Source organism: Xenopus laevis, chromosome 1S (genome assembly GCF_017654675.1).
Source record: "Xenopus laevis strain J_2021 chromosome 1S, Xenopus_laevis_v10.1, whole genome shotgun sequence".
NCBI lineage: Eukaryota > Metazoa > Chordata > Amphibia > Anura > Pipidae > Xenopus > Xenopus laevis.
The window spans coordinates 59,068,873-59,132,448 of NC_054372.1; the positions used below are offsets into that span (position 1 = coordinate 59,068,873).

Here is a 63,576-nt window from a genome sequence, read left to right on the forward strand (position 1 = left end):
ATGTGATATGCTTGAGTTTCTCAGATACGGGGTTTCCATTAATTATATGATTAATAAATCATCTTCATTTATGTACACAGCACCGACAAACAGGGATCTTACAATAAAAAAACAAACGAGCATTAAAAGGCCCTGCTTGCAAGAATGTGCAGTCTAAAACACCAATTCACATGCTAAAATTTAACTCACATAATGGGGGAGAAGATGGCTAAAGGGTTGGAGGAGATTTTAAAGTAGGCGCGGGAGGGTGCAATAATGGATTCAGTGGAAGACAGGTTAGATGAGGTAGTGGGTATAGTAAGGGAAAATGGGGGAGGAGATTTGGTTGGGAGTACTGTTAAGGACAGGGAGTACAACATGTTGTTTGTACATAATTCTCATGCGGGTACCAGTATATAATGTATATTTTCAAATGCAAGGAGTCTAACTGGTTAAATGCGAGAGCTGAAGGTGCTGGCGCTGGAGGGGAATTATGATGTGACGCTGAAATATGGCTGAATGAGTCGCATAACTGGGCAGTTAATATCAGCGGCTATACTTTGTTTCGGAGCGACTGAGGCAATAGAAATGGAGGAGGGGCGTGTCTGTTTGCAGGGCCAGGTCGGCCACGCGCCCTAGGCAACCCAGAAAAGCACATTTTATCTCATTAAGGGCTGCCTAACAGAGCTTAGCTTGGGGCATTATCTTTCACATAAAATAAGTGGTTGTCATTTCAAATTATATTACATCGTTACTGTTCTCAATTTATTCCCTTAAGAAGTAAATGTAGAAGCACTAAGAACCACATGTGACTTAATATAGAAGTCAAGAAGCATTTATATTATTTCTGCTGAAGTGCATAACCTTGCATTTTACCTATTTAGTCACTCTGCAAAAGTTGCAGCATCCTGCATGGGACCTATAGTTCTGCACAGTTTAGTATAATACCATTTCTCTCATCATCACCAATAGATAATGCTGTCACTTTAGAAAACAGTAATATGCTTATTAGATATAAGCTATGGCTAGCCATCAGAGTGTATGTAAACTATATACTTCACAGTCAATTTAATTATAAATGTATGAAAAATCCATATCTGGTTATTGGGCATATGTTTCATTTAACCTGAAATAAATGCACCATAGAATTTAAGCTTAAATGTTTTAAGCCCATTGCAAATCTGCCCCCCAACAGTCACATAAAGTGCACTGAAATCTAACACTCATATATACTATGACACTCTGAGTACATGGTATAAATAGTAGGCTGATGGAAGGGTTAACTTCCCACACAAAGTGGGCTGATGGTCCATAAAACTATTAAAATGCCCTGGGTTAGACTTTTTAATAAAATATTTTTAAATTATTACATTGTTTTCTCCAATGAAAGAACATTTAAAATGTAAAAAAAACTGCCATGTGATTAGAAACAAAGACCTCTGTGGGTGTTTTTAAATACCCATGAGCCTGTGTCATGGCAATAAGTATGGAGAAATCAGTGTAAGGGCAAGGGTGTACCAAATCCATTATATTTTAATCTACCTAAATACTGAATCCTTCACAAACATCTGGGTCAAATACTGAGCTGAATCTAAATTTTCTAATTTGCCTGTTCAGATTTGTGACAAATCCAAAACGTATCTGAAAAAAATGTGTCAACTTCAGTTGTTGTGCTTTCAAGTGGTATGAAATTAAGTAAGGTTTCAGGTTCAGTTCATCCAGGCAGTCTTGATTAAGTGAAAAGTGGTGGGATCTGTGCAGAAGGACCCTTTTTATCCATTAAGTGCTGCTCATGGGATCAGAAGTTGTTAGCACAGTTACATGAAGGGGTCCCTAGGGTTAAGTTCTTCTATGGTCTGATAATCCCCACATGGTTGGAAATCCCCAGCTGTGGGCAGATAAGTGTTGGACCTAAATTGGATTAGGAGGGGGGTGAGTCATTTTCACCAGTGCAGTGTGCTCTGACAGATTCAAGATTTGCCCAGAAGGTGTCACTGTTGTGCAAGAAGTAAAATCGCTGAGCTGCCCTGTGCTCTTTTTTTTTCTTATTCACTGTAGGATGGAGTGATTGTTTTCGCTAGGGCTCTTGCAGCTGTAATGAAGAAAAACCACATGTGTGGTGAGGCTCTTGGTGGGTTTGGGGATACCAGGACCCCAATAATAGTGTGAGAGCTCAATCAGTGAGAGATGTCTGGAGCTCAGAGGCAGCAGAGAAAGTAAAGGAGCTGCCTGGTGATGGAGCCGGGCCTGAAAATTCTTCTGTGAGATGTGGTGGATGCCAGTAACAGCTCTGTGTGAGCCCTTGGTGAGGAAAGGGTATTGAAAGGTCCCAGCATGTGTCCCCTGTGTGAGGACAGGTTGTATTCCATAGCCTGCTATGTGGTAGCTACTGCCTCTATCCAAAGGAGAAGTATAAGGAGCAGGTAGTGCTACCTGAGTTAAGGAGCTCTTGGGACTGTGCCTGTGTGTCCACCAGAAGTGAAGTGTGGGTCATGGGTAAAGACAGTGCCAGGAATTAGAAGACCACAATGATACACCAGAGAAGGGTTTATATTGCTTGTATTGATGTAACTGCATTTTGCCTTTTTTCCCTTCAGTTGCAAAAATTTTATATTTGTTACCATCAAATTTAAATACTTCGAATTTGAATATCGAATTCAAAGTTTTTTCAGAGAATTTGGCAATCGATCACATCAAATTAAAATCCTTCGATCGAACGATTAAATCCTTCGAAACAAACTATTCGAACGATTTCGGCGATCGATTGAAGGATTTTAATTTGATGTGTAGATTTGGAAAAAGTTTGTAGAAGGCAAAGGCGAATTTGGCGAAGTATTGAAGTCAACGTTTTTTTAAAGAGACAGTACTTCAATTATTGAATATTTGAATATTCTAACTATTTTACTTCGAATCGATTTAAAGTAAATTTGAAGTTGTAGTATCCTATTCGATGGTCGAAGTATCCAAAAAAATTTTTTACTTTGAAAATTCCCTCGAATTCACTTTGACCCTTGATAAATCTGCCCCTTACACACAGCCTTGTCACCCGTCTACCAATACAGGTATGGAGTCCATTATCTGGAAACCCATTATCCAAGCTCCAAATTACGGAAAGGCCACCTCCCATAGACTCCATTTTAAGTAAATAATCCAAATTTTAAAAAATGATTTCCTTTTTCTCTGTAATAATAAAACAGTAGCTTGTACTTGATTCAAACTAAGATATAATTAATCCTTATTGGAAGCAAAATCAGCCTATTGGGTTTATTTAATGTTTACATGATTTTCTAGTAGTCTAATGGTATGAAGATCCAAACTACTGAAAGATCTGTTATCTGGAAGACCCCAGGTCCCAAGGATTCTGGATAACAGGTCCCATACCTGTACCTAGTTATAGAATGAGACATATGGCTCTTCAATAACAATTTGTTTTTAGCTTCTTGGCTACGTGACATTTGATTAGGTATGACATGTTTACCTCAAGGTGCAATTCCATTCTGCACAGCTTAAATTGTCTAAGCCAGATATTTATGCATATGTATATCTGTAAGAAAATAAAAAGCCTCTTAACAGCAGTCTCAGATTTCTGAATTTGTTTCCTGGCTTTCAGCTGCTGCTTGGCAGTGTACATGCATATTATTACTCCCACCGAAGACAAGTTTCAAAAGTTTTTTCAGTATTGGTGATCAAGTATACAAATGTTCCATATCCCTATAATAAATAAAGGGAATAGTTATTTACTATTCAGGATGCACCGTGACTTGGATCCCCAAACAATGGATCAGGGTACACATTACACATGATTTTAATATCCCAAAAAGATACACTGGTTTTCATCCAGCAACTAAAGAACAATTAAGTGTAGCCATTTAAAGCCACAGTGGAATGTTAACCCTATGGGTGCCTACAGTAGCATTAAGTTGATCATAGCAATTAATTTCATAATATTGTTTGATTCATCAAAGTTTACATTCATCTCACCTTATGGGCTGAGGTCAGACTGAACTCCATTTTCATTTTTCTTCACCAAATAGGTTATACATAGGTTAGAATTTTGCACCTCTCAAGTACTGACCACAGGAGAAAACAAGTTATTGTAAAAAAAAAAAAAAAACTTTTCTAGAATTTCAGAACACTAGCATTTATAAATATTCTGCAAAGGCTTTAAAATGTTTTTTTGACAAATACCCTTAAAGCGACAGTACATGCCCCTTTTCAACATGAGCTCCATGAATAGGGCATGTGCTGGACATACTTTTGCCTATTGTTTTAATTCTGAAAAATCGATGGTTTTTGTTATTTCTGGCATTAAAACATGAAAATGAAACCAGTTTCACTTTAGAACTTATTCTCATTTCCTGTTCAACAGAGCAACAGAGGATCTGACAAAGCAAATTCTGTCCAATAAGAAACCCTCTGATAATCAGCTGCTCACAGGCTGCTTCCTAAAGGTAGATAAGGAACTTTAAGCAAATTGTTCTCTTTATAAAGGGAGGGGGAGATGTTAGTGCTTTTAGAATGCCAAAAATAGGTCTTTTTTAATTAAAAAAAATAGGCAGAATGCATTTCAACTGAAGTTGAATTTTTAGTAATTGTGTTTTTAGGTGCTTATTGTCCTATTAACTAGGAATGCAAGAAAAACAAAAGTAAAACTTGAAATCCATAAATATTGCTAAGAGGTAATAGGTATAATAATTTTTCATATCACTATCATAGTAAAAATCCAATATGCACCATCATCATGCTCTCCTATGTATCACTGGTATATGTAATATTTATGCATATATTATGAAATATAATTTAATCACTCTTCAAAAATGATAAATGCATAGTAAACACTGATGGATAATATCCGGTTAGAATGATTACTTTCAGGTTTCCCTAACTCATTTGTAAAATGAAAGAATAATGAAAAGGCTGCATGTTTTAATGTTAAATATACATTTTCCCTGGTACAAGTACAAGCATTATGATCATGCAAGGGCTTGAAAAGCCAGTTGAGATTTTTCATATCAATGAGCATTTCTGCCTTGGACTAAGACACCTCAGTACCTACAGTTTAAGACCAGGTAAGGCTTCCGTTAGAATGAGGTTACATTCTCATATCATCTTTGTGCAAATGTAAAATATTATTTCTTCAATACAATGAATGTAATGTTTTTGCTCTAACAATAAATTATGATGATCTGGCTTGCAGATATTTGCTCTTTATTTAATCCCAATAGAGGTTGAGTTACCTGCAGTGAGTCAGGTATGAACTGCAAAGGGGGGTAGGAAGCCTTCAATTCACCAACCAGATGGGCAAACCATGGGTACCATGCCTGGCTAAACTGCAGCTCTACATCCACATAAAATCCTGGTGTGAATTTAAAATAATTTTGTTAAGTTTCACATTTGCAAAGCTACTGTATCTGGTATGTAATGTGTATTCATTGCCATGTGTTTTTTCCCTTTGTACAAATGTTACAATTTCTTACATTATATTTTAACTCATCTTAAATCATTCTTGCCTGTTCTCTGAAACTGCCCTTTCATGGAGAATCTGCTTCGCAGTGTGTGTCAGAACAGCCTGGGTAGGCTCTAGGGACACCTATAAAATAGATGGAGATGATATACTCGGTGCAAACAATTTCATGTCATTACCCAGAATTACTGGCTGCTGTGAAAAGGTTGTGCACCATAGAGAGCTGGTTTTTATTCCCATGCAAAATACAGAAGTATTTATATGCCCTTTATATGTGTGTTACTTTAATTGCTGCCACTATAAAAGTGTACTTTCCTAACGAGAGAGCGTTTCTCTTTGGGATAATAAAAGCAGTCCCTTTTTAGAATACTGTGCTGGGTTAAGGAAGTCATGTATGGCATGTACTCGTGTACTTAGCTAGTGCTCTATAACTATACCCACCTGTTGGTTAAGGTATGCTCTAGCTGCTCTTGAACTTTAAATCACAGGAACCGATATCCCGTTTTAAAATACAACATATAAATGCTTAGGAGTCTTAAATATCCATCTCAATCAATAAGATTTTTTTATTCCTTATTCTAACTGAAGTAGGCAAATCAGTTGCTGTTGGGCTTCAAAGTCTCTGTGCTCAACAACTTAAATGTTCTTCATCTCTCATTTTTTTAAGGTTGGCATACTGTTGGACCAACAGTAACTTTAATTTTGAGACTTAAATCCTACTTTAACACTCCAAATTACCAAATTAACCTCTTATTGTTTTCACAGAGGAGATTAAAAGATTGTCCCAAAGCTCCACCTCCTATGTTGGGGCATCAAGAGAAAGAGGACAAAGTGGACCATCTGCAAGCCATTGAGAGAAGGGCAGAGAAATGAAGGGAGGCAGTTTTAGGGCAGACAGAGGGAATTTTAGAGGATGTGGAGGACCACAAAAGGGTATATTTGTTCCCCACTGTAAGGACACAATTTTAATTTTTAAGTTTGTGGTTACTATTATTTCAGGGATAAAATGTAACTGTTCTTGAACCTTGTGCCTCTATAATAAATACATTTTTCTAATTAAAAACATTCTTGGGGTTTTACATTAAAAGACATAAAAAAGTTTTAAACGTTAAGGTTTAATGTTAATGACATCTGCTTAGAATTCGTGAGACCAGTCAGATAGGATATAGTGCATTGCTCTCTTAGACATTCAATTGCGGCCATCAGTAATCAATATAACTGTCAAAATATCACAATTATACAATATTCTGGCTTTAGGTAAACCATCTGGGTATGATATATGTGATTCTTATATGTGCATTCATTTAGAGGTTTATTTGCACTTCTTCCTCTAGTCCAGGGGTCCATAACCTTTTTTAACCATGAGCCACATTAAAGCGGACCTGTCACCCAGACACAAAAATCTGTATAATAAAAGTCCTTTTCAAATTAAACATTAAATCCGATTTCTATTTTTATTAAAGCATTTATAGCTGTTGTAAGCTCATTTAAAAATCTCAGCTGTCAATCATATATTGTCTGCCCCTCCTCTTTGCCTTAGGCATAGAGGCGGGGCAGTCAATTACTTTCACTTTCTATTCAGCACTTCCTAGATGTCACTGCTCTCCCCACATCCCCCCGTTCTCTTCACCGTTTAATTGTGTAGCCAGTGCATGGGGATGGACATCAGGTCCCCCATTCTGGTGTACAAAACAAGTTTCTGAGATGATGTAAGGCTTGTCTTAATGACAGTGTCTACAAAATGGTGCCTTCCTACTTACTGTTATTATGAATTCCCAGACTGAAGGAAACAAGATTCAAATAATTTATATTGTGTAATTAAAGTTCATTTTGCTTGACTAATGTGATAAAATAGGATTTGGAATAATTTTTTGGGTGACGGGTCCCCTTTAAAATGTAAAAAGAGTTGGAGAGAAACACAAGCAGGAAAAATATCACTGGGGTGTCAAACAAGGGCTGTGATGAGATATATGGTAGCCCCTATGTGGACTGGCAGCCTACATGATGTTCTGGTTTTCATACACCCAAAACCAAGCCAGGAATTTAAAAATAAGCCCCGTGGAAGCCACTGAAAGCAACATCCAAGGGGTTTGTGGCATGAATGCTCAGGAGCCACTGGTTGGGGATCATTGCTTCTCTGTCCTTCACAAGATGAAAGCTGACATTTTCCTCAATGCACATTCCCTCATACCTGTATAGGCCCAAACAGATAAGGGGTGCAGGATTTGCCACATTAGGCAGCAACGGGTACTCCAAGTTTTACACACTCACTTGTCTATTCACACTTGAATTCATGTGTATATGGCAGGGATTCTTAACCTATGGCTTAAGAGCCAGAAGTGGACACCCATGCTGTTTATGATTATCAAGAGCAGATGGTGAATTTTTATTTTGGAAAAACCAATTCACTTTAGCTTACCTACAGATCACAGGATAGCAACATTTTATATCTAGAATTCAAAAAAGATAAAGAATTTCAATCCAAATAAATTAAAACTTTTTTTTAGCAAATTGAGTAGAATGAAACATACAATCAGTGGCATATTACAAAAATGTATGAGCATTGGATCTTCTATAATCAATGCAAACACAGATTGCTTCTTGTGATATTGCTCTGATCTAATAATCAGTAGTCACAAATGAGCAATGTGCAAACATAACTATAGCAATGACTACACACATTTCATTTGTAAAATGCACATTTCTCCTTTTTTTTAGTGCCTGGCTTTGAAAGCAAGACAAGGCTGGTAAGTTAACAACAGGTAATGCAAGTGGTGATATCACTCTCCCCTTGACTCTATACAGTCACATGCCTTTAGGCTTTCTCAAGGAGTTACTTTGTATGAAAGAAATCATGCCTGACATTGTTGACGGCGTAAAAGGCCCCTAGACAGAGGACATATTTTTAGCTTCTGCCTTACTATATTATCTTCCTCTTGCTGACATTCATCAGCTCATTCGTAGGCCTTGTGCATATCTACCTTTTATCCATGAGTGCAGTCGGAACAACCGTCTGCATGTCAAATTAGATCTGAAGGTCCTCTAGGCAACTCTGAAGTTGCATCCATTGCATTGTATTGAAGAGGGATGTGATTTCTAACAGAGCAATTGGGTTAATTTCCACTTGCACCAAAGTGCTGGTACACTGCAACTATGGTGAGATGAAGCATGCCTACAATTCTGAGTGCTAGCAGATGCTATTGTATACTTTCCCACTGCACCCTCATCTACATGAGATTTACACAGACAGAGCTGAACAGAATGAAATGGATTTTCTTTTTTATTTGGGAGCTGTGGATAATTGTATATAAATCAAAACTTGCCATAATTGAATAAATTAGAAATTTGGTGGCATCTGTGTTAAAAAGAAATGTGAAAAGCAACCTTGGACTTCTCAGGCCACTACTTTCAGACTAGACCCATCCTCTCTCCTATATGGCTGACAACGAGAACTTAACAACAACAAGATATGGAAAGTAGTTAAGCTATGCAAAAGGCAATTGAAAAGTATATATATTATAAAGGCTGGTCTAAACAAAAGGAGGGTAACGACCCGATCTTGTAGGTCTATTATGTATTAGGGAGCATTTCTTATTTTAATAATGTAGCATTATATCTGGTAAGAAGCAGAAAAAAAAAAAGGAAAAAGAAAAGTCAGGCAACTAGTTAAGTGAAAATTCTAAGTTTTATTGTATGTTTTTTTATTTTTGAGCTGTACAAATATTCAGAAGTCATACTGTAATTATGTTTAAGCGTATTACAGAACATTTGTATTTAATTGTACTGGATAAAAACCTGAAAAGATTTAAATAAAAAAAAGGAAATATAATGATATGCATTATTCTGTAGGTGAAAATGTCATGATTCAGTTATTGATTGGATGTGAACAGTCATCAGCAAATCAAGACTGCACCGGGCTACCCCGCCGGAAACAAATTTGGAGGGTCCCGGTGAAATACCTCGCACCGCTCTGCTACAGCGACCAAGGGGTCTGCTTCTTCTATAGTTAAGCCTCTGTGAACAGTGTAGGAGAGGGCAGAATCCCACATAGAAGAGTCATTAATTGTAATGACAATAAAGAAAAACGTAATGCTATATTGGCAATTGAATAAAAAAAAATAATTTTAATGTAATATTGCAATCATGTTGACAGCAATTCACATCCAGTTTGCTGCTGCTTCATATTCAGATTTCTACCACGTCTATATTGAACAGAAAATGTTACCTTTTTATTTTATCTTGTGTAGCCCTGCAATGATGATGAACCCACACACAACCTCTAGTCATTTTTAACCTGAGCTCATTTATACAAATATTTATTTATTTATTTGAAAGGTGTTACTAATAGCAGTCTGATAGATCTACTAACCCTATCAAATACGATTGTAAATGTGTTGTACCCCTGAATGTGGCAGAGGGAAAAAAGCAGTATATTGTATAAAAAAATATATACACACTTTATAAATGATATTACAATACATAATATTACAATACCATATATGTTTTACATATACGTTTTACATGATACAGACAAACCTTTATTATTTGAGTTGCTGAGCTGAGGTCAATTTTACTATGAATCTCTACTCCCTAAGTCAGAACATCCCTCCTAATTATACAGCACCACCATTGTGAGTTTAAGCTGGAAATCAGCCCAATAAAAAAGCAAGAACATTTTTTGTTCAGAGATGATGCCTGATTAACAGGAATGGCCCAGCATTTCCTTTCTGAGGCTGCAGCATGCCATCTAGTGGCAAGAAATAGATAAGTGCTCTAAGTGTTCCAAAGTGGATTTGTTTTCAACTAGAGCAAACGGATCATTTACAATGCAGAACCCAGTGTAAAATGCAGGCATTATTCTTTGCACTTTGCATCATTTTTTTCTTTTGCACAAAATGCATAAGTACTGTGTAAGCCCCTAGGGTTTTTCCATTTCCCTGAATGCTGAATTCTGCATGGAGCTTCGGATCGAAAATTGAGCGATTAGTGCAGAAAGCATTGTCTAAATGACGTGCAAGTTACGGGATGGGTAGAAGATGGAACACCTTTTCTAAAGTGACTCTTGATTAAACTGGGATACCACCATGCCTTACTTCTCTGACATCACTCAAGGCACATCTCTGAATGGCTGAAAAGATATGCGAGGCCTCTAGGCTACACTTTCCACAGGGCCCCCTTCTAAGCTACTCCCACTCCCATGCACCCAGATGCATGCAGAACTAGGCGCTCTCTACACCAGGTTGGGTTCAGCGCACGTCTAGTGATGTCAGTGGTGTGCGCCAAACCCGAACCAGCATTGAGAACTTGTGTGCACACTACCCTGGAACTGCACGCATCCAGGTAAACGCAAGCTCCTTGCCTGTTTACAAACTCTTTCCAGTCTCAGGCGCTCCCCAGACCCAGCGCAAATAAAAATAAATATTGAAAACTTTATTAAAAAGCTAGATGAGCCCCTGATCACACTGGAGCCATAGACTATAACCTAGGTAAGACTGGGCATTAATCCACCACTGGGTGGAAGCTAACAGGCAAGGTAACATAATGCCCCTCCATGGTACCAAAGCTTCCCAGCTATCCCACATTATCTGCTTGTAGGAAGGCCACGTCTCTATTTAAAGTGGCCCTCTTTTATCTTGAATGAGCAAGACTCTACTAGGACACACGGCAGAGATCCTTCTGCTTTAGTTACAACTAATTTTTATTAACTTTGAAGTGCACCAGAAGCACTGGTTATGACAGTCAGCCACATTACACTTTTTTCACACAAACAATTTTCCATTCCTCACAGACCAGTTTTCAAATGGGCAATTACTCCCTATTCAGTTTCCTTAGGATTTAATCCCCACCTAACTGCTCCAGTGGTCTGGTATTTTGCACCCATATCCCTCCACTCTCTAATAGTGGTCCAATACCTCCATGTTTTCTCTTGTGGATACTGTCCAGAAGCCTCTTGTGCTTTTTCCTAACTAACCCTATACTGGCAGTGGTTCTCTGTCTAACAGGGTGTCCAATGGAATATAATTTAGCTTGCTTCTGGTTTGGGATGAATCTGCCTTTGCTTTACACCCTCTCAGTCTAGTGCACATGCCTCCAAACATAAATACACGGAAATCGAAAGAGGGACAAAAAGGTTTGCCACGTGGAACGCAGTGACAAATTTTTACCATGCCCATTTTTGTGGCCACACCCCCTAATTACCATGTTCATTTTACAAAATTTGGCAGGTTATGAAAGTTTGAACACATTTCTGTTGTTTTTGTGTGTAATTAAAGTTTTGCCCTTTAAGCTGCAAGTCAGCTTCCCCAAGAGACCTGCTTATCCTAAATTGTTACAGTTGTTTCTTTGCTTATCTTAAATTGTTACAAATGTATCTAAGTGCACCTGCCACGTATTCTGGGCTCTCTGTCAAAAGCTAATTAACGTTGTATCTTTTTCTGGCTGTTCAATGCAGGAGATCAAAGAGAAAGTAGGGACATTTCAGTAATAATCCAGGACTGTGGGCTGAGCTGTCACAATTGGGACTGTCCCGTAAAAAACAGGACAGTTGGGAGGTATGCTTGTGCACCTAGTGCTCACTAATTTACTTTTGCTGACTATATCTACTCTACACATATTAGGCATTAACTCACCCACTGCTGGCTCATGGCAACCACACCATCCTTTCAAGATCTGGAGCTTGGGTGGTGTCTCTCCTTTTATACCTTCTGAACCACACTGGTGGCCTGGGTAAAAACTACTCTTGCAAAATTGTTACAACACGCTATTGCCCTCTAGTGGTGCATCACACATATAACATTCCTGCAATATTTATTTTCTCACACTGACATACATTCTTACTATTGCACTTAATCCCTCTTTTTTTCTACCTAGACCCAGGGCCGTTCCGGCCATGAGGCAAGGTGAGAATCTTGCCTCAGGCAGCACGGATTGGTCAGTTACCAAGGCGGCAAAAAGCCGCCTCTGGTAACTTTAAGAGACTAATTTCCGTTTTTCAAAACAGAAATTTGTTTCTTCTAGTGCAGCGAGCGCAATAGCATGGCCATAGACGTGCAGGTTTACCTGCAATATCGGACGAACGAACGGACGTCCCCATCTCCCGACCTGACACTAACCTTCAGTTTAAATAAAGTAATAAAAGAAAAGATCAGACAATGTTCTGCCCTGACAGCTATCCTACCAAAGTTTATGTCTGTCAAAAGCTGGTGACAGTCTCCCACTGAAAATCATAGAAAATAACCACACTAGCACACAAGACTTGTGTCTGCAGGGCAAGCCCTTGCAAGATTTTTACTGCGGTGGTGCAACGTTTCGGGGCTCTGACTGAAAATCGTCAGATCGGCAATACATGCAGAGATATTATCGGCAGCCGACAGAAATTTTCTAATCATGAAAAATGTGGGGACACTCCACACATCGTCCAAAAATCGTACAAATCGAGGATTCGTACGATTATATCTTTACGTCTATGGCTAGCTTAAGCCTACCCAAACAAAAAAATCACCTTCCTCCTTTGCTACGCTCACCTCACAAGCAGCAATGCTCATTATCTCTTCCCTTCCTTATGTCTCCCAGTTTCCTCCTCCCAGTCCTATTCAGGGAAGCAACACTACTTTTCTTGGTGACACTTCCACTACCATAATTCTATGCATATTCCTCTTCCCTCTGGTCACAGTATATTCAGCTTAGACATTATTAACACTGGACAGTGGAACAGCAACAAGCACCATTCCTTTAATGAACTCACCTTCTGCTCTTTAGAGGCCTCTTGTGTTTGTGTCTCTTGCTGCTGTAAGGGATCATCTTTTTTTACTTCATAGATACCAAGACCAATGCAATTTATTTTGTGACTCTGCTTTTTAATATTTACATTGGAATGATATTTGAGATGTAGATAACAGTGCACATTAGGTAAAACTGCAAGGCAACATCCATTTCTACACATAACACTACAGTCTTTCATTCATGGATAATCTTTGTGTGCATTTATTTTACCTGTAGTCCCTTTATCTCCCAATCTCCTGACCCCCTCAAATGTTAAAGCAGCTAGATACACTAAAGTACTGTTCAAATAAGGCAATCTTTCTTTTTTTTTATTATTTTACTCCAGAAGATGAGCATTATTCACACCTCCAGAAACAGAGGTACAAACTAGGGGCAAGGTGTGCTGAACTGTACTTGAAGTAAAAGGGTTACAAAGTGATAGAGCCTTATAGTATAAACAGAAAAACAATATGAAGCAACAGAGTAATAAAATATATAATTAACCCATCTACACTCATTTCCTGCTTCTGCTGCAGAGCATTACCTTGACAATACCCGTCTTTGCTCTGCATTCAACATATTGCAGTCAAGGTGCAGATGCTCTGCAGCAGAAGGAGGGAAATAACCATATAAAGCCAAACACCCTTTTTACACTGAGCGTTTCCCTCTTCTTTATTTTACTAGTTTTCAGTCATAGGGGAACAGGCTATTCTGCACAGAGAGAATCATTTATATTGCATCTTCTAAAATCTGATGCACAAACTTCACTCTAGTGCTTGCCACAACATTTCCACTAAGAATCATTCTCACATGGGGGGAATCCTTCAAAGTAGACAAATAAATAATACTGAGGGCTGGACATGGAACGCACAGGTACTGCATGACTATAGAGAAGTTGTGCCACAAGGTGTGCTTAGATTCTTTCAATTAAATATGAATATTTTATTCATTTTCGCCTTAAGAAACCTCTGTTGATATGGGGTAAGATTTCCATATCAAACCACCAATTCTGCAAACAATAAAACATTCATGTGTCACAGGAAAAGACTTTACTTGAATTGTAGAGCCCCTAGACATGAGGTTTTTTTTTTTTAAATATATCTTAGGAACCCCATAGCCACCATGCAGGAGTTAGGATCAATCACATACTCACCCCCACACAATTCACTGTACCTCAGGTCATTCTGTATGAAAACACTCCTATGTTACCCTAATGGAAAGATCTTATTTATCTGGCTGGCACCATTAAAATAAATTTGCTGAGATTATATCTGAATCGGAATTCATGAACAGATCATTTAACAGTACCCGGGTTACTATTCAGGTTTATAACAAATATGTTTAGAACAGAGAAACAGATATACAGTATGAAAACAGGCTGGATTTGTGTACAGGCACTGAACGGACAAGATCACTCAGGTTATTGTGTCAAGTCTGTAGAAAGGCACCAAGTATTACTGCCATGCAGTTTGGAAATATTACGTTCAGAATATTATTTTCTTTTTTAGATAACCTGTTTAAAGAGCATAATTTATATGCACCATATTGTCATCACAGCCCATTGTATAGGATATTATTATCTTGTATCTTCTAAGGAGAGGCATCTTTAGTACAGCTATAAATATGATGCACCTTTCACTTGTTTTTTTGAATTTGTGGATTGAATGCAATACCTAAAACATACATATTTGCTCTATACAGAAATGATTAATGGCATCATGGATGGATAGGATGGAATATTCAAGCACACAGTCTGTGTCTTTTTTTTCCACAAAGAATGTTCACAGTGAACCGGTTCTGACTGATATAACAGATCATGTCGGAGTCTCCTGCTCATCTGCAAACTGAAATCATTTGTTTAACGTTTACCTGAGTCTCTTATTTCTCGTTGAATTAAAGCATGCATAAACTAAACCAGACTAAGAACTGCAGATCAGGCTTTGGTATCACATGGATTTTCTCAAGTTATCTCTATTGGTTTGTGGAAGGTTCTGCATAGTAGTTAGGTAAGAAGCTGACGGATCTCTTTGTGCACACAACAGAGGAAATCCATGTATGAAGTTCCCCCTAATAGACCTTTGTCTTCTACCAGCAACTGCCGTAAGCCCATCTCAGCCTTGTCCTTCTGCTTCACAAGGATAAGCTGCAAGAGAAAAACATAAACATAGGGGGTTATTTTTTAGTATCCTCACTTTGTGTAACTGCCATGTGCAACTCAATACCCTTTAGCTGCTATCGAAAACTCCCAGTTCCTCCCAACCGCTATAAGCTGGCTACAAAATATTGGTTCATTTATTATTTGTATCCCACACAATGGCTTATTGCTGCATCCTACTGTTTGTTGTACTGGCAGAATGATCATATCATATTCAGTCCATATTCATCAGGCTGGACAGGTATAGCACAAAGAAAATGCAGGGCCTTACAGTTGCATGTCGTTGCATAACTTTTGGTTTTAGAATGTACTTAGTGCTATTTCCTTGTAGCAACTAGCAATTGGTCTTCCTTTTTTATCTTTTATAGTTATTAAATTAATCTTATACATCTTTCCAGCTTTCAGATGAGGGACAGTGACCTCAGCAGCAAAAAACTATTGTCCTGTGAGGCTACAATTGTATTATTATTGTTAGTTGTATTGCTTATCTTTATATTCAGGTCCCTTCATATTCCAGTTTCTCATTCAAATCACTGCCTAGCAACCAGATAGCTGAAGAAATACCAAACTGGAGAGCTGCTGAACCAAAAGTCTGGGGTTTTTAAAGGCGTATTTATCAAAAGGCAAACTGTAACTTTCACCCATTGATAAATACGCCTTTAAAAATAGGTGTTATTTCACTCCTGTGGACTGTGGTGATCTTTAACTTCACTCTTTGATAAATATACCCCAATGAATCTATGAAACAGGAATCAAACAGGATCAGTTCTACATATCATGGACACTTCTGAATATCTCAGAATGCCAGCATATTGCCATTAGGGATGTAGCGAACCGTCGAGTATGTGTTCGCGAACGCCGTTCGCGAACACCGGCAAAAAATGCGAACAGTTCGCGAACTGTTCGCGAACTTCGAACATCCGAAAATCGTTCGATTCGAACGATCGAAGGATTTTAATCGTTCGATCGAACGATTTTCGTTCGAATCGAACGAAAATCGTTCGATTTTAGCGATCGAATGGTCGAACGATTTTGACGCGAACGCCTATTGGCGAACGTCGCGCGACGTTCGCGAACTTGCGGCGGACGCGAACAGTCGAAGTTCGCGCGAACTAGTTCGCCGGCGAACAGTTCGCTACATCCCTAATTGCCATTACAGAATACATTGGCATTGTAATAGTTCTGGTCCTGACATTTACCCAAAAAGGCATCATATTATTGGTAAATATGAACATTAAAGGAAAACTATACCCCCAAACAATGTAGGTCTCTATTATAAGATACTGAGTAAAACAGCTCATGTGTAAAACCCTGCCTCATGTAAATGAACCATTATCATAATAATATACTTTATAGTAGTATGTGCCATTGGGTAATCATAAAGAGAAAATTGCCATTTTAAAAAATAAGGGCCGCCCCCTGGGATTGTACGATTTACTGTGCACACATACAAACCACATGTAAGGTCACAAGAGCCAATTAACAGACAGAGTTCTGCCTTTTGCTTCCTCACTTCTTCCTGTTACAGTTAGAGTTGTAGTATTTCTGGTCAGGTGATCTCTGAGGCAGCACAGATAGAGTCACGAAATGGTGGCTCAAGGCAAGAGATGTAAAAGGGCAATATTTATGTAAATATATATTCCAGTTTGGTAAGATTCTTTAATATGTCATTCAATTTGATATAAACTATCTGTTGCTTAAGTATTCATTTTGGGGGTATAGTTTTCCTTTAAGGGGCCGATTCACTATGGGTCGAATATCGAGGGTTAATTAAAATCCTTTGAATATTGAAGTCGAAGGATTTAGCGCAGATAGTTCGATCGAACGATCGAAGGATAATTCCTTCGATCGAACGATAAAATCCTTCGAATCGAACGATTCGAAGGATTTTAATCCAACGATCGAAGGATCAAAAAAAGTTAGCCAAGCCTATGGGGACCTTCCCCATAAGCTAACATTGACTTCGGTAGCTTTTAGATGGCGAACTAGGGGGTCGAAGTTTTTTTTAAAGAGACAGTACTTCGACTATCGAATGGTCGAATAGTCGAACGATTTTTACTTCGAATAGTTCGATTCGAAGTCGTAGTCGAAGGTCGAAGTAGCCCAAAAAAAACTTCGAAATTCGAGGTTTTTTACCTTCAAATCCTTCACTCGAAGTTAGTGAATCGGCCCCTAAAATTAGCAAAGCGTAGGACATAATTCTTTGGTTTCATGTACAGGTATGAGACCTGTTATTTAGAAGGCTTGGGACCTGGGGTTTTCCGGAAAATGGATCTTTCTGTAATTTGGATCTTCATATAAATCTGATAAACGTTGCATAAACCCAATAGTCTGGTTTTGCTTCCAATAAGGATTAACTATATCTTTGTTTGGATCAAGTACAAGGTACTGTTTTATTATTACTACAGAGAAAAAGGAAATCATTTTTAAACATTTGGATTAATTGGACAAAATGGGAAACAGCCTTTCTGTATTTCTGAGCTTTCTGGATAATGGGTTATATTCTTATAGCCTGGCTATTTTTATTCTGTATTGTGATTGTATGTGGTACCTTCATAGAGTATGGACATTTCTTCTGAACGGCTTCCATAATTGACCTCAGTTTTTTAGAATGGGGGCTGTCCACTGTCGGAAGAGAAGTCTGGAAATATAAAAGAATAGTTTGAAATGAGAAGAACTTGTGTGATCCCTAGGAATTAAAAACTCTGTAACCTTTGAATATAATGCCTCTAATGTGCATTGCTGCAAAATAAAAAGTCTCATAGATACTAGAAAAATTATACAAGTTTTTTTTAGTCTTAACTTTATTGAGCAACTTACTAAGATTTCTGAACTATGTTTCCTGTGAGAAAATATATTATGTTAGTATGTGTAGACTTTCTCACAAACAGACATTCTAAGAAAATCCCAGTATAAAAAAAAATAAATCAAACCCCACATTTTAAATCATATTATACTGTATATTGAATTATGCTACTTCCAGGCAGCTAGTAAACAATGCGAATGGGAACAACTTACAGCTTCTGGTGTGATATGCGCAAAGGAAGGCACATTAAAAATCCCTTGGATGAACTCTGGAGGGGAATTCAAACCCAGCCACATGTACATATTTATACCATTGGCCAGCAGGAATATCCCACCCTCAGATAAGCGTTCCTCAGAGCAGCGCACCGGTGTGGGGATGGAGTCATTCTTTACATCAATAGTGTGCTACATGCGAAACAAAAACACACATATTTGTATTATGACCAGACAGTTCCATGCACTTGATAGTAATCATAGAAGAAAACATTAACATATCGATGCAGTAATACTGTATCTGCTAATCCCAAACATTAATTTTTAGCTATATGAACAATTTCAATAAATCCAGGGGTGCTTTTCTATGATTCCTGAACATGCACAATAAACAAGCTTTATAAATAAAAATATAATATGTATAAATATATACATACGGTACATGAAACAAGAAGATGCAATGTGATGCTGCACATATTACATCATCCAGATGCTACCTGTCAGTGGGGCTCATTTATGAGCGCATGCGTTTTTTAGAGGGGGTGGAGTCTCTTCCGATGTGCACAGCAGTAATAAGAACATTAGCTTGCCAGTTTATTAGCTGCAACCATTGACACTCTACGCAAGTACTAGCAAGTGCCATCAGGTATCATTTAGGGTTCTGTGTCTGGTTGCTGTTGCAGTCTCTACACTACCCGAATTCTAACCTCTGAAAATACATTGATTTGTTCAAACTACCTCTGTGAGACTGTTTCTTGCAATTCTAGTATAGCAGTAAGGGGATGTTTTAGTCATATCTTGCCCAATGCAGAGCACAAAGATGCTAATTTAGGTAGCAACCAAGCTTTTGGCCACTTAAAAAGGAAAGAACCATTTCTTCCTTAAAGGAGAACTAAATGAATGTGGCTAAAAATGCCATATTTTATATAATTAACTGATTGCATCATCCTAAAGTGTCAGCTTCTCAATAGCGGCAATGATCCAGGACTTCAAATTTATCACAGGGGGTCACCATCTGGGAAAGTGTCTATGACACTCACATACTAGTGGGCTCTGAGCAGCTGTTGAGAAGCTAAGCTTAGGGGTCTTCACAAATTATCAAGCAGACATTAGTTTGGCCTGTAATATAAGATGATGTTTCAGGGTTGATTATTAAATTCTGATGCTAGTTGCACTGATTTCTGTGCTGCCATGTATTAATTATCTGTATTAATTACTAATCAGCCTTATGTTACATTTTTATTCCATGTGTAATGTATATTGTAATGTATTTATATCCCTAAGTTCAGTAAGTGACAGCAGCACAGAGCATGTGCAGTGAATTAGCAGAAAAGAAGATGGGGAGCTACTGGGGCATCTTTGGAGACACAGATCTTCCCTGGTAAAGGGCTGTGGTTACCTTGGGCTGGTACAGAAGCACAAAACATAATACGCTATTTTTTGCTACTTCTTTGGGAAAGCTTTAGTTCTCACAAAAAAAAGCTTTTAGTGTTCACATATGCATATGTCTTTTACTGTAATGCCTTATTGTATTGTATTGTCTTACTTGTGCATGGTAATACTCTTTTCCTATGTGCAGCATATTCTTTCTTCAAAGAGTCCCTGGTCTCACTTACTATTGGTAGAAGCTGTGGGTAGAAGAACAGTTGAGAACTTGCCACGTCCATGCACATAACAAGCTGTCTTTGAAATACTCGTTCATCGGTGGGAACTTCAGGACTGCCAATCAGCACCTCATTTTTTAACAAGCAGTTCATATATACAGGGAGCAGTTTCATGGAGTCTGGAAGGATGAGCTGAAAAATAAGACATTCCAGAGTTGATTTTTTTTTACTGGAACATCTGCACAAATGCATGACTTTCTAGACATTATAAAGTTGGCATGTCATTACTGAACAAAATTAATTTAGTGTTTTTAAGTAAAGTTATGGGATGTGTTATCCAGAAACCCGTTATCCAGAATACTCCGAATTACGCAAATGCCGTCTCCCATAGACCCCATTTTATCCAAATAATCCAAATTTTTAAAAATCATTTCCTTTTTCTCTGTAATAATAAAACAGTACCTTGTACTTGATCCAAACTAAGATATAATTAATCCTTATTGGAAGCAAAACCAGCCTATTGGATTTATTTAATGTTTAAATGATTTTCTAGTAGACTTAAGGTATGAAGATCCAAATTAAGAAAAGATCTGTTATACGGAAAACCTCAGGTCCCAAGCATTCTGGAAAATAGGTCCAATACCTGTATTAGCAAGTGTAATTTAAAAAAAACTGAAACTGAGAGAGAGAGAGAAAGAGAGAGAAAGAGGGGAAAATAAAACACAACTGATCCAAAGGCTGTTATTCAGGTTCATTTAAGCCTGATTCTCCTTCACTGCCTGTCATGAGGTGATCTCAGGTCATATACTTATAATGGGGATGGTAGATTGAGTCAGTGGGTCAAACAGGAGCCTATGGCTAATGCACTTGGATGTGACATGTTTCATTCAAGAGTAGCAGCTGCACAATGTAAGACACACTAAGAAATGCCCTTAGATCAGTCTAATGAAAATGCTCACCTGACTGACAGCTGAAGGACTGGCACAATTCTTTCTGTAGCATGCCAGCATGTGTGCCGTCTGACTAATCAACACATCACGAACGGACTTCAGAGGATGGTGAAGCACTGCTTTGTATGCTACAGAGAAAAAACAACACAGCATATTTAAAAGGTTTAGCAAATCAGGTTTTATAAACAATCTCACTGGAGGACAACAGTATCATTATGGCACAATGCAATTCAGATTCAGTTTATTACCTTATTTGTATTCTATCTCAGCAGCTGAGTCTAATATCCTGGCAGGTTTGCAGACAATATATGTTCCAACATGAACAATAAACAATAGCATTTAAAAATAATAAGCTGGTTTCTGTAGGTAATCATGTTCATAATCCTGCCAAAGGAGACACCTCTGTTGCCCTCAGAGTCCCATTATAGGCTTATCACTGTGGCTGTCCATCTTCTTGTAAATTGCATCTATGAAAATGGCCTTCAAGGGTTTGCAGTACATTTTATACTGTAGTGTGATATGTAAGCGCATGGGAAAGTAAAGGCATTTTTTAAAACAGAGCAGGCATATCCAAGCTTGGCTGTTGGAAAACTACAACTTCCAGCAATACTTGTCAGCTCTATTTCAACAGAAACCATAAGAAATGGAAAGACATGAATAATCTACTTTTTTTTCAATTCATTTGAAAATGCAATATTCAGGCATATAAATACACACCCACTATGAGGCACATTTATCAAGGGTCGAATTTCGAATTCACGTGAGTTTTTTTTTTTTAAAACTCCCATAAACATGAAATTCGACCAATCGAAATTTATTAATAAAATCTAATTTTCACAGCTCGGACAAATCGAATAAACCCAATAGGCTGAAAAAAAAAACTTAATTTGATTTTGAATGTCAGGAAGGCTGCAAACATCACCAAATTGATCCCTGGACATCTCCCATTGACTTGTACAGAAATTCGGCAGGTTTAAGGTGGCAAATAGTCAAATTTGATTTCTTAAAGAACCAGAGTATGATAAATCTCGAAATCAGAATTCAAATTAAAACCCAAACCAAGTTTGGAAAATTCACAATTCGAATCTGAGAGTTTTGACCAAAATTTTTTTTTTAATGATAGATGTAAATCTTGTACTATAAAATATAGGAGATGTGCAAAGTGAAATTTTATTTCTGGAGGAAAAATTTTGCTGAGAGTGCAAACTACCTTCTGTCTCCCGTTACTTCTGTCCTTGAGGATGCATCCAGGCTTTAATTTCTTCTGCATACATGAGTGCCAATATGTAACATAACATATATTATAATATGCATACCGTTTTAAGCCTTAACTCTCCCAGTAGACTCCCTTCATATGGAACGTCTAACTTGGCGCATGACTGAAATCAGAACAAATCTACATATGTGTGCAAATATCCCTAATTTCAGTAAAAGCAAAATAAATATCATGCCATATCTGGTTAAGAGCAGCATACAAATTGATACAATGCTACTGTGTATGGCAGTAAAGCATTAATGTGCTGAGTAGGGCCCAAGTTGATTCTTGTACACTCAACCATAAAGCGTGTCAAATAAACCTTGTGAAGTATTTGCCAATAGCTACTACAAATACATATTTTAAGCTTGTCTTCCAAACTACTATCATATGTAATGACAAGAATGAAACACGGCTGTTGAGACTTGGGATAAGGTGTTTAAGCATCTCTATAATTTAGGCAACTATAGAGTACTGAATGCTTCTTAAGACTCTTACATGGGCATCTGTTCTGCAGTAACAATTATGGCTAGAAGGCCATAATATAAATTCCCTCAATTTTAAAGTATAATTTAGTATTCTACATGGATTAAAAAACAAGTATTGTCAAGGGAGGGAGATACTACAGCATTTTATTACTATATGTCCTTTTAAAATCATTAAAATAAAGAATTTGTTGTGGGTTAAGCTTGTAGTCACTGTCTCTAATGCACATCTCATAGCCTGGTAATGTTTATAAAGGTTATGTGTTTTAATATGCTCATATAGCAGTGTTTTTTTTTTTTGTTTTTTTTTCGAAACTACACCAACACAACCCACCAGAATGATGGCAGGCATTGCCAGTAAAACCTTTTGGGAGCCTTACCTGATTTAGCAAAGAAGTTTATGAGGACATCTGTTTCACAGCTCTTGTAGATATCTGCCATCTGAGAGCTACAGCTGAGACTGATATTATGGATAAGAAGGCGTCTTTGACCACTGATAGTTGTGTACAATAATGCGCACTGAAATAAAACACAAAGTGTAAATAGTGCATGAAACAAACACACACACATATATATATATTAATATACTGTATTATATATATATATATATATATATATATATATATATATATATATATATATATATAAAATACCCTACACAAACTGCTACTTGTATACCAAAACTACTAAAAAGGCAGATAGTATTAGATGTACTACAATGCCAGTCATTACATAGCTTTTAAAGGGAACAATAATGCCCCAAAATGAGGTCTTGTTTTAGGCTCAGATCAGTTAACAGTAATCCTCCTGCAGATAAATGTTATGTGCCATGCAAAATGTTTTTCTTTAATGTAAATGATTACACTAAAACTATAAGCTAGTTAGAATTAATTGACTTTGTAGTGCTGTATATTTTTGCTTGCCCACAGAATAACTGCAGCTGTTTTCCCCAGTTTAGCAACAACAGAGTATTCACAACAGAGACAATAAACACAGCGGCTCTTTCATCACATGTCTGTAGTGCAGCTTTCACTGACCCAGGTGTAATTCTCTGCTCACCGGCTACTAACTCACCAACCCCCATGGCAGGACAAATCTAATTTACTCTTCAGCAAAAGCAATGGGTGGAGACTTCCCCTCTTGGAAATGTATAGGACAAGTTGGCTTTTGCATATTAAGTAATAAACAAATGGGTACTTATTTGTAATGTCTACTTTGTATGAAATGTGAACTGGATCGATGCAAATTTGTTAATAAACAGCAAATGGATAATGTAAAATGTTTACAGAGTCCTCATAGTTAAACCTGGGATGTTAAAACTTGAAATAACGCAGAACCGGATGGAGCACGCAATCCGCAGACTCTGCTGCAAACAACTTTTATTTTGGTAACACCATGTTTCGGATCACATGGTTTGTGTGCTCCTATCCTATTCTACGTTGTTTCAAGTTTTAATATTGGTCTGCTGGTGTGACCTAATTGAAAAGAGAGCACTAACACAGGTGTAAAAGTGATAGAACAACATTTTGGCTTTATTCAATCCTGGGATGTTGTAGCTCTCCAGCTATTCACTATAGTGCCAAATTTAATGTGTCTGGCAAAAAAAACATGGCAGTAATCTGTTACTATCTTGTAGCTTTCCAATTAGTAAAATATGGCTTAAAGGGGTTGTTCACCTCGATCACTTTTTTCAGTTCAGTTGGTTTCAGATTATTCACCAGAAATAAATACTTTTTACAATTAATTTTAAATATTGAAATGTAAAGCTTAATTTTTCACCTTCTAAAGCAGCTCTGGGGGTTGTCGCCAACTCCTTTAACTGCTCTAAATTGATACATTTAGAGGCACATTTATCAAAGGTTGAATTTTGAATACATGTGAGTTATTAAAAACTCCCCTTAACTCCCAGAAACTCGACCAATCAAAATGTATTAAAAAAAAGAAATTTTCAAACTCATATGGATTAAATTGACCCGAAAACTCGTATCGAATTTGAGTTTTTTCTCCAAAAAAAAATTCCAACGTCAGGAAGGCTGCAAACTACACCAAATTGATCCCTGGATGTCTCCCATTGACTTAAACAAAAATTCGGCATGTTATAGGTGGTGAATAGTTGAATTTGAGTTCTTAAAGGGCCAGAGTATGAGAAATCTCGAAAATCAAATTCAAATTTTTTTTAAAAAACTCGAATCGAATTTCAATAACTCCCCAGTTGAATTTGACAGTTTCGATCATAAAAAAATTATTATAATAATTATTATTATGATACATTTGTTATCTTTGGTCCTGCTGAGCAGAATCCCTTAGCAACTATTGTAGCAATTCTAACTACTACCTTTAATGAAACTAATATTCCACAGACATGGCTGAGAAATGTATAAACTAAATGAAGCAAATTGTAACAGTTCAGAATGTTCCTGGATCACTAAGCTGCTGAAACACCAGGATCATTACATTTTTGGGGAAACGGTAAAAAACAAAAGAAGGAAACCAATTGAATTGTTTATAGTGAACAATCTGAAAACAACTGAATTGAAAAAAAGAGTTTGGAAGGTGAACAGCCCCTTTAATTATTCCAACTTTTCTGTGCAGATGCACCTTGGATCTTGAGGTCCAAGGTACCACCATATGGTTTGTTTTTCTAAATGTGTATATAATGTCAATCTCCTTGAATATGTGAAATTGTTACCATCCTGTCTTGATTTATCTAAAACATCCCCATACATATTTAAAAGGGGCTTACATAATTGCTTTAGGCTGCAAATGTCTTGCAGGTTCAACCATCTGTACTACTAACAGCTCCCAGACCTAAAGGGCCTCTTATTTTCCTAATTTAGATACGGACAGTATAAGAATTATAATATAATATTGCCTCATTGATGGGAAAAGGCAAAAAAAAAAATTCAATTCATTTCTAAAAATATTTTTGGGTTGATACATACCTTATGTTTTATGTCATTACCTCAGGAAGGGTAAGGATGACAATCCCTGTTTAGTTACAAACTTATTTTCCGACACAGTTGAATAAGTGACTTTATTTCTCTAACATATGCACACACTTGCATAAAAACAGTTTCTACATATAGTTATTCGCATTAAGTCAGACATGCGGTAAGGTATTAATGTAAATATACCTGTATTACAGCTCCAGTGTCCTCATTGAGTTTATCATCATGCTTAAACTCCACAGTGACTGCCTTGTCACAATCCACACCAGCCATTTCTACATCAGAAGTATTGCTCATGTAGATTCCTCCGAAGAAATCTGTAGCCCTGAAACCTAAGGAGACCCAACAATATATAACTGCGACATGCATGTATTACTTATTTACAAAGATACTACACTGTGTCCGAGTTATCTTACCAGAATGTCAGCTGCATGACATGAAAGAAAATGTAAGCTATTGAAACTTCTATATTGATTATTTTTGGAAAAGGTTATGGAAAGGTGCAATCTCACATATGGCCCACTTTTTTCTAGTTTACCTGTGCTTGTGCGAACTCTCATGATTGCATCAAATCCTATTCGTTTTTCAATATCTTTCCTAAGATCACTTATAAATTGCTGACCATCTGTGTGCACCTGAAAATGTAGGATAAAAATAAAATCAGAAAATTAAGCCTTCACCAGCAGATGGCACTGAAATGCAACAAATCCTCCATGCAGATGCTGAGTAACGTTAAACATTTTGTTCATGAAATGTTCATGTTAGGCCTACAATATTAATATGGATTGCTGTTGATTATTGTCAACATAGCATGATTACAGACACAGTGATATATTTTTAAAACTTTTTAAGCAGTTTTTTGCCACCTTGAGTTGTCCCATTGACTTAATAGGTTATGTGCAACCAACCAGGTGCTAAATAATGGCATGATTTTGGGCCTAAAACTGGCCATACAGAGACTGATTTTAATTGTTCAGCACCTCCAGATCATCTTTTAGTCTATGCAATAGGCAAACTAATGGCCTACCCAATTCATATCTGCCCAGAATTACCTAGATATGTGTCAGGCAGGTAGAAAATCCCATAGTCCCATAGCCCACTGATGCAGCCCTCTCATGAAAACTTACATAGGTCCCTATGCATTCCCTCAACGAAGCACCTTGTGTTTTCAGTAATTCCCTTACCTGAAATTGACTGTATTTATAAAGGGTGCCTCCTGTTTGCATTGTCACAATTCCCATGGAGGCTATATCCACATGCTGGTTAGGAAAAAGGAAGAGATCGACACAGCATCCACTGGCCACACATTCCTTGGCCAGGTTTTCATAAACATTACTCTGGGGCATGAAAAGAGTCTATGAGGAGACAAGATAAACACGTTATGGCCAAACCTTGTGATCGGGTCCAATATTTTGTTTTTAAAACTCACATTCAAAGCAAACCCAGTAGTAAAAGTCTATTCTTTTCTGACCCAGATTCTTAAGCATGGCTTGTGCAAGGGTACTGTTAATGGAAATTTTACTAGAGCCCCATTTGCACAGCAGTTTTGAAACGCATAGTCCATGTCTTCATAGTTAGGGAAAGTCATTTTGTATGCACCACCCCCCTAAATTACATAACCCATAGGTGCAATAAACAATAGATATTTGCATTTAAACGTCTGACCACTAAATCAGTTGATGATTGCTATAGGTAACTGCACCTGGGAAAACACAAACATAGTTTCTTTTATTACATAAAACCATTATTTTCTTGTTATTCATCATCCTATGCTTCTAAGGAAATTATCAGTTAATTCAGGGATCCTATAGAAGTTCCTTGAATATTCTCTGAATATCTCTGACTGAGCTCAGATGAATAAATGTACATAAGCTAACGGGTGCTGTACGATGATGAACTGTGGGCCACAGCTACCAATTAAATTCTCTGATACAGCCTAATCAAATCAACATATTATTGATATATTGATATGACTCACAAATACTTGCAATTATTATTTGCTCCCCTCATATCTGGCACATTATGACCATCTATGTACCAGAAAGCATTTCCATTAGCAATCTCCTAGTTTCATGTTTTATTTTCTCATTACATACAAAACAACTGTTTATAATGATTCTATATACAGATTATAGAACCACTGTATATATCCTGTACTGGTAAGTTTAAAGATGTTTCATTACACTGCTCTGCTCTTGATCAGTACCTTTTCTTTGTCAGTATTTATTAGCTTCCGATCGTCTCTGTTTCTTAACTTCCCAGGTGCCTCTGCAGTTGGTAGGGATGATTGAAAGATAAAAAGCTTGCCCACACATTCCGATGCCTGTTTGGGTTAAAAAAAATAAAGTTCAACATGTCAGGGCCATAATAACTAGAGAAAATATTGTAAAATGTGACATTATTTGTATTTCATAACATAGTAATATAAAGAGACTAGCTTTCTGGCACTATATAAATAATTGCTGATGATGATAATAAACTCATAAATACTGAGGGCTCCACATACATTGTAAATTTTATACTTTACTAAGCACTAGAGATCAGCATGCACACACACACACACGAAAAAATAAATAAATATGCCTGGGTGCACGATCAGGGAGTAGATTTTACAAAACAGAAAAGAGGATCAGCACTCACAGGTCTTAGAAAAATATATAATTTATTAAAGAACTATGGACTAACGTTTCGGCCCTTCCAGAGCCAAGACTCTGGAAGTGCCGAAATGTTAGTCCATAGTTATATATATATATATATATATATATATATATATATATATATATATATATATATATATATATATATATATATATAAATGTTATATATATTATTTCACCTGCTTAATATAGTAGAAATAAACACAGCAACTTAAAAAATTACTGGATAATTCTAACCTTCAGTGCCTCCATTCCAGCCTGGATAACAGGAGCGAAGACTGTTTCACTTTCATTAGTATCAGCAAACATCTCGGGGATCTGACTCAATAAACTGCATGAGAAGAAATTGGTTTAGGGTGGGACAACATGTTAAAGGAGAACTAAACCCCAAAAATGAATATGGCTGCAAATGCCATATTTTATGTAGTGAATTTATTGCGCCAGCCTTAAGTTTCAGCTTGTCAATAGCAGCAATGATCCAGGACTTCAAAATTGTCACAGGGGGTCACCATCTTGTAAAGTGTCTGTGACACTCACATGCTCAGTGGGCTCTGAACAGCTGTTGAGAAGTTAAGCTTAGGGGGTGTCACTTATTAGCAAGCAGAAAATGAGGTTGGCCTGTAATATAAGTTGATGCTACAAGGCTGATTATTAAATTCTGATACTAATTGTACTGGTTTCTGTGCTGCCATGTAGTAATTATCTGTTATAATTACTAATCAGCCTTATATTGTGACATTTCTTTTCTATGTGTACTGTATATTGTGAGTGGGCCCCTAAGCTCAGTAAGTGACAGCAGCACAGAGCATGTGCAGTGAATCAGCAGAAAAGAAGAAGGGGAGCTACAGAGGCTTCTTTGGAGACACAGATCTTTACTGCTAAAGGGCCTTGGTTGCCTTGGACTGGTACAGAAGGCCAAAACATAATGTAAAACATTTCCAGCCTACTTCTATAGTTAAGTTTTAGTACTTCTTTAAGCAAAGCAATGATTTTAAGGGTAACCACCTAGATTCAACCAATACTTTTTCAATGGGGCAAACATCTATTGCTCTGTTTGGCTACAGTTAATGTTACTTTTTACTACACATCTTTTACTCATGCCTTCTCATGTTCTAGTCTCTCATTCAAACCACTACCTGGCTGCTAGAGTAAATTGTACCCTAGCAACCAAATAGCTGCTGAACAAAAAGTTAAATAATTCAAAAGACAGTTGAACGTTGTCTCAGAATATCACTCTCTACATCATACTAAACGTTAATTTAAATGTGAACTATTCCTTCAAAAGAACTACATTTCTTCAGCTTTGTCCAGGGTAATTGTAGAGAAAATTAACATATAAAAAAGCTACATATAACAACCAATATTTTCATTTATTATTCAGTAATGGCTAGTCTGTGACATCTCAGTTGCTAATCATAAGTTAAAGTACAAACATTCTACTTTTTTTACTTTATTTTTAAAATGAGAAGTGGACAAATAAGAGGTTACCCAACAACTCAAGAGGACTATAAAGCATAGAATTTAGAGATTTAACAACACAAACATCCTAAGTTAGAGAAGACTGGGATTTAGTGAATACAGAGAGTTCAGAGTTTACAAATCTATAGAGATAAGAATTTGGGATATTGCATTTTGCTCCAGGTTTAGACATTTATAGCATCCAATCATATGTTTCCTATCAATGAAGTGACCAATTAATGCTGCATAATGATTGGCTGCTTTGAATTAACTGAGGATATTTTTGTAACGTTTATTACTAGAAATGTCTAATTGATGACTTAACAGCATTCAGGGAGCTGTAGTGTAATGACAATTAGAACTCTGATTTATTTAAATATTAAAATGTAAACGTAATTTTCATGGGTGATGGAATTAATCTTCCTGAATAGTCACTGGTAAGAGCTAAAGATATGATCTGGATGCTCCCCAAAGTTTTCATTCAAATACTATTAATACTACTGTACTTGACACTTGAAAAGCATGGGCATATATTTATAGGAAGGTGTTCTTTATTATTACTCTATGTATTACACTTCTGTGTCTCTTACTTTGTTACACTTATACATTATAATTCTAAATACATATTAACTTGTAAAACCGTGATTCAATTTAAATAACATTACTTGTTAATCACTGATTTTGATTCATTAAAGTTGACTAGAAATCCATCCAACAGAGGAAGAAAAACTTCAGCCGTGTCTGTAACCACCATCATCTGAGGTTGGGCCAGGTTACTGTTGACATTGTAAAAGTGTAGAACCTTGTTATATGTGACAAATCCAACCCTAATTGCCGATGATTCTGCATTCTCCTCTCTGTAGACAAAAAGAAAACCTTTTACTATAGGTAAGTCTGAGTTGTATATTAGAATTTCAGATAATTCTGATAATATATAGTTAAGAAAATACCCTCAACAGAGATGTCCAAATGTAACCATGATAGAATTCCATTTTATTCTAAGTGTAATGGCATTCATAAATATATCTAAGAATGTTAACAGCATATGAAATAAAAGTGGATGCCATATGTACATATGAAATATAGTATGTTATTTAGTATGTGTCTGTAATTTTTCCATGTGGCAAAGCATATAGTGAACCTGACCAAATGTTACTGACAGAGGTTTGTTTTTCTGTTAGCAGTAACATAAAAAGGTTTAATTTGTCAAATACTTTAAATGCTTTAGAAATTTCCAAGTGCCCAAACAGATTCGAGATTGTAAGGGAAGGAGTGTGAAACTAATAGATTCATCATAAAGCTGGAATGCAAACACGTATGACTTTAATACCATGGTAAATAACATCTGGTCGATCTTGCTCACATAAACCATGACATCCCTGAAGAAATATACATCAACTTAAGAGGTCTAAATCTTTCAAAACTCTCATTGTGCTGAGGGAAATGATTTATACCCTCTCCTCTACTTCTGTTTCATTTCCATCTTTTTCCATAATCTATTTTACATTTAGAGTAGGGGCTCCTAATAATTTACTCTGAATAAAACTCTCGATGAATGTTATGCTCACTGATTTATGGTTTTTTACTTGAAAAATCCAGATAAGGCTGTAATAAGAAATAAACTTGGTGACCAGTTAATTTTGCTGAGTTCAAGCCTAAAATTTGCTTTGGAAATCTGTAATTGAATTTAAATATAAAATATATTAATAGTTCTGTTTAATTTGGTTTTAATGTGGTAATATTACAAATAAAAAATTGTGTGTGTGTGTGTATATAGAGGTTTATGGAGAGGTACAGATTTCAATGATCAAAAGGGGTACATTTTTATATAGCATACATGCAAATCATAATCTTGTCTGTTTTGTAAAATAACAGTGCTGCTATGGCACTTTGGTAGTCTGCCCCCCCCCCTCCCCCGGAAATTTGCTCTTAAAGTACCAGGAGCTGCATTTTTGCTGCCCCTGGTACCTAGTGGGGCGCTGCTGCCTGAGGCGACAGCCTCAACTCGCCAGGATACATCATTTATGGGAGAAGCATGCAATGTCAAAATATGCAAGGAGTAAAATTATGCAGTACTCGCATATAGGGTTTGCTCTCTTCCAGGGTATACTCCTATTATTGAATTGCTGCTCTGTTAATCAAAAACAAGCAAATCATGTGGGAACTGAAGTCTTGGCTGCACAATATCTAACTTTTACTAAATTGTGTCAACAGTTGGAAGCAAAAGTTTAAAACACAAAATGTTATGTTTCAATGGTGAATGAAGAGTTTATGCGACAAAAGTTGTTTTACCCCATCACCGAGGTCCTATCTACAAGATTACCCCTTAAAACCTGGATATTGGCATTTTTATTACTTATTTCAGAGTCATAACCATCCTGCTTGTCACAGATTTTTTTCAGAAACAATTCTTAAAATTGGTCTCAGTGACTTTTGCTTAGAAGTATCATTAAGGGTAGAATCTGTGGCTAAGCAAGGTGTGTAACTGCTGAACATGTAAACTGTTCATGATACTTAAATAATCTGTTGTTAAATGACTTTCATATGTTACTAGAATTGCCATTTCTCTGTTTAGTTCATCTGTTCCAGGACAGCTCATCATGCACCTACATTTCTAAACATTCATTGCTATACTGGCTGTTAAACAAAAGATGGTGCACATTTGTAAGAATTGCCATATAAATACTGTATTATACTAAATGAACATGTTTTTTTCTTTTAGTAATAAATTAAATAATACTTAATTCTACAAAGAGTATATACAAATAGCATGTCAGGTATATGAATTATCAAACTAGTTTGCACATGTAATGGTTTCAGCTGCAAGCTGGAAAGGGAAAAATACTGAACCCAGAAAACAAAATCAGATTGTCTACAACACTTCAGTTTTATTGGTATGCCTATTTTTTGGCTTACATTTACAATCTGTCATTTTGCTCATCATCTCCATTTGGACTTTCAAAATGCTGTCTGGTTGCTAGGGTAATTAAAGGAGAAGGAAAGTCTAAATCACCCCTAGCATTTGTAATTACTTAACTGATACCCCAAAGTGGGGCTCCTGTTAACAGAAAATTTCACCAGCCAAGGGTACCTGTGTGTGCACCAATGATAGATCATCTTACACTTCTTTCTTTAATACCTCCAGGCCAACGCATGCACATTTGGTTAAAAAAGATGGCTCTTCTCTATTCACTTACTGAGCATGCGTAAACACGCACATGTACAAAGAAGAAGCAGTAAGAGGATTGCGCCACAATCCTCGCAGATAAATACCCCAGGTCAGTGCTGTTTTCTGTTACCAGGAGCACTAACCCAGGGTATCAGGTAAGTGATTTCAATCAGGGGGTGCCTAAATAGCAGTTAAAACTCCACCTGTACATAAAGAATGTGTATATAATTAAAAATAACAATTGCAATGTGTCTTAGAACAGAAATATGTAAATAATAATTAACAGCATGAAATGTGTGTAACAGAAAATTACATAAAGTCTACCTTGGAAGCTTCTCCAACAGAACCTTCAACTCCTCGCATATTAACCGGACAACACCATTCTTTATATTATTGTAGGAAACATCTATCATGAAGATGAATACGGGTGGATTTGGAGGCTTGTTTTTCTAAGACAAATGAAAAAGTGTTAAATAAACATAGTGATAGCAAGTATTAAATTGTTACGTAATGAAAACTTGGTGTAACTTAAGATGTCATCTTATAGCTGAGCATAGGGCTGGAAACATCATTTCTTAAAGGAACAGTTCAGTGTAAAAATAAAAACTGGGTAAATAGATAGGCTGTGCAAAATAAAAACTGTTTTAAATATAGTTAGTTAACCAAGCATGCAATGTGTAAAGGCTGAAGTGACTGGATGTCTAACATAACAGAATACTACTGTACTTCCTGCTTTTCAGCTCTCTAACTCTGAGATAGTCAGCGACTATAAGGGGGGCCACATGGGACATTTAGTGTTCAGTGAGTTTGCAATTGATCCTTAGCATTCAGCTCAGATTCAAAAGCAAACTGTTATGACCCATGTGCCCCCCCCCCTCAAGTCACTGATTGGTCACTGCCAGGTAACCAATCAGTGAAAACCAAGAGAGCTGCAAAGCAGTAGTGTTCTGGCTATTATATTAGACATCCAGTCACTCCAGCCTTTATACATAACATATTTGGCTAACAAACTATATTAGAAACATTTTGCACAGCCTATCTTTTTACCCAGTTTATATTTTTATACTGAACAATACCTTTAAAATCAACACAATATGAAAAACCTTAATTGACATACTCTGCAATAATCCAATGTAGCAACATATTCATAAGATCCGAGAGAGAGCTCTGGTCTTTCATAGTGGTCAACCCTTCTGCCAATATGGTCCAGATGTTGAAAGTAAAATGGTGGCACTATGGAAATATAAACCAGAATTAATTTCACAAACAAACCAAAAAAGCAGATTCAAAAACAAAGAAACGATAGGGACAAAAGCCTCTGGGTTAGAAAGGTTGGAGACAAAAGTGAGTTCTTACTAATATTTGTGTACAAAGGACTTAAGTTAGCTCCAAGAGCAACTACCTTTTTGGATTAATTAATACTAATAATACATTTTATATGTATTTAATATTCTCTGAGCACTTTTCCAGTTCATTAGTTTTTTATTTTAGCACTTTCTGATATATTAGCAGTTTTAGATTGTCAATACCAGTGTTTTGGCTCAACAGCTCTCTGAATGTCTGAGAACTCTCAGGTTTAATAAATGATACATGAAAAGATTCTGTTAGGTTCGCTGACACTGACCATGAGAGAGAGAGCTCTCCAGCTAAAAAAAATGTATTTGCTTTGATTTGGAAAACGTGTATAAAACATCTGAAGAAATAAATATATATTTGTAGTGAATTGTCCATTAAAGGTGTTTGAAACGCAACAGTTGTTAGACAGGGTTGCAAAATCTATCAAAGGTCCTAATCCTTCATAGAAAGAGTTGCAATTGTATAATGAACAAAATATGTCTTACTCAATGTTTCCAGATAATAAAAAAATCACAAGAGGTGGGAAGATGGAAATTTGAAATAAAATCCTTGTTTTAATAAAGTACATGTGCCCATGGATTTCATGGTTACAACATTCATTAATCTTGCTGTGACAAGCCCATTTTCAATGAAGATACCATGCCATATTTGTTCAAAAATCACTTTATGTGACTCATAAGTGAGTGTTTCTGCTATTTTGGATGAATCCCAAAGTTTTCTTTGTGTCAGAACAAGTTCTGCTACACTTGAGAATTCACTTGGATTTACCTGATCATGTTGCCCTTTCCCTAAAAAAGTGTTTTAACTTGGATATATGACATTAGCTCCGAGGGACTGATGCAAAGAATAGCTTTAATTTCCCTGGCAAGAAACAGTGGCGTTTTTAATTAAGAAAATGAAAATAGTTTTAGGATTATTTTGATAAATGGAAAGCATTAATGCTGAGTGATCCCAAAACAGGGGGTTATGTAACACGGCAAAAACATCACTGTAAATCCTAGTTTGTTTAATCAATGTGGTGTCAGTACCTTAATTATCCATTCTCTGTTTCTTATACTCTTCATTTGCCATATGTGAACACATTTCAATCACAGGATTTAAATGCTTAGCAAACTGAATTATCAAAGTATCCCTGCCACAACTAAAGGTAAGGAAATTAAAAAATCACTAATATTTATGTGGTATATGGCATAATAAAATCAATGCCCAGTTCTATGCATGCATATACAAGTTGATGTCTGCATTCTGTCAAATAGCATTCAATGGTTCACCCAACCAATGGCTTGAAATGAAGGATTTCCCTGTGCCTTATACACATGCTAAAAAGGAGCATATATAGATCTCATTCTCTCATCAAACTGCCTTACCTAAAGGTAAAAAATGCAATGGACAGTAAAGATGAAATCTGCAAAACTGTTAATACTTTGGTCCATGGTGAAATTTCAAAAGTTTTTGCCTTGAATGACAAAAACTATACCCTGCCCCCCAAAATAAATAAATAAATAAAAGTAAATAACTGCAAATTCACTAATGGAATTCTTACTGTTTGCATGAGAAGGTGGTCAAATTGTTTTTGAAATTTCACTGTTTGAGATTATGGCTTATGGCTTCTTCTGTGTTTAAGGCAATGTCTAATAGAGCATTTTCCATTGCCACTACTTTGACTGTTGCCAAATGCTAGCCACTGCTAGCCTTGGATAATGCATTGACTTTATTGGAAACTTGTGTGGGCTCGTAGTGTCCTAAAAATTCTTGCTTCCAGCCACAGTGCCATGACAGGGAAACTATGCCGGAAAACACAGAAGGACTAGCTGAATATGTGCAAAGCCAGTTCACCTTAATTAGAAAGCACTACTGAGATGCTATGAATATGTGTCATTTCTGTCAACAAAATGTGAGAATCATTAATATAGGCTTTAATGGCAGTTTTTGAAGCATTGACTTCAGGCCATCATGTTTCTTATCTTGTACAATGTGAATAAAAAATTAAAATAATTCCCAAGCCAACTTTTAAAAAAAAAAAAAAATATATATATATATATATATATATATATATATATATATATATATATATATATATAGCATGATACTGTAGAAAAATGATATGTAAATGTGTTTAGTATACCGTCATTGACACAGCTGCAAAATCCGCAATGATATCTTCTTCCTCCTTCTATAAACTGCATAAATGGGCACATATAAGCTTTGCACCGGTTACATCGGATTGGCCCAGACTCTCCATGGTTCACAAGATAAATAGGTGTCTAAAAGACAAGGAAGGAAAAAGGCATTTTAAAATAATGTATCCATACAAAGAAAATGTACAGTTGTATGGTGGCAAGCATCTCAAAATTGAAAATATATTGTTTTTTTTAAACTGATTACGGATACCTAACTGATTATTATTCACATGGTTATCCGGTAAGCAGGTTGTATGATGTTCTTAAAGGCTGCAGACCAGGCTCCGCATGCTATGGTGCAAACACTGTTTGAAACTCAGCAGTAAGTATTTCAACTTAAGCCTTGCAGTTTTATAGTTAGGGGAGTATTTATTAACACTGGAGACAAATATCACCGGTGATGTTGCTCATAGCAACCAATCGGCAATTAAATGTGAACAGTCACCTAAAAGTTTGAAAACAAAAGCAAAGATCTGATTGGTTCCTATTGTCAACATCACCAGTGATGTTTGTCTCCAATGTTGTTAAATATGCTGTGGCCATATTTTTCTTCTCAATTGGTTGACAAAAAGAGTCTACAGCTATGTTAATATTATATGTCCATAATGGAAACCATCTAACAATTTATGTGCTTCTGTAGTTAATCTATCTAAAGCGATTTCAAATAATTTACATCTGGAAGGACTTAAGTCTCTAAACGTACTGTGCTTGGGAAATTTGGATGTCTCAAAAGAAGTAATTGTTCTGAATAAAGTTGTTACATCTATATTTTTTTCCCCATTTTGCCCTGACGTATAGCATTTAACATTTTCTGTCTTTTATATGAATATCTCTTTGTATAATTTTTCACTTACATTTTTATTTTGCTATCAATTCATCTGGTTTCTGTCAATCCCTTCTCTCATTTTACAATCTTTACTGTTCTTAAGCCTAATAACAAGCATTAAAGCAATTGTGTGAGAGTGCTTTCTACTGTATATTCTTAAGTGATCAAGCAGAGTGCTCAAAGAGGTATTCAAGTTTTGAACCCACTTATTTGCTAAAGCTGGCCATAGATGCAAAGATCTGATCGTACCAATCGAGGATTCGTATGATTTTCGAACCGTGTGTGGAGAGTCCCGACATTTTTCGTCCGGCGGAGATCGGTAGTTTGGTCGATCGGACAGGTTAGAAAATTTCTGTCGGCTGCCGATAATATCTCTGCGTGTATTGCCGATCGTACGATTTTCAGTGGGAGACTGTCACTTGCTTTGGTTGGACATAGATATCGTACGATTGCTGTCAGGGGCAGAACATTGCTGATCTGGGAGATGGGAAAGTCCGATCGTACGATGATTCGTACGATCGGATCTTTGCATCTATGGCCAGCTTAAGATTGGATTTCTCTCTCTGCATACCACAACTTGATAATGCAAGTGTCAACAACTGAATCTTGCATCATTTACAACTCAATATGAATACCTGTCAATATATGGAAGCAATAAAATGTATATAAATTTTTTTTTTAGCCAGCTTTGTTTAAAACATTGTCATCTCAGCAGGAATGAGAATAACCATCTGAGATTTGCATGAGAGTATTGATTTCTCTGCATTTATTAAAGTGATTTTATATTTTTTTAAAGCGATTTCTGATGAGATGTGCTATGTTTCAAGTATTAAAATCAAAGCACAAAACAGTTATGTGAATAATGCATATTTTACATGTGATAAACATAATGCAGGTCAAGTGCGGTCCACCAATGTAGCAAATGCCATCCGGCTTTATTTAAATAATTAAAAGATAGCCAACAGAAAGAGTTTCCAGATTTAGGATTTAAGATTTCAAGTGCAGCTGTTATCTGGTAGCACTTAGAAGGCCATAAGGACCCTTTTGTATTTTAAGTTATTATAGCCAGTGCAGAGGCTTCTAAACAAAACTGTAGTACTATATGCATTTCTAAAGAATGTGCTTAGTGTAGTGGAATGTTAGCAAAAAGCTGAAAGTATCATTAATACCTTCATCAATACGTCAATGATATTGTAGATAATAAATATATATATATATATATATATATATATATATATATATATATATATATATATATATATATATATATATATTATTATATATACCTTATATAAGGTTGTCAGCTTTTCTTGAAAAAAAAATACCGGCCTTCCTATATATTTATCTTTTTTTCCCTATTAATAACATTGGGATCAACCATAATTTTACCGGCCAGGTGGCAATCCTATGTCTATTAGCTATCTCCCTCAAGGTTGATGCTTATTTGGACAGAATGTGTGGATAATTTGTCCCTCTCTCTATATATATTACAAAGTCCTCAGGTGCTGAGCGGAAGGAAAGTATAAGTAAGGCACTCAAAAACAGAAACAAAGGCATGCTTTATTCAATGCTTATGCAAAAAATCCAAGACTTGTCTTTTATTTAAGGTGAGATCCCAGCAAGTATAAGTAAGTCTCCTCTTACACATTCATGCATATTTGACTCGGAATAAGTTATAACCATTCTATAAAGTAGAATCCTAGTTTAAAGCACACTTGGATTTTGCTGGCCATAATGAAGAAGGAAAACAGGATCACGAGAAACCCTAGAAGACTTCTAATTAAATATGTTATGTATCATGCAGACTGTATTTAAAGGCATTTCCCAGAAGCACGCTTCCTTAAGGATCAGCAAAGAAAACACAAATTTATGTCAGCTTTGAAACTGGTATTTCATTCGTTAGACTACATTAATGTTAATTATATACATAAAACAAGTAAAAAGTGACAGTTATTTTTAATGTGGGTTAAATAAAAAAAAAACGTGTATCTGCCTGTAGGTGGTGCTATGAATCTTACTATATTAGTGGCACAGTTTTCTATGGATTAGTTCTAGGAAACACTACATGCCATAGAATATGTTTCATTTAAGATGCCAAAGCTAGGCATTGCTGTTCTTGGTCGACAAACTGACCTGCAGCACTTGTAACAAGTCTGACACCAGCTGCCTTTTATACACAATGTTACCATTATTACCATCTTTCTAATTATTGATTGCCAGTACTACATTACTTTCATTGTAGCTCAATTTTTTCTGTTCGAATACACAGTTGAGAGGAACTGAAATCCAATAAATGATGCTGTTTCATTTGGGGTGACCCCACGACTATGTGATTTAAGTTTGGTGATAGTGGCTTCAAAAAAAGAGTGGCAGCAGTTTGAAAATCTCCCTGTCAAAGCCAATGGAAAAATTGGGGTGTTCGGAGTGCCGTCGTGGGATTGCTTAGAAAAGCACAAGCAACATGCTCCGCTATAGGACGAAGAAGTGTGGAAAGTTTGGGTGTTGTACCCATAAAACTGTAGGAGGAGAAGCATTTAGAAAATGAGGGGCACTAAGAATAAACAGAAGAAGAAGCGGAAGTTGAAGAACAATTTTTTTTTTTTTAAACCAACATAATTACAAATATCACTTAAACACACATCTATTTACTAACTGGCCTTTACAATGAGGCAATGAACTACATAGAATTAAAGAAAACTAAATTGCCAGTACAATAGAGGTTCCAGTTAAATAACGTATGCCCTCAGGTTTGTATTAAACTTAATTTCCTCTTCTTAATTAAAGCAAAGCTGTACTAATAAAATAAAATAAAGAGCTGCTTTATACTTTCTCCAGAACAAGCTGAACTGAGATGGAGTAAAAAACAGAAAACATCACACAGAATACCTAAAAGAAAAGCCCTAAGACCCTAACGTAATTTTTGATGAAAATTATTTACAGATTTCAAGTAAGAGTATCCGCTAGCAGATAATTAATTGGAAGAAATTCTGCAGCATAACAAGCTCTCCCATTCATTAATAGCATCCCCTGTGCTACTTCAGTTTGGCTTTTTGCCTTTAAGCCTTTAATACAGAACCAAACAACGTATGGAGCTCAAGATGCTGCGGTCAAAACTCCCAGCATTCCTCCAACATTAATTTGATAATTTATAATCAGTAGGCCAATGTAAATATCTAACAAAGTGCACTGAAAAAATATTCGAAATATCAGCATTAAAATCAAAGGAAACTTTAGAGTAAAGCTGTTACCAACAGGTTCCTCTCTAACCATTGCAGAATAGTACCTGCTGCTATATGGTATATGAATAAAGGAATTACAGGGACCGAACACCAAATAATTCATTGATGCCCACTTGCTTCATTGTGCACTTTTATAATTTACTATCAATTTATTTTTTGCAGTTTCAGAAGTTACTTACATTTTTAGACTCAAAAAGGAAGAAGGGTAATATCCTGGTTACTTACTAAAAAGCTCACTTTCACTTAAAGGGGACCTGTCACCCAGCCATAAAAAAAGCTGTATACCGGTAATAAAAGTCCTTTGCATTGCATGCCCCTCCTCTATGCCTTAGGCATAGAGGCAGGCAGGCAATTACTTTCACTTTCCATTCTGCACTAGAGTCCCCACATTCCCCTCCCTACTAACCATCTAATTGTGTAGCCTGTTTAAGGGAGAGGTTTCAGATATAGTTTAAGTGAAGTTTATTTTGCTTAAATAACATCATAAAAAAAGGATTTACAATTATTTCTTAAGGTGACAGGTCCCCTTTAATCACTTTTGGATTGTGTAGATGTGTAATTACAGTATTATTCTTAGATAGGACAGCAGTAAAACCCCACACAATTCTGGGAAATATCTGGAGAGTGTGGGGTTTTACTGCTGTCCTATCTAAGATTATTACATTTTTAGGCTACTAATAGCTGGCTTTTGGCTCAAAAGTATCACCAATAGAAAAGGGCCTAGACAGTTTGGGTCAAGGGCACTCTGACCTGCTACTGAGCTGAAAGCCTGGTATTAGCAGTCTAAAACTGCCAACAACTTGCCAGTATTATATAAACCACAGTTGAAAATACATTTTAAAAGTGCTTAATGTTAAAAAGTTTCCCCTTTAAGGAAATAACCAAAGATACAAAGTAAACAGAATGAAGAGCATCTGCAAAGATATCAGTGGGTAGGAAAGGAATTACTTGAGTCTACTGCAGCATGGGGAAACCTTGGGTGCATACAAAGTAAGGGGTATGATTATAACTTTGCATTCATATACAAATTAGTTACTTTTTGGGGGCTTCTTTATTATGGTGGGCCCCTTAGCAACATTTGCTGCAATGCCTTACCATGTCACATGTAACACACACTTTAAAGGAAAACTATACCTCCAAAATGAATACTTAAGCAACAGATCAAAATCAAATTAAGTGGCATATTAAAGAATCTTATCAAACTATATATATATATATATATATATATATATATATATATATATATATATATATATATATATATATATATATGGAATTTAAAAACAAAAACCTATGCCCTATTATAGCACTATTCTCTATTCTGCACTACAGTTAAAGGAGGCATTTTATGTAAAAAATAAAAACGTACCAGTGCGTTATACTCATTTAGATATAGAAGAATTGTGCTTAAAAAAGTAGTGTTTCAGGCTGATTTACGGAGTATTTATGCAAAAACCATAATAATACCTCCCTTCCACTTCCTGCTCCCTGAATTCCTAGGCTGTGCAGGGGAGACGGCGGCTCTCAGCTCACTGCACTGTAGGACAGGAACAATCAGCAGCTGGCGGGCACAGAAGCATGTCTTTGCTTGTGTGACTGCATGGCTGTGATTGGCTGTTCCCCCCCCTCCTAATGTGCTTCTGGCAGGGACTGTTAGGACACGCCCACCCCTCATTTGAAACACAGACAGGGACCAGAGAGCATCTATAGGGAGTTCCAATAAAGGGGCGATTTTTAGCACTATGTAAAAGTAACACCATATATTACTTATAATTGCGTACAAAATTAGGGTTTTTTTTCATGTCTCCTTTAACATGTGCTTACCTGTTGAATCTACCACCTTGATGGACAATAATCATGTTTGCACTGTGTGGTTTCATTTTGGAACTTAATAACTGCACTTGAAAGCACTACTACTTGTGGTGTTTTGAGTATCCTTTTGTATATGTTGGGCTATTTGTACTAGGAGTGTAGTACAATGTAAATTGCATATAAATAATCATACATGATAAGCATTGTTATATTATTCCCACAACTGAATTATAAAATTGATTTAATCCGCTGTAAGTCTTCCTCTTCTCTACCTTTTTGAATCCCCATTCCTTTGCTTCTGTTCTTCTATTCTCTCCAGCCCCATATTTCCCTTTCCTATTATCCTTCAATTTCAAGATAACATAATTAAGGCTCTCATTGAGATGGGAAGTATAAAAAATGTTTTGTGTTGTTGGGAATCAAGTTTAGAGACAATTTCTACGGACATCCATGAATGTCAGGGTCCTTATTGGGTCTGAACTGTCTTTGGGCCCCTCTTGGTTGAGGGTTCTGTTTACCTTCAGTTACTCCCCTCCTGGGGGGATGATAATATCCATTTAAAAGAAACACAAGCATACTGTATGCCCAAATAAAAACATCTGATTTGTTAAATCAATCCTCTGACTACTATTATATTACAAACAGCTTGTTAGTGAGCTCACATGGTGTCAGCTTTAACCAATAATTTGATGAGTTGGCTCTTGATCCTCTTACCTCATTTTGGGGAACCACAGCTAACGGTTTGATGACAACTGCAAGTGGAATCTGAGACTGTTTAGCCATATCAGAGGAGGTAGGAAAGCAATATGTTGTGCATCTAATGTAACGAGGACTTGCATTTCCTGGAGGATTCAAAGAATTGAATTATGAATAATGTGTAGAATCAGGAACATTTCTTTCTAAAATAACATTAACTAAAATCTTATCTGAAGTTAATCCTCATGATAGTGTAGATTAAATTATACTGTAAAGCCATCCTGTAATGTGAGAATATATCTTTCTATACAGGTTAAAGCAACATAAAGGCAATTACCTTGATCTTGAATTGTACATTCTGTTGTGACAAGAGGAGGGACTTGTCCTCGGACATTGGTGGTATAGACCTGCCCTGCTCTGTTTATTTTATCACTGTCAATCACCTGTATCTGTTGAATAAAAGAGTAGAATATATTTAGTTATGTAAATAGTAAGTCATTGCAGAAGCAAATTAATAACAAATGAAGACAGAAAAGGCTGAATCACCTAGCCTTCAATATGAAGTTATAGTTAAATATAGCAATATACATTATCCCATCAATCAATATTTTAGTATTATTTTTCATGGAAAAGAATGTTAACAATGCTTTTATGGATGCAGATCATAATGGGACAAGATCACTAAAAGTAGACCTCACATTAGTAAAATATGGGCACTCCTGATCTAGGCTATGTTTGATATAGGTATGGGACCTGTAATCCAGAATGCACGGGAAATCATTTTTAACATTTATGGGGGTTTTTTTTTGGATAAAATGGAGTCTCTGGGAGATGGTCTTTCCATAATTCTGAGCTTTCTTAATAGATCCCATAACTATATTTGATAAAGTTTCCTTGAAATGCATGTTATGGCATTTTCTATGGTACTTGTACTACTTTTTACTAGGCTGATGAGGTCTATGATATTCTGTGAGTGCCTGCCTCTGTCTTACTAAATTAAGCTGGTTTAACATTTATTACTTTCACTAGATAATGGGTATATATAAAACATAAATATGATGTTTTACTAAATGTGTTTAAAGTGCACAAATATCAGTCAATTTCTATGTTCTATGTTGCATACCCACTATAAAACACAATACATCTATATTCTGTCTATAATCTGAAGGGCAAATACTGTAAATATACTTAGTTTGATATAGAAGATAAAGCGGGTCAGGATGCTGTATTTGAAATAGAGGAGAAAGACCACTGGAGAAACAGCACCTACACACTGAGCACTGCAAACAAAAATATATAACTGTTTTAACAGTTTAGAATATCAATTTCTCTAAAAACTATGCCTATAAGCATGTTTTATTTTACAGATTTCACCTGTTCCTTTTAGTGAAAGCAATACCCTAGCGCATGCACAGTATACAAAGATTCAATGATTGAAATAAGCTGTCATGTGATTAACTCCAAACCAACTGGTATTCAGCATTGCTCACTTCAGAAATATGAAGATATGTTTACTTTGCAACTTACAGGGCTAGGAATAGACTCTGGATCTGTTTTTCTTTGAGGTGGTCCTGACATTTGTGGCTGATTTCCAGGATATGCACCAGGATAAGACATAGTTGGTCCAGGTAACTGACCTCCATAGTTGTTTGCTGTAATGCAAGCAGCAACACTTATAAAAATAGTAACTAAAATGAACGGATAACTTTCATAAATATAAGAGGGACTGTGTCACACTGGGTAACTTGCAGCTGCTATATGTAGCTGAGTAGAAAATGGTGTCATTGTTAAAGGGGATGTAAAGGCAAAAAATGAAATTCCATTTTTGCTTTCTTTAATGAAAAAGAAACCTATCTCCAATATACTTTAATTAAAAAACATATACAGTTTTTATAAGAAACCTGACTGTATGCAATGAGATTTCCCCTTCATTTACTTGCTTTGATTGCTGCAGATAGGAAACTTCAGAAGCCTTCAGTCCCTAACTGCTCTGCAGGGAAAGAATCATGCTTTCAAATGGCAAGGGGGAGGGATTTCCAAAAACTCAAGCAGATTTCTTTGTTTCCCTGTAGAGCACACTGAGACCATGTAGAGATTCATATCTGCAGCAGACAGAGCAAGTAAATGAAGGGGGGATTTCACTGCATACAGTCAGGCTTCTTATAAAAATGGTACAGATTTTTTATTGGGGATATGTTTCTTTTTCAGTTAAAATGGGATTTTATTTATGCCTTTATATCCTCTTTAATGTTTTCAACTCCAGCTGCAGGGACAAAGATCAAGGAGCCGGATTTAAACAGATAAACTGGGATTCTATTTGGAGGATTGTTTTGCTGCAGCCACTGGTTCTGGAGAGTTGGAGAAAGTTTGTATTATATAATATTATATATATAATCCATATTATATTACATAACTTTTTTGATTAAGTGCTGTTTTGATAACATAAGACAATCCCTAAGCAGCAGCCCAGACCACACTGAGTATGTGCATGGTCTTGCAAAGATGTTTAACAACGTTACAAGATGGTGACCCCCTGTGGCCAACTTTGAAAGCACAAATCACTTGTTTAATTAAGCTTCTGGTGCAGTAAGTTCATGTTAATGTTTATTTTACAAAATACAGCATTTTTTAGCATTTTTCTATTTTAGACTTTAGTTTCCCTTTAACTATGGAGTTATAACTTATTTCTAGCTATATGTAGAAGCTATTAATCAAGCTGTGTGACATAGTCCAAACAAGATAATATTACTATTAATAGGTTAACCATTTTCACTGTTAACAGTATTTATGTTTATGTGTATATAGTATATACAAATAAAAAATTATAATATTTACTTACAGTTTGGTGGTAGGTATCCAATTTGAGGCTGTGTCAGATTTTGTGATAGGAAATTATGATGGCCAGCGATTCCTTCTTGCATGGGTCCTGTCTGTAAAAAGGGTTCTGAAGGTAAGCCATTTTGGTTATTTGATAGGGGTGGAAGAAGATGTGGTGCAGGAGGTACAGGAGGCATTGGTCGAGTCTGACTAGGATATGTTGCTGGCATGGCTGGGCCAGGTGGTATCTGAGAATTACTTGAAGACGGAGGACCTACAACATAGGTGAAGATTACATTGCATTAAATGTTTTTTTTTTTTGACCGAGGAGTATATTTTCTAAGCAATCTCTATTTACCATAATTGCCAATTTGCATGTTGTTGAGTTGGTTAGTCACTTGATGGACTGGTGTCAGAACAGCACTGTTTGTGTGTGGAGGTGGATGACCATATGGTGCATAAGGAGAGGATGTGTTGTTAGGTGCTGGAGGTCCTTGAACTCTGCAAATGAAAATCAAAATGTTCTGTTTCTATACAGAGGCTGTGAATAAATTTAATAAACTTGAAAAAGAAAATCAAAAATAAACTTGCTTGAATGCTGAAGATACACTTCCCCCTGACAGAATCTTAGAAGGTTTTAGGTAAAGAAGTTTGAATTCTAATTTTCGTACAATTTAAATAAATATTTATTACTCAAAAAAACTTCTTGAAATCGCATCTGTTCAAGATCATCCCTTGCACATTGTATACAAACACTTGCTACCAATGTTCCCTCTAAGGAGTGTGCTCATTATGCGCGTTTGTGCAATTTTTGAGGCCAACGCACACAGATTGTGGTTCGCACAAAGAATTTTCTGTGAAAACACAACACTTTGTATTAATTCTGACATGAGCACATAGTGTTTTAAAAACTGCGCACACAAGTTTAAAATGTGCGCACAAAATAATTTTTTTGTACACATAGCCGCGAAGGAATTAGAGGGAACAATGCCTGCTACTATACAAACTACCAGTATTTATTACAGTTACCTAGGACATTACACAGGAGCCTCCACTAGAAGTAAACCCACAACCCAGACACTGCTCTTTTCTAGGGATGTCGCGGACTGTTCGCCCGCGAACTAATTCGCGCGAACATCGACCGTTCGCGTCCGCCGAATGTTCGCGAACGTCGCGCGACGTTCGCCAATTTGGGTTCGCCTTAGCTGGCGCTTATTTTTGCCCTCTCACCCCAGAGCAGCAGATACATGGCAGCCAATCAGGAAGCTCTCCCTCCTGGACCACCCCCACACCCCCTGGACCACTCCCCTTCCATATATAAACTGAAGCCCTGCAGCGTTTTTTCATTCTGCCTGTGTGTGCTTGGAAGAGCTAGTGTAGGGAGAGAGCTGTTTAGTGATTTGAGGGACAGTTGATAGTAACTTTGCTGGCTAGTAATCTACTTGATACTGCTCTGTATTGTAGGGACAGAACTCTGCAGGGATTTGAGGGACAGTGAGTTTAGGTTAGTTAGCTTTGCTGACTAGTAATCTACCTTCTACTGCAGTGCTCTGTATGTAGCTGCTGTGGGCACTGCTTCTGATCTCATCTGCTGACTGCTGTAATAACCCAATAGTCCTTGTAAGGACTGCTTTTATTTTCTTTTTTGTTTTTTTACTTTGCTACTATAAGAGCCCAGTGCTATTAGTCTAGCTGTGTTGGGGAGTGGGACTGGTGTGCTGCTCCTCCTAGTAGTTCACCACTACCAGCACCAACCAGAGTCAAAATTGTTACAAAGTATCTTATTTGCACCTGTTAGCTGTTCTGAGCTCTCTGCCAAAAGCTAATTAAGTTAGAAACTGTTTTTTTTCTGGCTGTTCAGTTCAGAGAAAAGAGGGACTGGTGTGCTGCTCCTCCTAGTAGTTCACCACTACCAGCACCAACCAGAGTCAAAATTGTTACAAAGTATCTTATTTGCACCTGTTAGCTGTTCTGAGCTCTCTGCCAAAAGCTAATTAAGTTAGAAACTGTTTTTTTTCTGGCTGTTCAGTTCAGAGAAAAGAGGGACTTTCCAGTACAAAAGAGGGACAGGGGGTTGAGTGGTCAAAAGAGGGACAGTTGGGAGTTATGCAAGTGCCACCTAGCTGTGTGAGCTTTTTCACATTCCGTGTCCAGAAACATCACCTGAGTGACGTAGTGTGATTTCTGCCCTTTACAGCACAAAACGCAGCGCTGTGTCAACAATGTATTTTTCAGATACATTTTTGCCCTTGATCCCCCTCTGGCATGCCACTGTCCAGGTCGTTGCACCCTTTAAACAACTTTAAAATCATTTTTCTGGCCAGAAATGTCTTTTATAGCTTTTAAAATTCGCCTTCCCATTGAAGTCTATGGGGTTCGCGACGTTCGCGAACCGTTCGCATTTTTGACGCAAGTTCGCGAATATGTTCGCGAACATTTTTTCCGCCGTTCGCTACATCCCTACTCTTTTCATACATATTTTTGTAGTTTATATATTTCCTATTCTTATTGTACCTTGGCATTACATTTCCAGAGAAATTTGGACCGTTCTGTGAATTATTTGGAGCAGACACTGGAGAGGTCAATGGAGGCGGAGATCCAATTGGCACAGCAGATTTCAGCATGGCTAAAAATAAAATAATTGAATTACTTTTTATTATGTTTTGAGTGGTATCATTGCCCAGTATGCATATGAGAATGCCAGTCCAAACAGTCTACACAAGTGCATGAAAGTGACAAGTAATGACATGAAGCTCAGATTCTTAGAGGGATACAAAAAGCATAGGTTATGGTGACTAAGGACAGCCGGCAAATGGTCTTTATGTTTGAAGACGGGAAATTTTTCCTAGTGGTTGAATAAAAGAAAACAAAAAAACAACAACTTTTAAATGATACTGTTTTATTTACACCTTTATATAGCTAGGGCCTACACAATGTATATACATGAAACTTACTACAGCATAAATATTACTGTACCATACCAACCAATGTACTATACCAACCTGGCTGGGATGGAGTAGTAGTACTTGAGCCTCCATAGTTTGCAAAGGAAGGGGTCGACAAGGGTGTTCCATAACCAGGGGGATATCCGCCCAATCCAGGCTGAGGTTGAGAGAAAGGAGGTGGTGCAACGTAGCCTTGCTGACTCATTTTAATTATCTGTTCATTAGCAGCAGAGTCTTCAGCTGATGTATTCTGATGGGGAGACAAGGAAGCATACTTTACTATACCATGTAGCATTTGTATTCAAGCACAAATTAAACAGTGCTGGCTACCTTGTGGACTATATATATATATGGAAACCCATTATCCAGAAAGTTCTGAATTACGAAAAAGCTGCCTCCCATAGACTATATTTTTTCCAAATAATTTACATTTTTAAAAAATATTTTATTTTTCTCTGTAATAACAAAACAGTAGCTTGTACTTGATCCCAACTAAGATATAATTAATCCTTATTGAAAGCAGAACCAGCCCATTGGGTTTATTTAATGTTTACATGATTTTTCTTGTAGACTTAAGTATAAACATCCGTATTACAGAAAGATCCATTATCCGGAAAACCCCAGGGCCAAATTGACGCCAGTTTTTATCTCCTCCTGGAGAAAGGCTGTTATGTGAAAGAAAGCCGGAAATTGTATAGTGGGAAAGATGCAAAGCAGTGGATATTATTGAATGCACTGGGGACGAATGATAGGAATAATTAATATACAGTATTATGAAAATAATTGTTTCCTGATATTACTTAATCGGCCATAAGTTTATTAAATAATACATTAATTAATTGCTAGTAAATACTATTTTATATAAATTATTAATTAGTGGGGCCATTGGCAACGGTGCCAAAAAATTCTGCTAGATATATAGTATATTATGCAGTTAACCTAAATGAGCACCAAAGAACTCAAAACTTAAAAATAACGCTAAAACTGTTAAATAACGAGTTTATTTGTTTGTTTGTTTTAGTTTTGAAAGAACCACTGGTGCCCACATTTATTTTAAGATTTTGTTTATTGGTGGAACTACCGTGTGTTTTAACCCTTCCTCCAACAGTCAAGTTAGGGCCCACACAAGAGAGAAAAGTGCACGTAACAGATGCCTTACCAGGAGTTGGTCCTAATCTAACAGAGGCTGAGGTATACCAATAGGGGTAACTGTGATTTTAGGGTATCCCCTGTTACAATATACCATTGTAACAATGGATTGCTTAGTTCTGAAGTTATATTTCCCAATGTTAACAAAATGCAATGTTATTATTGTGGACAAATGAGGTCAGTGCATTCAAGCAACATATTTACCTACTGTATGTCCACCACTGTGTACTATGCCTTAGCACACACAAAGCATCAATCAAAGTGGTAGTCCTTTAATAAGTATTCTATTTTTAATGGATATTTTCTTTATGCTACATGGCATCCTAGCTTGATATAACTTGGGTGTGTTTTTACAACTATAAATGTGACAATAGAAATCAATTTAATGGGGCATTAGCTGCAGATTCCTAATAACATACTAGCACATTGTACTGGCTGATAAACACAAAATTATGTATCTAAAAACTGTCCAAACTGCATATTGTAAAATGTTTATCATCAATAACACTCCAGGGTAGGAAGGGGAGGTCACTGTACGTACTTTAGAGAGAGACGTGGCAATAGCATGAGCTTTGAACGCTGACAGTGGATGAAGCAGTTGTGTTTGCTTTCCAGATATAAACAGAGTCAGCATTATCCCTAAAATAACTGCTCTTATCTAGTCAGAAGAGAACACAGAGAGCGTGACATTAATCTTAGGTGGTGATGATTCTGCATTGATGAATTAACTGTGACGGCTTCGCTGACATCACAAACACTTCGCCAGGTGCAGATTTGCCAGGACAACGCTAATTCACGAAAATTCGAAGTAGAGTCCAGGGTTCCGAACGCTTGTGAAGTTGTGCTAGCGATAATACGATAAGCAGTATGAAGTTACGCTAGCGATGCCTAATTAGCATATGACGTGAAGTTAAAGTACAATAGACGTATATGGTGCAGCAAATACATTACACTACACAAGGCCAGGGAACCTTAATAAAATTAGAGTTGTTATTTTGCCCTACACATGTGCCCACTGTTGTATATGTTAGGAAATGTAGGGGGGTAGGAGGGAACATTTTCAACTTTTTTTTGAGGAAGTCCTATCTACTTTATTGCACTTCGCCTGGTCTGAGGTGGCGAAGGCAAGTCTGGCGCAAGAGTTAACATTCAGTAAAATTCGCATCTTAGTGAATTTGTGTAGTTACGTCCATTCACCAGAGCGAAAATTCGCCTGGCGTTAGAGTGAGAAGTAGCGCTAGAGTCTATCTCCTTTGCTAGTGAATTTACGCCAATGCCGTTAGTAAATAAGTGAAGTTCTGAAATTACGTCACACTGGCGAATTTTCACCAGCGTTAGTCACTTCGACCCTTAGTGAATTTGCCCCTTAGCATTCACCTCAGATTCAAAAGCAAACAGTTATGACCCATGTCCCCCCTCTCAAGTCACTGTGGGTCATTTATAAACTTCGCGCAGGGCAGATTGGTTCGCAAAGTGAATATATTTGCCCTGCCCATGGTTATATTTATAAAGCTGAATAAGAGGGTGCATACAGAATTGCGAATTTTTTATTCACAATGCGAATGTCTAAAGGGGCTTTATATATATGTCACAATTCGCAAATTGTGAATCTTTATGCGCACACTCTGCGACTCAATTACGCCACAACTTTGGTGGCGGATAAAATATTCGCAAAACAGTTTTGCAAACTGCGAATTTAACGCTATTTTCGCGCACAACAACCTCGCACATTGGGTGCACTCGTGCAAACTCCTGTCTCATTTGCGCGCCATTTGCGAAAATTTATTCACACTGCGAATTCGCAAAAACCGGAAAGACGGGCAGAGCAGTGCAATATATTATCGCTAAAGGAAACCTGTTGTCCAAAAAGCTTTAAATTACGGGAAGGCAATCTCCCATTTAATAAACAAATGACATTTTTTCTTAATGGTTTCCTTTTACTCTGTAATAATAAAACAGTTTATTGTACTTATTGGTAAGTAAGCTGTACCAATCCTATTGGGTTTATTTAATGTAAAAAATATTTTTAATAGACATGATTTAAAGTATGATCATCCTTATTATGGAAAGATCCCTTGTCTGGAGAACCCTAGGTACCAAGAATTCTGTATAACAAGTCCCATACCTGCATAGGATTTTAAGGGGCATATTTATCGAAGCATGAGAGGAGTCCTCTCTATTTGTAAAAATAGCCTGTAAAAATCCAATACAACATTCCTACACCCCAAAGCTATGTGAACTATCATACACTTTATAATCAACCTTTAATTTACATGGCCTCAAGTCATAAAATGTAAAGATATGCATTACAGCAGATATTACAATGGAAATGTATTGACGCAAAATGCTAAATCATGAAATCATGTGTCTAAACGTTTACAGCTGCAGGCACGTCGGGCAAAAATGAAGGAGAGGATTCTTGGCCTCAGTTTCTCCTCAAGTGAATAAAGAATGGTGAGATTTAATTCAAGGAAATGGGATAACCTCTATTTTCACACTTTGATGAATATGCTTTCTAATCCTAATACAGGTATGGGACCTGTTATCCAGCATGCTAGGGACCTGCGGTTTTCTGGATAACAGATCTTTTTGTAATTTGGATCATCATACCTTAAGTCTACTAGAAAATCATGTAAACATTAAATAAACCCATTAGGCTGGTTTTGCTACCAATAAGGATCAATTATATCTTAGTTTGAATCAAGTATAAAGTACTGTTTTATTATTACAGAGAAAAAAAGAAATATATTTTTTTAAAATTTGGATTATTTAATTATAATGGAGTCTATGGGAGACAGCCTTTACGTAATTCGGAGCTTTCTGGATAACGGGTCTCCGGATAACAGCTACCATACCTGTACTATGTTGCTTGAAATTTATGGCAGCTGTACTATGTTGATTGAAAATTATGGCAGCCCAACCCACACTGTTGTTCCCTGATTGGAAAGGCAGATTTGGTAGGAACAGATGTAGAGGGTGTTCAACGTAAATATATATTTAATATGTAGAATGTATACTGAGGACATTATATGCCCTTAAAACTGAAGCAAAAAAGATAAAAAGCTTTGGCAAAAGTGTTTATCCTTGCTGTTTTGGGTCAATCATTTCATACATAAGTCTGATGTACACATTCTTTATAGTTTCCAGCCAAGGAGATGAGAACCTCTGCTCAAACTGCCTTTGTTTTGGGCTGTCTCAGATAAAGGGACATAATTAACTAAACTCTTCTCAAAACCTCTCAATTTGCTGATGTTGGAATTAACTTTTGCAAGAAGCTACCTGCACCCACACAAAGAAATACTGTTCAAAGAAGTTGAAAGTTGTAAATCAGCAGCAATTAAAGGGTCAACGACTGAGCAGCTCTGTCCTCTGTTTAAAACATAGTCTATAAAATCATCTATATGGAGTGTTGTGTTGATTTACAGCTTAGATGTTAGAGTCTGATCAAAATATAATACATTCATTGCTCTCTTAACCTGTAGATATAATCACTGCTTGTTAATATCTTTTAATTATTTGATTAAAATGGATGCTAACCAAGTGCTATGCAAGGAGTGTTCTTTAAATGGGGGACTGAAGTTTACTATTTACAAAAATACCACTGATTGTATACCAAATCCTGATGCTTTCAGATATTACAACCCAACTCCCTGGACTAAGTACAGGAGTTCTATTAATCCATTAGACACATATTCAAGATGTACTTAAAATGAGCTGTACTTTGAAGGCCCTTAGAAGGCCTTTGCATACATTTACTAAGTGCACTTATGTAGCTGTTTTGCTTCTCAATGCAAATGTATTTGATTCTGTACTTGATTCCATATGTATTTATGGATTTATGTATATGGTTTATCAGCTCCACAATACTGAATGCAAAATAAAGCAGAACTGGAGAGGGAAAACCTGTTATGCTAAAAATATTCATGTGTAGTGATCCATCCAAAACATTTGCTTACTAAAGAAACCAGCTATGCTGGGTAACTGTATGATAACTGTATGGTCAAGCAATACCTTTCACTGTACTGCAAAGTATGGCCACATTATACAGCTGGTGGAATGCACTGTATTCTGCATATCATGTAGCGGATGCATGGCGGATGCATGGCACCCAGAGGAGCCTTGTAACTTCTAAGTTTGCCACTGTTTCTTGCATATATATCTATATTAATATAGATAGTCGAACTGTGGTGTGTGTATATATATATGTATATATATATATATATATATATATATATATATATATATAAAATAGTACTTTTAAACAAAAATGATAAAAATAGCCCCGATCACTACACGTTCATTTCGCTGTCTCTCATCAAGGTGTGTTGTTGCCCATACTTCCAAACCACTTTCCAGTTAAAAAAGATTTCCCATTTTAAATCTGATATGAAATCTCGGAAAGCTCATTCCAAAATGCACAGGCAGATATCTTCATGTATATTGACCTATGTAAATTCGCAATAATTCAGTTGCTGGCAAAGATGGTACTGGTGGGTCCAACTGCATAAGTTAAACTAAAAATGGCAAAGTGCTATTATGTCTCCCCAAACACTCCCAGTAAGTACTTTTAACACTCAGGAAATGTTATGCATATCTTCAGGCCAGGATTTGTGGAAAGGCCACAAAGGCTCAGGCCTAGGGTGGCAGGATTTTAGAGGGCAGCATGCTGCCCAACCACATGCACATTGGTTCAGAAACACTGGGGATGCGCAGGAGATACAATTGTTTTTTCAAATTCCCATTGCTCCAGTCCCGATGATGAAAATTTGCACAAATAAAACAGATGGGGACGAGGGCGACGAACGGCAGCGGGCCTAGGGGTGCCCGCTATGTAAATCTTTGCATATATATGCATATCTTTGTGGATGATCAGTCTTCTGTCTTCCAGAAGTAGTTCATGTAGAGTTCCTAAATACCCCAACAAGAGCTTGAGGGCCACAAGTTGCAAATTCTCTCTCTAAAACTGGGGTAACGGACCTCTTTGTTTCCTAAGGTCAGTTCAAAAGAACATGTACCTTAACCTGGCCCTTCACTACTACAAATACTGTCATGCTTATTAAACCTTTTGAAGGGTAAAGGAAGAAATGGGTAGGTAGGAGAAGAGAACTAGTGGTTAGTAGGGGGAAGAATGAGTGGGAAAAAAGGAAAGGAATTGAATTAGTGATAAGGGAACAGAAATGAATCGGAGATAACATATTCCTGATATTTTGCTCTACATAGTCATACAGGTATGGGATCTATTATTTAGAATGCTTGGGGCCTTGGCTTTTCCAGACACTGGGTCTTTCTGTAATTTGGAACACTGCCTTATGTGTACAATACATTTAAAGGGGTGGTTTACCCTTAAGTTAACTTTTAGTATGTTATAGAATGGCCAATTCTCAATTGGTTTTCATTATTTATTTGTTATAGTTTTTTTCTTCTGACTGTTTCCTGCTTTCAAATAGGGGACACTGACCCCTTCTAAAAAAACAATTGTTAGTTTTTAATCACCTTTCTATTCAGGCCCTCTCCTATTCATATTCCAGTCTGAAATGCATAATAACTCAAAAACCACAAATAATAAAAAGTGAAAACCATTTGAAAATTATCTCAGACTATCACTTTCTACATCATACTAAAAGTAAACTCAATGGTGGAAAAACCCCTTTAAAGGGGTGGTTCACCTTCAAACAACTAGTTGTTTTCAGATAGATCACCAGGAATAATGTCTTTTTCCAATGACTTTCCATTTTCTACGTGTAATGGTTGGTAATAATATTGAAGTGTAAAGTGTAATTTTTCACCTTCTGAAGCAGCTCTGGGAGGGGGGGATCGTCGACCCTGTAAACTGTTCTAAATTGATACATTTAGTTGATACAATTTCTTATCTTTGTCCCTGCTGAGCAGAATCTCTGGGTTTCAGTAAAGGCAGCTGTTAGAACGAATACAATAGTTGCTAATACTCTAGAGATGCTGCTGAGAAATGTATCAGCTAAATGTTGCAAAATTATAAAAGTTTAGAGTCAGCACCTGAATTACTGAGCTGCCAGACTGAAAAACAGTAAAAAATTAATATTTGAAAAAAGTCTTTATTTCTGGGGAATAATCTAAAAACAACTGAACTGAAAAAAAAGTGTTTGTAAGGTGAACAACCCCTTTAACATTGATTTATGCAGCTTAGTTCCCAGCAAGTACCAGTTAGAATGGAGCCCAGCCCATTCTCTGAGAGAAGCCAATAGGTTAGGCACCCCAATGATAAGACCAGGGAAAGGCTAAAACAGTGCCTCGCTATTACTTTACTTACCATTCCCAGGTACCGTGAATGCAGAAGCCTGAAGACGGCCATCTGGGTAAGCAAGCACTGTGTTTGTTTTCAAATTAAGCTTTTTTCTACAAAAAGGACTGGGAAAATACTTTAGTTGTGCCTAATATATTGGCTTCCCCCAGTGAATGGGGCTTCCATGCCCTTTAAATAGACCTTTAAATAGACCTATATAGGACAAATAAAGTATCATATTTTAGACCTTTCTGGATAATAGGTTTCCAGATCCCATATCTGTAGTTATATATTAACAGCTCGCACAACATTCTACAGAGATCTCTGACAATGTTATATGTTTGTTGTATATAATTCAAGTAGAGAACCCTTGAGTGCTTTTGATATATATGCCCACCAATCTGCTGACCTTGTTACCTTCACTGTAAATTAGCAAGTCTTGCATGGCACTCCCTAACACTCATTGTCTCATTTGGAAGTGGAATGTTACTATATATCAGGAACAATACATGTTTGACACCCAGGGAGGGTGATGCTAGTAACTGTTAAAGGACCAGTAACATCAAAATTTTTTTTTACAAAATTCGTTAGTATACAACGAAAAATAAACACCAAGACAAATTAAACTTTTAAATTGCAAAGCCTTTATTAAGAAATAACTTACCGAAACTCCACTTCCTGTCCTCTTCAGAAACGGCGAAAGGGCGACCATCCTTCCTGCAGTGATTGATTTCTCCTCCCTGGCTATTCTCCTACTCAGTCCATGTCTCCCAGCACTCAGCGCTGTGCTCAAGGTAGAGAGTTGGGACAGCAGCAGCAGCATGTCCAGCAGCAGCCCCCACAGCATCCCATCCAACAGGTCCACGAGTCTGGAGGCTGCACGCTGCTGCAGGAGAAGGCAAGGATTCAGGAAAAGAATCCTCTGCTGCGATTTCGGCGGCAGCGGCTACACGGGCAAGTGACTTGAGAAGGGGAAGAGGAGCCGCCGGCACATTCACTTGCTGTATCCTTGATTGCGGTGCTGGATGAGGCGGCTACACGGCAAGTGACCTGAGAAGCTGAAGGGGAAGAGGAGCCGCCGGCACATTCACTTGCTGTATCCTTGATTGCGGCGCTGGATGAGGCGGCTACACGGCAAGTGACCTGAGAAGCTGAAGGGGGAGAGGAGCCGCCGGCACATTCACTTGCTTTATCCTTGATTGCGGCGGCTGGAGGATGCGGCTACACGGAACCTCCTCTGTGAATGAATAAACGAGACAACTGCCGATCGCCATTTGCCATCGCCGATCGCCATTCAGGAAAGGAATCCTCCGCTGCGATTGCGGCGACAGCAGCAGCATGTCCAGCGGCAGCCCCCACAGAATCCCATCCAACAGGGCCCGCTGCTGCCTCCGCCGCGGAGAGCAGAGTTACTTCAGGGCGGCTTACTACAGCCGCTTCCCTCCCTCTGTCGTTTGGCAAATGGCGATCGGCAGTTGTCTCGTTTATTCATTCACAGAGGAGGTGTAGCCGCATCCTCCAGCCGCCGCAATCAAGGATAAAGCAAGTGAATGTGCCGGCGGCTCCTCTCCCCCTTTAGCTTCTCAGGTCACTTGCCGTGTAGCCGCCTCCTCCAGCGCCGCAATCAAGGATACAGCAAGTGAATGTGCCGGCGGCTCCTCTTCCCCTTCTCAAGTCACTTGCCCGTGTAGCCGCAATCGCAGCGGAGGATTCCTTTCCTGAATCCTTGCCTTCTCCTGCAGCAGCATGCAGCCTCCAGACTCGTGGACCTGTTGGATGGGATGCTGTGGGGGCTGCTGCTGGACATGCTGCTGCTGCTGTCCCGACACTCTACCTTGAGCACAGCGCTGAGTGCTGGGAGACATGGACTGAGTAAGAGAATAGCCAGGGAGGAGAAATCAATCACTGCAGGAAGGATGGTCGCCCTTTCTGAAGAGGACAGGAAGTGGAGTTTCGGTAAGTTATTTCTTAATAAAGGCTTTGCAAATTAAAAGTTTAATTTGTCTTGGTGTTTATTTTTCGTTGAATACTAACGAATTTTGTAAAAAAAAAATTTGATGTTACTGGTCCTTTAATGTGCAACAGCTAAAGAAAGTGTGTATCTTTACATCCCAAGCACTCAATTATTCCAGTTTGGTTTTGTGTACAATGTACCAGTGATGCTCACTTTGGCCCAGGGCTACACACAAAAAAAGTCCTCATTATTTATGAAGACAAAATAATAATTATATGAAGAACCGGAGCTATAGAGTGTGCTGTGTCAAGCGTCAGGGCCTTATTATACACAGTCATTATACAGGTTGGGGAGAAGGAGAGACTAAACATTCTATTGTGTCACAGTGGTTTATGCAATAACTGAATATTCTGCTCTCTATCCCCCATGTGTAATATAAGGCACTAAGGGGGGGGGATGTAATTAAAGTTGCAAAGAGAAAAAGAATTTGCAGCAATAAGAATAAAAATCCAGATGTTGCAATGTAATATTGTTCCTTTAACTGTTATTGCATTGTGAATTTTAATTAATAGTGCTTGAAGGTGTTGTAACATGAGGGCAGGACTACACGGCCGATTCCGCCGCGCTGTGCAAAATCGCAGGCGTTGGATGCAACGGAAATAAGCTAAGTAATGGCAGTGTCGGATCGTTTCGCATTGTTGATGCGATGCAACACAACTGTCGGATGCAGGCGCAGCGTGCAGGCGTCATGTCGGATGCGACGGAAATAAGGTTAGTAATTCAATTGTCGCATTGTGTCGCATTGTTGATGCGACGGGACACGACTGTCGGATGCAGACGCTGCACTGGCTTTTTCAGCCATCTGCAGGTTGAACAAAGAAAGCAAACATTTGATTGGTTGCCATGGGTTACTGCTCAGGTGCAAATGTGCCCAATGTTTACTAATGAGCCTGTGCATTTATGCAAACTATAACATTTGCATGGTCGCTAAAAAGTTTGCAGGTTCGCAAAAGCTATATTAAATTCGTGCAAAGCAAAATTTGTTCGTGCAAAGGCATAACTTTTCGCATTGCGAATAGTTTTTCTGTTACCGACTTTTATTACATCCCCCTATAAAGTTTGCTAAGGCGCAGTAACCAGTGGCAACCAATTAGATGCTTGCATTTAAACAGGTGACCAGTAAATTCTACCTGCTGATTGGTTGCTATGGGCAAACTTAGTGCCTTTTATGACTTAACTCCATTTATCTTTTAAAAAGCAGATGTTGAGGAGTGAACTTGACAAACACTTGAGTTTTATGTGATATGCCCATTATTATTATTGCCTTCATGCAACAATACCAGTGGCCTCATAACTGTTCTTTACCTACAACTCCCAGTATTCCCTGTAGCTTGGCAAACAGAATGCTAGTCATGGGCTGATGTATCACAATCTAGCACAGATACCTATGATGACTCCTCACTAAAAGGACACGTGTACCAACTCCCGGCTACACCGTATATTCGCTTTATTTTCTCACACAATGCTGCTCCCTGGATCTCCCTAATCCCCTCAGGCTCTGTCAGTTGTACTCAGCGCTGCCACAGACACAGAATAGTTATCACTAAAGTCATGTCCTGTTATGGTCCCTCTGGGGAAGTCCCGTTCACCTGTGACACGTCTATCCGCGGAAGCACACAGAGCAGACACGACTAACTTCTACGTCCCGTGCAGGTTCATTCGCGCAAACTATTATGCTGTTGGACGGATGTCATATGTTACCTGTCAGCCCGCTCCTGTCCCAACTCCTTAGAGTACCGGCAGCTTACAGGGAAGACGGAGAGTAGGATTCTCTGCCACGTCAGACAGCCGCACAGCTGGAAAGCCGCGCGCGCCCCGCTCCCTCACAACTTCACGGGAGCGCGCGCGGTTTCTCTTTAGCAAAGAGCCGGAACTTGCCGGCATTGTTAGGTGGCGCGCTCCACGTCAACAGGGGCTGCGGGCTGCTCAAGGTTAGGTGAATTCTAGTGTAAAAGCTGATAGTTGTGCTTAATAACAGCTGACTTACGTCTGAATGTGGGGGGCTCTGTTAAAACTACAGATATGTTTTTTTTTTTACTGTACTGGTTGTAAAAAAGATTACCCAGAATTGCCAACTCAAACCTTCAATACCATCTATGACTATATTGGCATTATACCTCCCAACATTCTGGAATCGGAAAAATTTGCCATGCGGAACTTGACTCATTTTTTTGGACCACGGCTCTTTTGCGGCCACGCCCCCTAATTACCACGCCCTTTTTACTAGGGATGCACCAAATACACTATTTTGGATTCGGCCGAACCCCCAAATCCTTTGCGGAAGATTCGGCAGAATACCGAACCGAATCCTAATTTGCATATTGCATATGCAAATTAGGGGTGGGAAGGGGAAAAATGTTTAACTTCCTGGTTTTGTGACAAAAAGTCACGCAATTGCCCTCCCCGCCCGATTCAGTTCGGCCGGGCAGAAGGATTCGGCCGAATCCGAATCCTGCTGAATAATCCCGAATCCTGGCCAAATCCCGCACAGAATCCTGGATTCCGTGCATCCCTAATTTTTACAAAATGTGCCAGGTTATGAAAGTTTGAACACATTACTGCAGTTTTTATGTTTTATTACAGTTTCACTAATAAAGGTGAATTGCCCTTTACGGCAAGGCCAGACGTGGCGTTTTTACGCTGCGTTATTAAAAAATCTCCGTCGGGTGTAAATACGCATAAACTGCACTACCACTGAAACAAATGGAAAACACACTAGTAACATATTAGTAATTTGTAACTAGTAATTTGTGTTACATAACTCACTAAAATAAAACTTATGCAAAGTGAATTATATTATACAACATGGGTGCATTATGGCCATTACGGGTGCAAACTTTTAGTATGTAATAGAATGCCTTTTTCCAAGCAACTTGCAAATTGGTTTTCATTATTTATTTTTTATAGTTTCTCTTCTTATATTTCTCTATAATTTTATTGTTATTGTAACTGTTTATTACGTATCTTTATATGCAGGTCCCTCACTATTTATATTTCCATATTTTGTTTAAACCACTGTTTTGTTGTTAGGGTAAATAAGACCATAGGAACAGGATAACCCTTAAATACCAAATAGAGAGTTTCTGAACAGAAAGCTGAATAACTAAAAAAAAAATTGAAACCCAATTGCAGATTATCTCAAAATGTCAATGTCTACATAATATTAAAATTTAATTCAAGGGTGAACTACCACTTTAAAGACACAAGGAGCCATGTAGCAGAGTGAGGTACTACAGACTGACCATGTGGGTCAGATTAGTCTCAGTTGGCCAGACTGGTTAATCGCTCACGGTCTCTGTTGTTGATTAATCTAGTCCTGTCTTTCTGACACTCTGAGGAGGAGCACTCTGCTACTCAGATGCTGCGATGACTTAACGCGAGAGGACCAAGGGGAAAGCTCTGGGAAAACGAGGGAACCGTAAAGTAGAACTGGAGAACAAGGAGCGACGTCAGAGGGCAGGCTGGGTCAAAACCAAACAGACTGTACGGTACCAATTCAGGAAGCAAAAGTGTAGTCTTGGTCACAGGCCAGGGTCATACACAGATCTGTATTTGCACGTTGGAGTAGTCTTCCGGTTCATACCTACTGCGCATGTGCCAAAAGTACGGGAAATTGCCAAAGAAACCAGAAGATCTGAACATTTTAGGAACATTTTCAGGGTTATTGAAACATGCGGAGGGAAGCAGGGAGGGGGAAATATCTAAGTTAGTAGGTAGGGGCTTTTCTTAATTTGAGGGTTGAGTTCTCCTTTAAGGTATAGCAATCAAAATGCAGATTTATTTTCCAGACAAGGCTTGGAGAGTCAGCTTCAGGCGCAGAAGTCAGGTCCTCCTGCAAACCGGGGAGGTATGTAGAAGTGTGAAGTGCCATTTGTGGATGTGATTTTCCATTGAAAATGCATTCCCCTTGTTATATATGCTAATTTTACTAATTATTTGTGGGGTGTTAAATAGCTGTTACACTCACTGATTTGTATGCTTGAAAAAGAAGGTTGCACATCTACAATAAACAAACTAGGACTTGACCCTGCTTGTAACTGCCTTGTGTGACAGTGAATTATATTTGTCCAATCCGATTGAGAGGTGTCAGGGGCCTAACGGCTCCAAGCATGGAGAAGTCTGGACCACTCCTCGAGTGCAAGTTTAACTGCTAGAAGCTCACGATTCCCGACATCGTAATTCTGCTCGGTAGGAGAGAATTTCTTAGGAAAGTAAGCACATGGATGTAATTTCCCATCTTCAATTTGTCTCTGAGAGAGAATGGCTCCAGCCCCAACATCAGAAGCATCTACTTCAATGAAGAAGGGTTGCAGAAGATCAGGATGTCGGAGGACAGGAGCAGAGTGTCACGATCGCCACCCGGAGCAGTTCCAGGAGCTCTGGGCGGCGTGTCCTTGAACTCTTGCCTGGACTCTGATAAGCCTTCTGTTTAACCATTTTGCACACCGCAACCTTGATCCCTTTGTGGGCTTCCTCCTTGATCCTGACAACCTCCTTGGTGGGAGCATCCCGGCTCCCTGACACAGAGGCAAAGGGACTGAAAGGCCTTCAAAGCATGAGGGGGACAAGCATTAGGTTTTCCTCCTTTACGGATGAGGGTCAGGATAGGAACAATACGGGAGGAGAACCCCTTGATGAATTGTCAGTAACAGTTATCGAAACCGATAAATCTTTGTATGGCCTTTGTACTTGTGAGGAGAGGCCAGTCCTGGATTGCATGACTTTGGAAGGATCCATCTCGAATCCCTCTGGAGAAATAATGTAACCGAAAAAAGGAATTTTGGACACCTCGAACACACATTTCTCCAGCTTGCCAAAAAGGGAATTTCCCCTCACACAAGAGAGTACTTCTTTCACCCAAGTTTGTAACTTTCCAAGTCTCTGGAGAAGATTAAGATGTCGTCTAAGTACACGACCATGGATTGCCCCAGGCGATCTCTCAAGATGTCATTCACAAATTCTTGGAAGATGGACAGGGCATTGCAGAGGCCATAGAGCATTACCAGGTATTCATAATGCCCATCTCTGGTGTTGAACACCGTCTTTCATTCATCCCGTTCTCAGATGCGGATTAAGTTGTACGCTCCTCAAAGATCCAACTTAGTGAAGATTTTTGTTCTTGATCGAAGAGCTCGGAGATTAGGGGCAGTGGATATCGGTTCTTAAACATGATCTTGTTAAGGCCCCAGTAATCAATACAGGGACATATCCCGCCCATGCAGAAGATGAAGGTCGAATGAATCCCTGCTGGAAGTTATTTTGAATATATTCCTTAATCAGGGAACTCTCGGCAGGAAACAGTGGGTAAGTACGACCTCTGGGAGGTATGGTACCAAGAAGAAGGTCCGTAAACAGCTGGTAAAGACTGAAGACACAGCGA

General features: G+C 37.7%; 1 protein-coding gene across 1 annotated transcript; it reads right to left on the reverse strand.

Annotated features, from left to right (window-relative positions):
* Window positions 1-13,278: 13,278 nt before the first annotated feature.
* On the reverse strand, window positions 13,279-60,051 carry sec24d.S (SEC24 homolog D, COPII coat complex component S homeolog). Its single transcript, XM_018243369.2, has 23 exons — window positions 59,898-60,051; window positions 48,832-49,024; window positions 48,344-48,455; window positions 46,188-46,330; window positions 45,852-46,103; window positions 44,540-44,664; window positions 43,350-43,461; window positions 43,031-43,158; window positions 36,385-36,523; window positions 34,021-34,136; window positions 33,228-33,352; window positions 30,400-30,591; window positions 28,514-28,607; window positions 27,826-27,942; window positions 26,804-26,974; window positions 26,158-26,254; window positions 25,806-25,951; window positions 23,052-23,190; window positions 20,941-21,059; window positions 19,994-20,173; window positions 18,378-18,569; window positions 17,911-18,000; window positions 13,279-15,347 (listed from the first exon to the last, which is right to left on the reverse strand). The coding sequence occupies exons 2-23, from the start codon at window positions 48,977-48,979 to the stop codon at window positions 15,207-15,209; spliced, it is 3,078 nt and encodes a 1,025-aa protein (XP_018098858.1). The 5' UTR covers window positions 48,980-49,024; window positions 59,898-60,051; the 3' UTR covers window positions 13,279-15,206.
* Window positions 60,052-63,576: the final 3,525 nt, after the last annotated feature.

Coding starts and splice junctions, on each gene's coding strand:
- sec24d.S (XM_018243369.2), bottom strand. CDS start 48,979: ATGAGTCAGCAAGGCTACGTTGCACCACCTCCTTTCTCTCAACCTCAG. Junction 26,975..27,825: donor TAAATACTGACAAAGAAAAG/GTACTGATCAAG, acceptor GTCTCCTCATAG/ACTCTTTTCATGCCCCAGAG. Junction 18,570..19,993: donor ACCCACAGCTTCTACCAATA/GTAAGTGAGACC, acceptor TTTCGCATGTAG/CACACTATTGATGTAAAGAA.